The following is a 72,089-nucleotide window of genomic DNA, read 5'->3' as shown; positions in this document are numbered from 1 at the left end:
GGTGAGGCTTAGCGAGACAGGAGGCTGTTTCAGACTTGACCTCCCTCTGTGGGGGGGATGGTTGCTGTTGGTTGGTTCCTTGCTGGGCTCAGTTTCTCTGTTGGGAAAGGGCTTCACAGGTACCTGGAAGCCTGGGCCCATCAGCAGTGAGAAGAAGCCGCTCTGGGAAGGAGGCCAGGTGAAAGGCCCTGAGCTCTGCTCTCTGCCTGCCCTGCTCAGCTCGTGTCTGGGGAGGAAGAGAAAGGGTTGGTTGGGTGCCTTGGCTTTGGAGAAACCATGGTTGCACCAACGTGCACAGATTAAGTCCTGCTTTAAAGCTCAGGGCCATCTCTATAATGTTCCTGGAGATACTCTGGTGAAAAGAGGAAAATGGGCAGATGGGTGCTGAGTTCTCGGGTTGATGTCCCAGTTGAGGGGCTCAGGCGCTGCCAGGGGCTGGATCCGGCACGGGCCTTCCCTTCAGCTGGGAGGGCTTCCCGTCGCAGCTTTTGGGTAACTGTAGCTCCAGCCAGCAGGAAGCTCTGTGCTGGCCTCCCACAGCTCTAATGTCAAGAAATGCAAAATTGAGATTCACTGAACCGTGCAGAGCTGAATGAAGACGGCGCACTCGGAGAGTCTGGAGTTACAGCTGAGATTCTGCCGGGCGGTGGCAGGGCTTGATCTCCCGGGTCAGATTCTAAGAGCAGACCCGGAGGAGCGTGATTTTCTGGCTGATGAAGGAGAAAATGCAGATGGCAATTCCCGCACATAAACCACATTCAAGAGGACACTGGGGCCCCTGTGAGGCTTTATGTACTTTTTTGGTCTTTTTTCATATGAGATGATTGGCATGAGCCTGGCTGCTCTGTGAGCCAAACACAGATGTGCACTTGCAGCTGTAGTCACTTGGGCTGGCAGGAGGAAATTGTAGATTGTGCATTAACGAGCAACTAATTAAACAGAGGAAGCTGACTGTCCACCACTGATGGCCGCGTTTCTGCTGTGACAGCACAGATGCAGGACAAGGAAACGTTTTACACCATGGGAGGACCTGGGGTTGATCTATAGCAAATTGTTTCACACCTATGGCGGTTCTGTGGAATTAAAAAAACCAACTCCGTTTTCATACTATTCTTCTTTCCTTTATTAGTCTACTTCCAGAAAGTAATGGAGGCAACTTATAATTAAAAACACATATGTAAACTGGGCAGCTTAAATATAAATCAGAAAGAGATTGGAAACCAGAGAGGAAGTGGAAAGACAATTCTGCTGAGAACCAAGGGCAAGAAATACTAGGCATTAAATGTAATTCTGACTGTCTTCTTTTTTTGCTTTCTCCACCTTCCTATGTATGTGACCCTGAAGAAGTCATATTTCCCATGGCTCCCTCAAAACAAGTTATAAAAAATTTCATCAGGAGTTCAAAGCCGGAGTCTGGATCAGCGTCTGGCAGCTTTCAGAGCTAGTGCTCAGGACCACCGTTTTTGGTCCCGTGGCCCTGGCTCTGCTGCCCTCACCTCACCCCACACGGTCACTGCTCACTGCCTACTGTCACAGCTCACACAGGTGTGCAGGTCGGTGTCCAGTGGGGAGGCAGGCTTGGCGAGTACAGCCCGAGGCCAGATGCTGTTCCTGAGAAAGGGACAGGCTTGCAGCTTGTGCCCATACCCATTCTGAGTTCCCTTGGAATTCGAGGTGTGAAACCAGCAGCCAGGGAGAAGCCAACGGTGGGGAGAGACAGGAGCCTGGACAGCAGGCAGGGCCTCAAGGCCATGTTGAATATGGGACTCTGTTTGTGTTTGAAGTAGGGAAGTGACCTGGTCAGAGCTGATCCTCATATTCAGGGCCCCCAGGTACTGTGTGGGTGACAAACCTGAACACTCAGCCTTCCGGAGAGACATTTCGTGTAGAGCTCAGCAGTGGGCTCTGGCTTGGGCTAAAGGTGACAGGTCCATCTTATAGGCTCCTGTCCCGTCTGGGCTGCCTGCCTCACCTGTGTCAGCCCCTCCTGGTCTCTGTCTCTCCCCACACCTTGTTTTCTGTGCTCCAATCATATCGTGATCTTTAAGTTCCTCAAAAGGGCTGTGTTCTCTCTTGCCTCTGGGCCTTCCCATGCCAACTGCCCCTTCCATGAATATAAACCTACCGCCTTCACTTGGCTAATGTCTCCTTCTTCCTTAGGGAACATCTCCCTGACATCTCACCCCAAGTCAGTCTTCTTTTCATCTTGCAGTTCCCCTTTGAAATAGTCACCTCACTTGTGATTACATGGCTGGGGTGGATAAGTGTTTGAGTTTTTGAGATACCTGACTCACTCACTTCCACTGGCCTAAGGTGTTGATGTTATAAGCCTGAAGCTTCCCTGGCTACCATTTGTAGTGTAAAAGAGAAACCACAGGCCCAACGTGGCATTGCTCATGCTAAAGCTCATGCCCTAATTGCAGTATTGAACTACACCAGAAAGGTAATCTTAAACAACCAGTCTGGAATATTCTTGTCAACACCGATGAGGGGTCCAATCTGCTAGGTGGGCCCTCTCCACCCCACCCGTTGGAAGAGAGGCATCTGCACGATAAAATCCTTCATTCCCTTCCACCCCCAAAAGAAGCTGCCATGGTCTAAAAATAATTCCTTCTCTCCTCTGGAAATGGCTCCCTTGCTCTACCTTCTTCCTGTAAAAACCTTCCATTTTGTACAACCCCTCAGAGCCCTTCTGTTGAAATAGTTGTTAGATGGGATGCTGCCCAGCTCATGAATTGCTTAGTAAAGCCAATTCGATCTTCAAATTTGCATGGTCGCATTTTATTCTTTAACAGATTTCATGACTTGTTGGGACCAAAGCGAACTTCCGACAGCATTCTGCACAACGGGGAACACAAGCATGACTCCCCCAGACTCCGGTTTGCAGGCATGGTCTTTCCAGCCATTTCGGAAAGCTGTGGGTAAATCCCTCTAAGTTTGAGCCCTTCTGTCTCTTTTCATCCAAGCTCCCAATCTAATTGGCTTTACTCCATAGGCAAGTCAGCTTGACTTGGCAGATAGTTCTGCCAGGAGCCAAGCCTTCAGCCTTTTAGCCTGCAGTGTCCCCAGCAGAAAACCCAGCCCTGAACTCTGTCCCTGGGCTCCACATTAGGAAGAGATGACAGGTTAGTCTGCAAGTCCCCATTTGTTTGGAATCGGCCCCCAGACTCCATTTGGGGAACTGCTGGTGGCAGCTGCACTTCTCCATTTTGTTTGGAATCCGTGTCCTTAGTCTTTGGGTTTGTTGGTTCAATCCTTTCCCCACCCCAAACTTCCATAGGAATTGTTTGTGGTTATTGGCTGGGATTGGACTGGGGCCAGCAGGAGGCCTCAGGTGACTATTAAGAAATGGGATTTATTATATCCAAAGAATTGAGCATGCTACCTTCTGGCAGACCGGTTTGTTTTATGTTTAAGAACTATAGACCTTTGAAGCTGTAGATATTTGCAAAGAAGGCAAAATTCGCTGGAGACAGTCTCAAGTTATAGTGGCCATTGTGAGGAACATTCTAATTAGACAATAACATTAAAAAAGTGCACTTAAAATTAAGGGTTCTCAATTGAGCAAACAGAATGAGATACTTATTTTATTTATTTTAACGTTTAAAACTTTATTTTTAGAGAGAGAAACCTCAGTTTGCTGTTCCACTTATTTACACATTCCCTTGTGTGTGCTCTGACCAAAGACGGAACCCACAACCTTGGCATATCAGGGTGGGCAATGCTCTAACCACCTGAGCTACCTGGCCAGGGAAAGATACTTCTTTTCATTGGCATGCAGAAGCTTACAAAAGTTTTCAGAATTCCAAAGTAGCTTCATTGAAAGATTTGTTGCAAAAGACCAATGAAAAATTACATTTTGACTGGAATGTCAGGATTGAGAGAGCTATGCCTGGACTCTGGATGTCACCAGAAAGCTTTACTTTGAAGCCATTAAGAGCCCCGTCGAGAAATGGTCTGGTACTTCACTTATTCCCACGGTTCATGGCAGTCTTTCCAGGTAAGGAGTGAAGGTTGCTTTTCTGGGAGGTGGCAAAGAAAGGACCTCACGGTAGATTTGGTAACCTTGAGAACTTGAAGAATCCCCCCAAATCTATAGTTATTGCAGGCAAAGCCTGAGAGCATCTATGTGGCTTGACTCCTTACACCCTGGGGGGCTAATTAAAACTCAGTCTGATGATTCTTTATGATACTCCAGCAAAGCAGACTTAAAAGACCCTATATGATCAACTACTATTCTTGTTGTGTTTATGCAAATAATCAGATAAAATCAAAACTGGATTTCATATAGTAAATAGTATTTTTAAAAATATATATTTTATTGATTATGGTATTACAGTTGTCCCATTCCCTCCACCCCTTTATTCCCCTGTGCCCCATAATACCCCCTCCCACCAGCATCCCTGCTCCCCCTTAGTTCATGTCCATAGGTTGTACATATAAGTTCTTTGGCTTCTCCATGTCCTCTACTATTCTTAACCTCCCCCTGTCTATTTTGTACCTACCATTATGTTTCTTATTCCCTGTACCTTTACCCCTATTCTTCCCCCTCCTCCTCCCTGCTGATAACCCTCCTTGTCTTGATTTGCCTATCTTTGATAAAAATGAGGATGATTTTAAGGGAAAAATTGTGTTTCAATAGAATTTATAGTACACAGTTATAGGTAGTAGACTCTAACTCAGTTAATTTTTCACCTATAAACTGAACTGAATCCTGAGCTAGAATTTTTCTAGTTTTCTTAAATATTTGGCTACAACTCTCCAAACTAATGTTTCACTTTTCTGCCATCCTTTGACTTGGAATTATTGAAAACTACTGATGAAGTGGAAGCCAGACAGAATTTACCTGAGCACCTGATAACATCACCAGAGATATTTAACTGCAGGTAAAGAGGACCTATCAGGTTGTTAACTGCTCGCTTCTATTCCAGTAAGAGAAACTTGAAGCCTTCTCGACTGACAGTCTTGCAGACTGAGAAACTGGTTTTTAATTTGCCGTGATCATTAACCTTTCTTTTTCCTTCTGTTTTCATAGGCACACTCCTTATTAAATAAATACCTGATTGCTTGCTTACACACTCACTTTGGAAGCCCATTGCATCACTGCCTCCTGAAGTGACTTCTTTCAGGACTAAGTGAGTCAACGACATGGAGCAATCCACCAACTTTGCTTCTGGAATAATACAACGTGAGCTTCTTGACCATGTGGCTCTTGAAGCCTCTTGAAGGAGAAGCCTCTTGACCACGTAGCAGCAGTGCGGGGGCTTGGCCATGCGGTTTGAAAGAGTGCAGAAGGACTCTCCGGCCTGCCATGAGGAAGTGCCACGAAGCTTTGGGTTAAGAACGGGAGCCTAGCCGAGCGACGGACCTCTATTTTCTTTTCCTGAATTACAGTACCCCTGACTGGCCTGGTTTGGCAAGGGGAGGCAGGACTGTGTGTGTGTGCTTCTAGGTGTTTTAAAGGGACTTTGGGATTTAATGGCAACATTCTGCCATTATTCTGAACCTGTGTAACTTTTGAATACGTAGTTCTTTTCCTTTTTACCAAACTCTGGTTGAGAGCCACAGTTCTTATCTGCAGCAGGCAAAAGGAACCATAGAGTAAAAGATCCACAGGAGGGCTTCTGTAACAAAAGATCCCCACGTGCCCTCTCCCTCCCAGGAGCGTGCCTGTCCCTTTCCCATCCCCCTCTTCTTCCCCCACAGGCGTGCATCTCCTGAACTCTAAGGGACCCCACGAGACTTGCAACCAGGGAGAAATGGGCAGCAGCAGCTTGTCCCAAGCTAAGCCCCTGACCCTGTCCCCAAGGCTCCCTTTTCTATGACTTCTTAGCAAGCTAAAGCAGCCCGGCCAAGGCTCATTTCTTTCCTGTAACATTTCCAGAGAGCCAAGGCAGCCTCAAGTAGCTCTCCTTGCGTGTTGCTTCCAATGTCCTAAGTCCTTCTTGGTTTCACTGTCCCCAGCTTTAATAAATGTCCTCTAAAAAAAAGAAAAAAGAAAGAAAAACTAGAGATAAAAGATACCTAAAACAAAAGACTAAGATGGACACAACTCCCATTGCTCCCATCTATCCTCCTTTATTTGAGTATTCATTCTAGTAATCCCCTGTCTGAACTGCTTTCCCATTCTGAAAAGACTACTGGACAGTTACCATTTAAAACAAAACTACCTAAGGGTGCAGATGAACCCCTTCAGATATCCTTCCCCCTTGGTCAAAGACAGAACCGAGAGTCACAGTTAAGGAATTTCCTAAACCCAGAGAGGAACCGCCAAAGTTCTTATTTTTTAAACAAATTTTTAAAAAAAGAAGAATAATTCAGAGTTTTTTATTGGGGCCTAAGACCCCAGGCTTCCAGATATTTTTAAACTTGTGCACCTATTGGTAAGACCTGAAGTTCAAAAAATGGATGCAGAAAGTACTGTATTGCTTCTGGAATGATACAACAATTCCATACAAACATGATGATGCTTTGGAGATTCCAGCCCATCCTTACCTTGCAAGAATCAGCTAACGGCCTCTCTCTTCTACTCTCAAATCCCATCCCCTTGTCTCCCTTCAGGGATCCTTGCCCAGAAGGGCTCACAGAGTAGCAACTGATCTTTTACAAACAGTAGGCTGGGAGGCCACAGGCCTGATGATCTCATACTACAGCTAATAGCACCCTGGAGGAAGGTTACAAACAAAAATATACCAAGTTAACAGTTTTACAGCTATGACAGCTCAAGAGCCAGAGAACACCCCTCACAATCACACCTAGGCTTTTCCCATTATACCCTCCTAGGGAATCATCGTCAAAACACTGGCCCAGAAACTGATGTCTCAATTGCAATCAACTGGGACAATGGAAAGATGTTAGATGGGATGCTGCCCAACTCATGAATTGCTTCATAAATCCAATTGAAGCTTCAAAGTTACTTGGTTGAATTTTGTTCTTCACCAGTAGCCTAAGAATTGAACCAACCCAGAGGGAGCAGAACCAAGAGATGGTTCTTAGTGCCAACATTTAAGTTCTGAATCAAGCTGTATCTGAACCCAACTCTATCCTTGTAGCTTTCAGTTATGAGAGCCAATCAATTCCCTTTTGAAACACAGACTTGTTTCAGTTGGATTTGCTGTCGGTTGCAATCAATAATCTAAGTGAAAGCCTTGGGTTATGTTGTCTTCCCTTTGCCTCCAAAGCAGGGACTATATCTGTGTCCTTAGGGCCTGGCTCAGTGCCTGCCCCATAGGAATATTCAACAAATGGATCAACCAATGAAGAGAGGAGTCTCAGAGCTTCTCCAACTCTGTGACTTCTTCCTTTGAGACCTGTAAATTAGGCAGTTGGTTGTGGTTCTTCCTGGTGGTGACCTTGTTACAGAATCCTACTGGAACCAATTTTCTATAGAGCAGGAAACTTCAACTACACGGCAGCCACTTACAAGTCCTGAGCAGGGGGTCCTGGGAAAGACCTGCCTCCCACTGAGACTTTCAGAGTGTCTGAGGTTCTGCTGTTAGCAGGATTAGCAGAGTTCTGAGAACTCTTGAGAATTCTCTGTAAATATGTATCTGTATCTGCTTATATGACCATAAAGAAACTCTGACAAGATACACAAAAAAACTAATCACAAAATTGTTACTTCCACAGAGTTGGGATGGGAACTGGCTCAGTGGAAGGCATACAGGTGTAGGATGAGAATTTCTGTATTGTTTCAATTTTGAGCTATATGAATGTATTGCCTCTTCAGAAATGAAGTTAAAAAAAGAATACCCATGGAAGTGCAGAACCACCATGAGCTATTATCAGCGCATAACAGCTGGCGCTGTGGGAAGGCATTTATTTATCAGCTCCTTTTTCAGCTGGGGGAGTTGGTTTCAGTGGGGGAGCCTCGATAGACTGAACAGGAGGAGCAGCTTGTCCTGGCTGAAGAAGGGGAGGTGAAAAGAAGGATGAAGAACCCAGGGTACCGTCTGGAGAGGTCTGGCCTGGGCAGGTCACACTTGACAAGTTGAGATGGGGAAGGATTAGGCCAAAGGGAAGGGCAGGGCATCAAAGATACTCTTTCCCAGAGACCCACATGCCCCTGGCTGGACTTGATAAGTTCCAAGGCTCCTCTTATCTAAAAAAGTTCCTGACACCAGTTATCTGGGTGTCTGTAGGCAGGTCCCTTCAACATTCCAACCCCCTTAATTCATCTGTAAAACAAAAGGGCTGGATTAATGATCTAGTCCAAAGTCCTTTCCTGTTCTGATGCTCTCATTCTAAGATACTGTCTTTTCTCCTGGAGCCCCATCCTAATGCCCTGCCCTATCCAGAAAAGAAACAAGTGATGACCAGGGAGATACACGTGCACCTTCATGGCATGCCAAGCTTACACACTGAAGAGAGCTTGGAGTCAGAGCATCCAGCAAGGGCATTCATAGTTCCTGCCTGTGTTTAAATGTAGCCCACTGAGGTTGAGTGCATGTTAAGTGGATGAGCAGGTGGCAAACTGGCTAACCTGTTCTGTTCACCCTGTACACTCTGAGGCTCCCTTAGCAGGCCTTCTGATGCCCACCTGATGCAGTGCATTCCCTCACTGGCCACAGAACTGCTGCAGAGCTGAAAATCTGCAGTGCCAGGAACCGTGACCCTAGAAAGGCTGCTGCTGCCCCTCCCCTCTGAGACAACACCTGTGAGAACACGGAGGGCTCCCACCTAGGGAATGAAATGGTGGAAGTTGGTGATATTGTGTCAACAGTTGGGGGACAGCAAATGGGGGACAGGCAGCATTTGGGGAAGACTAAAGGAACGCAGACCTGGAGCAGGGTGATGGTGGAGCACCCAGGGTGGACTGGGGGTGCTGGAGGATGGGTGTGCACCTGCGGATCCAGGTCTGTTAAGGAGGAGAAGGGAGGAGGCCCCTGTGGGAACATTCAGCAAGGGTCCAGGCTTAGATTTTGGTATTACAGTGAACGAGACAGTAAGGACAGGCACAGAAATACAGTGACAGGATTGAAAGATGTTCATCATGCCACCTAGAACTGTCAGCTCCCGGCATCCAGCTCTTATGGCAGGGCTCACGGGTAGGAGAACAGAGCAGGGGGTAAAGGCACCATTCAAGCCCTGTAGTACTCACAGTCTAAGTGCACTATGAAGGAAAAAATATATGTAGTTTGTATATTCCACGTAATAATATATATGATATATGGGATGAAGTCTTGTAATTGTCTTGTTATATGCACTGTATTTCTGTGTTAACATAGTCATTTGTTAACACAGTCATTAACACAGTTAACATAGTCATTTGCCTCTCCCACGCACCCTGGCTGGTGTGGTTCAGTTGGTTGCTGTGTGGTCCTGTAAACAGAAAGGTCATGGGTTTGATTCCTGGTCGGGGTACAGGCCTAGGTTGCATGTTTGGTCCCCAGTCAGGGTGCGTGGGAGAGGCAACTGATCAATGTTTCTCTCTCACATCGATGTTTCTCTCCTCTCTCTCCCTCCCTACTTTCCTCTCTAAAATTAATAAGCATGTCCTCAGCTGAGGATAAAATGTATATACTTGTATGTATATATATAATATATAATAGATTATTTATATATTTATACATTATATAAATATATCATGTATCATATTTAAATATGCAATGCATATATATTACATATAATATATATATTACATATTATAGAGTCATTTGCTCAACGTAATACAGGTGCTCAACGTATGATGGGGTTACAACCCAATAAACCCACTGTGGGGTGAAACTATCATTGAGTCAAAAGTGCATTTAACGCACCCACCTACTGAACACGATGGCTTAGCGTAACCCACCTTCAACGGGCTGCGAACAGTTACATTCGCCGACAGTTGGGCAGAACATTTACCACGACGACTGCTCTGTAGAGTGTGGTTGTGCACCCTCGCAGCACGTGCCTGACCGCAGCTGTGGCTCGATCAAATTCAAAATTCAAAGTACGGTCTTTACCGAATATGTATCACTTTTGTACCATTGTAAATTAGAGAAATCTTAAGTGAGACCACTGCAAATTGGGAACTGGCTGTAATTTAAACGATACCAGAATTTTTGTGACTGTGTGTTTTGAGCCTTTGTTTTCTAACTGGGAGTCACGGTATGTGCAGGTGGACCAGGCTCCTCCCCGGGAGGCTCTGGGGTGGGGAGCAAGCACGTCTGGGCCTACAAGGCCCTCTGCAGGAGGGGGGCTTCCTGTTGCCCAGGCAGGCAGTGGGGAGTTGGGAGTAGCCACTGTCTTCTGGCGTCCTGAGCACAGGGCTTGGACATTCATTTCTACCGCTATCACCTGCCCCAGGTGAGGAAACCACCACTGTATGTCAGGTACCCTCCATGCCAGGGGCATCTGTACTGGGAGCTCTGTGCCCCTGTCACCAGCTGGCTGGGAAAGGATCGCTAGACTTTCTGCCCATGGCTCATCCTTTACACCCCCATCACTTTCTGGAATATGACTTTGGTTCTCCTTACTTTGCATTTCTCAAAATTATTCATTTCCCTGTTTCTCCAGACCTCCTCCCATTCTCGATTCCTGCCAACAGGAACCTCACACTGAAGTCATTTTCTCCCTCCCTTCCCCACGTCCAGCCTGTCCCCCTTCTTCCATGAAGCCTTTAGCAGAAGTCTTTGCTGATTGTGAGGTTAGGGCTTACAAGCTTATCGGCAGCCTCTGGCGGTGCCAAGGCAAACAGAGCGGGGCTGAGACACCTTAAGCTACGGCAGGGACAGATGGGGACAGAGACGGGGCCAGCCAGTCTCCGTTTGTCTTTTCCTTTTTAGTTCTGTTCTTCAGCAACCGCTCAGGCACTATGATCTGAAGTCTTAAGACTTCCACTACCATTTATCTACAATCCGAGTTACACAATATGAAAAGGGAAGTTGGTAAATGAAATGAGTTTGGGCTTTGAAGTTAAATTTGGATTGAGATCTCAGTTTAACAATTTAGCTGAAGCAGACAATTTTCTGGAGAACAACAACTATCAGATTTGACTCAAGAAGCAATAAAAATGTGTATGAACCAGTATTTTATCCTATTCTCTGCCCTTTCCTGTATATTTGGAATATTTCATAATATATTTTAGAAAGTCAATAATGGTCAACAAATATACTCTCATTCTATTCCTTTAGAGAAAAAAAGAACTAGTCACTCTCACCCATAGTTGGTACTAATAGATAAAATCTTATGAAAGGATAATTTGGCAGTACCATCTAAATTAAAAATGTACATGCTCTATGGTCAGGCAGTCCTAATTTTTTTTGGCTGAAAACAATGACCATTTTATTACATCTCAGAATTTTATGGATCACAAATTCAGACAGGGCTTGCTTGGAGCAATTCTGACCTCAGCTGGACGACACATGGGCTGACCCGGAGGGTCCAAGCTAAGACGGCTTTGCTGTCTTGGAAAGGCTGGGCTCTACTGCACCGTCTCCCAGAGCGGTGTGGCCTGTATGTGGCCTCTTCTGCATGTGGGTCAATCTCAGATTAGCTGGACTTGTTACACGATGGACCACTTACACGACCTGGATGCTCAAAATATGATCTGTAGACCAGCAGTACAGGCATTGCCTGGAAGCCTCTTAGAATGCGTAATCTGGCCAGCAATCCCATTTCTTAGTAACACTGCCCATAGGAATGTATATGTACAAAGACATCCCCTAAACATTGTTTATAACAGAAAAATACGAAACAGAAATCACCACAAAAAGGAAGTTAAATAAATCATGGAACACCTGGCCTGGGAAGATGTCTGTGATCTACTACTTAGTGAAAAAAAGCCAATGGCAGGTTAATGTATGTAGCAGGACTCTATTTTTGGTGAGAAAATAAATTCAGTAAATATCTCTATCATCCATCCATCCACCCATCCACCCATCCATCCAAAAACCCTGAAGGACAGGTACCAAATGAATGCTGTGGGATAGTGAAGGGATATTTACTTTTTTAGATATTGTATTTCAATGCACAAAAAGTGAGAGTATAAAATAATTTTCCATTTTCTTGTTTTTCTGTATGTTTATATTAAAAAAAAAACCCTTAAAAACAATACCAAATCACTGTATTCTGGGAATATTTGTGCTGAGCAGTCATGTTCAAAGGTCATGAGATACGGTTTCCTGGCCTCAGAAAGCCCGTCAGCACAAACTCACTTACCCTGTGGTTTCCTCGGCCACCTCTCTCCCAAGCCTGGCACCTAGATTTCTTATCTTTTGTCGTAGGTGAGAAATTACTTCATTGCTCCTCTTTAACTTTAGCTCCTTGAGGGGCTTAAGGAATTGACTTTTGAAGTGAATGAGTTAAAATGTTTCAATTTCCTTCCCAAGGTGGGTCCACAAGCTCAAGGTGACCGACCAGTGCTTTTGTGTAAGCTTCCTGGGTGAGACTAACCTAGCTTTTGGGGCCTATCCTTTCCCCCTAAAAACAGAGACCTGCGGTTTACAGTAGGGAAGATTTCTATATCCAGCCAGATACAAACACTGGATTCCACCACTGCAGGATGTAGTTAACAGCAGCAGGCAGATTTTGATGAAAAACAGAGTGGAGGATGTTTTGGAAGTGTTCTGGGCACTTGTCCTAGAGACAGAAGCCCATCAAGGAATTGAGATTGGGTCCTCAGTACTCGCCTGCCCCCTATGGGCTGGATTTTCAATTAGTCTCACCAAATCCGCAGGGCTCAGGAAGATTGGCCTTTTTAAGTCTCTAAGTCTCTGGAGCCAAATTTGTCCCTTTCTTCTTCACTGTAACTAGCGAGAGCCCTGTAAAGGCTTCTTGAGGACCCTTGTCCTTTGCTGAGTCCCTCAGGCCCCAGTGGTGGCCGACGCTGGGTTCTGAATGTGTGACTTGATGACTCAACAGCTGACTGGAATTGCGAGAATTTTAGACTGTAAAAGGGGAAGTTTAAGCTTTCCTTTCTCCCCTCTGGAAGCAATGTATGTTTGTAGGCCAAGTATTGACACACAGGCTCGCAGTTTCCATTTGGGTCACGTTATAATCAATGATGAGCAAGTGGGGGATGTCCAGTGTTGAATTTCACTAGGTTGTGAAATAGCCTAAATGTACCGGCTCGGCCCACAGATGTCCGTATTTGGATGTCTGGTGTTGACCACAGTCAAAGACACTTAAGAAATGGTGATGCCTCCTGTCTGACGACTAGTGTCTTTGGGCCCTGCTGCCACAAACCCAAGCACAGTGCAGGTGGGCACTCGACGTGAAATGCACCTGTGCTTTGAGGCTCCCTTTAAGTGGATCATGAGATGAAGGCTGGCGGGGCTAAGACATGTTTAAAGCAAAATAGGAAGAAAGTGGGCGGGGAAAACCTATCTAGAATCATGGCAGAAGTTGTCTTTAAAGTGCGCATTTTTATATTGACAGAGATCTTAGCCACGAGTTCACACTTACTCAACTCTTACTATGTGCCAGGCACCATGCTAAATGCTTTACACGTCTGATTTTATTCACTTCCTCCCAACAATTCTTTGCAGTAAGCATTCTCAGAATCCCTGTTCCACAGGCGGGGAAGAAGAGGCTCCGGGAAGATGTGGAACATCGTGTCCCCTGTAAGCTGTAGAGCCAGCAGCCAAGTCCAGGCAGCCTGACCCCAGGCCTGTGCCCCTGCCCGCACCCACCACCGCAGCATGTTTAGGGCATGACTGCTGACTGACAGGGGCAAAAGCAGGAGGGGGCACGAAACTCCTTTGTGGAGCATCCTGAGCGCGCACATCATCTGTGCCTTTCCTCCTCGTGCCCTCCATGTGCCGCTGGGCCTTGGACAGTGCAGAATACACTTATCCCAGCAATTCAATGGTAATTTAACTACCGACTTGGTAATGCTTCATATTGTCACCCATTCCCTCAAGGCATTTGGGGAAAGTCTGCAAATAAGTTTATCAACCACATGTTTATGGATCTATATATCCCATGCAATCTTTTAAAAGAGGGCACAGAATGGTGTCATAAATCCAAATACATATAAAATGTTAAATCTCTAAAGATTGCATATTTTGAATTTTCTTCTTCCCTTCAAGAACTATTTTAGATAATAGGTAAAGCTGATTACTAGTAGTAATATGCTGGCTGACAGAGATTCTGTTAAAACATATCAGCTGAGGAAAATCAGCATTTGAAAGTTACTGCTAAGCTTTATCAGAGTACTTATTGGATTTAAAGAGTTTTTCAGTTCATCTTTTAAAATATCCCATCAGTAAGAAAAGGAGAAAAAGCAATCCAAAGTCATAGTCAAATGCCATTTTCCTTCACCCAAGAAAAGAAGGATGCTTTCCCACCATATCAACACGGCTTGTTCTGCCGGCACATGGACCTGCTCTTTTGAACACCCACATTCTGCTCCTCATGCATGCACACACATGTGTACACACAAACATATGGTATGCTTCTCCTCCCCAATGTAAACAAATAAATTCTCTGTTCAGTTTGGTATTCAGAAACATTTTGATGACATTTAAAAGAAACTATTGCAGCAGACCCAAGATGGCGGAGAAGTGGAAGCTACACCCACCTCCTCCTAGGACCAAACTGGAATTACAACTAAATTATAGAAAAATCATCCTGATTAACCAACTGAACGCTAGCTGGAGAGAAACCTTATAACCATGAACATATGGAAGAAGCCACAGCGCCACAACGTGACTGGCAGGGAGTATGGAGGCAGCGTGCGAGGGCTGGCTGGGGTCCCATGGGTGGCAGCCGAAGTCCAGGAGGGATAGTTCAGAGGCTGGGAGGTTCTGCTTGAGAAGTGTGGGGTCTAAACCTCAAGATGGGCTCTCTAGCCTACAGCACCAGAACTGGGAAAGGAACCCAAATAATGTACAGCTGGGAAGAGCAGCGGGATTTCCGTCTGCCAAGTAGAGACAGCTGGAGACTCAGAGTCTCCTAAAGGGCCAATGCACAAAATTCTGTTTGTAGCCACTTACCCTGGACTCCGGCAGAGGAAGGGCAGGGTGGACTAGAAACACTTGAAGAGAGTCTGGGGTTAGTGGCTCTGGGGAGAGAGCTGAATGGTCAGCTGCCAGAATCCCTGTGCTAAATCATTCCCCATACTGCAGAGGCCTTCCTTCTCAGGGAGAGCAATCCCCTCCAAGTGGCATCTGCCTGAGGGGAAGCAACAGCCTCGCTGGCAGGAATTACTCTGCCCCACCCTGTTTGTGCTCAAGTTCTGCTACTGAGGAGTACAATGGGAAGACATTCACTTATTAACCCTACAGAAAGCCTGCAGACAGAGGCGGATTGCTGGGAGCTCTGAGGCTTCAGCTGACCTGCTCCCAGGCCTGGTGCTGGTAAAAGCAGTCCTTGGTGTGCAGCCTGGTTCTTTCTGCATAAAACCAGGCCCAGCAGAGGGAGCCACATGCAGTGGACCACTGATAGCTCCAAGCCAATTGCCCAGGGCCAGTCACAGGCAGGGTTTGAGTTAGACATGCACCAGAGTCTTGCAGATCTGCCAAGTACGTAGAAACAAACAAATACAAAGAAGCAGCCAAAATGGGAAGACAAAGAAACAGACCCCAAATGAAACAACAAGAGAATTGTTCAGAAGAACTAGATGAAATGGAGGCAAGCAATTTATTCAGGTAGAGTTTAGAGTAATGATACGCAGTATAAGGATACTCAACAGCATGAAAAAAGATGTAAAAAACATAAGAAAGGACCAGTCAGAAATAAAGAATGCAATATCTGAAATAAATAATACACTGGAAGGAGTAAACAATATGTTAGATGAAATAAAAAAAGATACTTATATCCAACAAAATACACGTTAAAACCAAGGCTATAGTAAGAGACAAGAAGGACACTACATAATGATAAAGGGAACAATCCAAGAAGAGGACATAACCCTGGAAAACATTTACGCACCCAAAAAAGGCGCACCTAAACATGTGAAGCAAGTCTCGATGGACATAAAGGGAGAGATGACAGAAATACTGTTATAGTCGGGGATTTTAAAACCCCATTGACTTCAATGGATAGATCTTTCATACAGCAAATCAAGGAGACAGCAGCCTTAAATGACATACTAAAACAAATGGATTTAATTGGTATCTTCAGAGAATTTCAGCCCAAAGCAGAATATACATACTTTTCTAGTCAACATGGAATGTTTTCTAGGATAGACCACATGTACTACACGTAAGGACACAAACAAGTCCCAATAAATTTAAGAAGACTGAAATTATATCGAGCATCTTTTCTGACCACAATGTGATGAAACCAGAAATCAGTCACAAGAACACTGAAAAGCACAGAGATGTGGAAGGTAAACAACATATTATTAAACAATGAATGGGTCAACAATGAGGTCAAGGAAGAAATCAAAAGATACCTTGAAACAAATGAAAAGGAGGACCCAACATCCTACATCTGTGGGACACAGGGAAAGCAATGCTAAGAGGAAAATTCATGGCATTAGAGGCCTACCTCAAAACACAAGAAAAAACTCAAATAAACAATCTAATTTTGCACTTAAAGGAAGTTGAAAAAACAACAAACAAAGCCCAAAGTCAGTAGAAGGAAGGAAATAATGAAGATTAGAACAGAAACAAATGAAACAGAGTCTGAAGACATGATACACACGATCAGTGAATCCGACAGCTGGTTCTTTGAAAAGATAAATAAGGTTGACAAACCTTTAACCAGACTTATCAAGAAAAAAGGAGAGGACCTAAATAAGTGAGAAATGAAAGAGGAGAAATAACAACTGACACCAAAGATATACAAAGGGTCGTAAGAAAACATTATGAACAACTATATGCCAACACACTGGACAATCTGGATGAAACAGATACATTCCTAGAAACATACAATCTTCCAAAAATAATCAGGAAGAATCAGAGGATCTGAATAGACAGATTACACCTAGTGAATGGAAGCAGTAATCAAAAAACTACCAACAAACGAAACCTGGACTGGATGGCTTCCAGGTGAATTTTATCAAACATTCTGAGAAGAACTAACACCTCTTCTCAAACTATTTCAAAAAATTCAAGAGGTGGAAGGCTCCCAAACTCACTTTACGAGACCAGCATTATCCTAATTCCAAAACCAGATGAAGACATTACAAAGAAAGAAAATTATAGGCCAATACCTCTGATGAACACAGAGTGCTAAAATCCTCAACAAAATATTAGCAAACCAAATACAATGATACATCAAAAATATCATACGCCAAGATCAAATAAAATTTATTCCAGGAATGCAAGCTTGGTACAACATTTGCAAATCAATAAATGTGATTCACCACATAAACAAAGTGAAGGACAAAAACCACCTGACCATATCAATAGATGCAGAAAAAGAATTTGACAAAATCCAGCACCTATTTATGATAAAAACTCTCAGCAAAGTGGGAATAGAGGGAATATACCTAAACATAATAAAGGCCATATATGATAAACCCACTGCCAGCATCATACTCCACGGGCAAAAACTCCAAGCATTCCCCTTTAGATCGGGAATAAGACAGGGATGTCTGCTTTTACACTCTTATTCACCATAGTACTGGAAGTCCTAGCCACAGCAATCGGACAAGATGAAGAAATAAAAGGCATCCAGATAGGAAAGGAAGAAGCAAAACTTCCCGTAGATGACATGATACTGTACACAGAGAACCCCAAAGATTCCACCAAGAAACTACTAGAACTGATAAAAGAATTCAGCAAAGTAGCAGGATACAAAAGTAATATTCAGAAATCAGTTGCATTTTTATATGCCAATAACAAACTAACAGAAAGGGAAATTAAGAAAACAATTCCATTCACAATTGCTTCAAAAAGAATAAAATACCTAGGAATAAGCCTAACCAAGGATGTAAAAGACCTGTACTTGGGAAATTATAAGACACTGAAGAAATTGAAGAAGATACAAATTAAGTGGAAGCACATGGCATGTTCATGGATAGGATGAATTAATATCATTAAAATGTCCATAGTACCCAAAGCAATCTATATATTCAATGCAATTCCTTTAAGATTCCAATGACATATTTCACAGAACTAGAATATATATTTCAAAAATTTATATGGGACCACAAAAGACTGTGCATAGCAACAGTGATCCTGAGAAAGAAGAACAAAGTTGGAGGAATCATGTTACCTAATATCAAACTATACTATAAGGTCACAGTAATCAAAACAGCATGTCCTGGCATAGAAACATACACATAAATCAGTGCAACAGAACAGAGAGCCCAGAAATAAATCCACACCTTTAGAGTCAATTAATATTCAGCAGAGGAAGTAAGCACATACAATGGGCTAGAGATAGTTTATTCAATAAATGGTGTTGGGAAAATTTGACAGATAGGTACAGAAAAATGCAACTAGACCACTTTCTTATACCACACACGAGAATAAATTCAAAATGGATTAAAGACTTAAATGTTAAACCCGAAACTATAAAAATCATAGAAGAAAACATGGGCAGCAAAATTTCAGATATAGCTCGTAGCGATATTTTATCAGATGTGTCTTCCCAGGCAAGAGAAACAAAAGAAAGAATAAACAAATGGGACTAAATCAAACTGAAAAATCCTTGCACAGCAAAGGAAAACATCAACAAAATAAAAAGACAAGTTATAGAATGAGAGAACACATTTGCCGATACATCTGATAAGGGGTTAATATCCAAAATTTATGAGGACCTTACAAAATTCAAAACCAAACAAAACAAACAACCCAATTAAAAAATGAGCAAAGGACAGAACAGACACTTCTCCAGAGGACATACAGATGGCCAATATGAAAAGACGTTCAATGTCACTAATCATCAGAGAAATGCAAATTAAAACCACAATGAAATACCATCTCACACCTGTCAGAATCGCTATTATCAATAAAATCAACAAACAAGTGCTGGCCAGGATGTGGAGAAAGGGGAACCCTTCTGCACTGTTGGTGGGAATGCAGATTTGGTGCAGCCACTGTGGAAAGCAGTATGGAGATACCTCAAAAAATTAAAAATGGATGTGCCTTTTTACCCAGCAATCCCACTTCTGGGATTGTATCCAAAGGAACCCAAAACACTAATTCAAAAGAACATAAGCACCCCTTTGTTCACTGTAGCATTATTTACTATCGCCAAGCTATGGAAGGAGCCCAGGTGTCCACCAGTAGGTGAGTGGATACAACAACCATGGAACATTTACACAATGGAATACTTCTTGGCTGTAAAAAATAAGAAAGTTTTACCCTTTGTGAGAGTATGGATGAGCCTGGAGAACATTATGCTAAGTGAAATAAGCCAGACAGAGAAAGATAAATACCATATGCGTTTACTCACATGTGGAATCTAATGAACAAACTGAACTAACGAGCAAAATAGAGACAGACTCATAGAGAGCAGGATGACAGCTAAGAGAGGGGAGGGTAGGGGGTGATCGAGCAAAAAAAGAAAAAGGACTCATGGACATGGACAACAGTGTGGTGATTGTGGGGGGTAGCAGGGTATAAGGAGACTAAATGGTAATAAAAATATAATAAAGAAATTATTAAATAAAAATAATAATAAACAGAAAAAGAAATTATCAAAATTATTTCAAATTAATCCCAATATGAATATTTTACTCTACAATAAAAATGTAACTAAATACAGAATAAGGCTCTTTATTTTTTATTCATTTCAAGGTAGGATAAAGACAGAGAATATAATACAGTTCAAATAAAGTAGTTACCTGGCTTGACAAAAAATAGATACTTGCGAAAGGCAGAAAATTATTATAAACATTGAAAACAAATGGGCAAGAAATCTTATAAGTTTTGTAGATCTTGCATTTTAAAATTATAGTTCATCAGAAACTATGCTGTTCTCCTACACTGACACTAAAGTAATTGCATTTTGCCTTAAATTATGACTGATAATAATTTATCCCTCTGTATACAAACAGAATATTCTTTCTATATTTTAGATTAGAAACTGTACAATATTAAAAAGCTTATAAAGTAAATTGCCAACAAAAATGTGAAGTCATATATACATTTCTGACATTGGGGTATTATTTCAATTACTGTGTTATAAAGTGCCAAACATGGGCAATGTATCCAAGTTATAGGATAGTTACGATGAAATAATAAAAGTATATTTTCAAATTAATAATTCAGTAAATTCGTTCATTTGAACGAAAAGCAAACATCACCATTTGACTATGTGCCAAATTCCATGGGGCTCAGAATGTGTGGATTTTGTCGCTGTGCTATTTTTAGGAAATAGGTGACTTCAATCCAAATCCTTCTCTGTTTCTGGATACATTACAGTGAGATACAATTTTAGGGAGTGAACATTTTTATTGAAAGATAAGATCTTCAATACACATCATATTCAATAAATATATTCTTAATACAAAAATGTACCTGCCACCAGATTTGTTCTGTTGCAATGGTAGACTTATTAGAGTACATTCTACACACGTGCAAATGTGTCATGGCTAGGAAAAGGGTTTTAGTGACCAGATTTTTCTCCTTTGCTCAGGTGGCTAGATTCAGCATAAGCCTAAGCAAATTGTAACTTTGCTCCCATCACTGTCTTTCAGCGTGCCTTGTGCCATACAGCTGAACTATATATTAGACACATCCACTAAAGAGCTTTTGGCAGATTGGGAAGCTCCCAGAATCTCATGAAGGTGGCTGGGAGCTGGTAATTCTGAGGTAACTGATTTCCTGAACGTGCTGTTCGTGGGGTCCTCCAAGTCTCAGTGATGTCAGCGTCAAAAACGAGCCAACAGGCTGGTTCAGCTAAGTTTATTTCTCTTCATACACTCACTTAACAAACAGCATGTCAGCCTGGTCCTACCAGAAAAAGCAACAGGCTGCCTGAGAAAGTATCTTACTTGCTGTTCACTTCACTTGATTAGAGTTTTAGGCATTAAAGGCTAGAAAGTACTGAAAAAACCAACAAATGACCTTTGTATTAGGATCTTCCCTTGTGATTTCAGGTGCATCAAAAAAATTTATATGTAGATGGATATTTCCTAAAATTACAAACTAAATAACTTTTGATATCTAAATGAACAAAAGGGGAAATCAGCTAAAATCTGTAATACATACTTATTTTTGTACATAGTATTGCTTTAAGTGGTTGAGGTAAGATCAGACACAGGCATTTATTTACAGTATTTATTTACAGTATACCTGTATTTACTTACAGTATTTCTGTACTCCTGAAAACCCTCCAGTCAGTCCTACTCACAGAGTTCCGCCACAGCTAGGTTAGGATCTTTCCCAACAGCTCTGACGGGACGAGGTGGTGTCTACACCCCTCAATGGCCTCTCTGCACCGGAGGCTTCTTCCCCCTATGAGGAATGTTTATGCTAAGTGTATTGGCAGTCAGTAATACTGCAGTCGTTAATGAATGGCTATAAATTGGTCTAAAACTGCTTAATTAAACTTCCATTAAACAGGAGAGAGGCTGTCAAAGAAGAATTTGGATAACTTGTTACCTTACTTACAAAGTGAAATGTCCATATATGAAAAGAGGTCTAATTCCAACATGTTAAATAAAGCACATTATCTTCTTAAGTCCATTTGGTCTTTGAAAATGGGTACAGTCACGAGGCGAAATTGCTTGTCTTTTTCAAAGGGCATGATACTGCTATGTACCGTTACCTAAACATGACGATGATTAATGGATGTTGCTCTCATGGATGCACTGGTCTGAACACGAAAAGTCTTCATTCCTAATGTTTACCACAAACCCAGCGCAGCTGATGGTCGGCCTGAAGGTCAGTCAGTTCTTCAACAGTTCTCCAGCTACACTGGCAGGCATATGCGCGTGATCCTTTCTTCTTTACCAGCTTTGTTTTTAATTTGTGGAATTCTGGCATGTTGTTCCTATTAGTAAAACATGAATGTTTCAAAACTGTGGCTTTGTCAGTGCTTAATGACTAAAAAAAGTTCTAACTGCTTGAATGTCCCATCTTCGTAACATCTGAACACTAAACGAACCTTGGTTCCCCTCACACAAAGAACAGAAGACATGCTTCCATGTTCTTCTGGGGGCACTTCCTCAGTAACGAGTACTCTTTAATGGCAATTCTCTAGGCCTGTTACTAAGGCTGTTTAGAACAGAACGACCTACAAAGCTGGAGAATTATTGATTTGTCTTATCAGAGATGATATGACATAAGAATAGAGTCAAAAGTACCGTGGTTCATTTCCTACCTCAGATATACACTATGCCTTATTCTAAAAGCCTGTAATATGGCAAATGGAGGGGATAAAAGAAGCATTAAAAATAATAAGCTTCTGATAGGTTAACTACAGACATTTTTCATTAATGGAGAAAATGTGCCTGTTATTTCTATATGTTGAACTGACATTATATCTTTCATGTTTCTTAAAGATACTATTCATTTATTTTTAGAGAGAGGGGAAGGAAGGGAGAAAGAGAGGGAGAGAAACATCAATTAGTGGTTGCCTCTCACATGCCCCCCCACTGGGGACCTGACCCGTAACCCAGGCATGCGCCCTGACTGGGAATTGAACTGGTGACATTTCTGTCCGCAGGCTGGAGCTCAGTCCTCTGAGCCACACCAGCCGGGGCTCTATCTTTCATTTTTTAAATGGTATGTTACTTACTTAGAGTATCAGCAACAAAATAAATGCCTATCCTACATTAAATGAAAATAATGTTAAAATAATTAAATCAATTGGCAGCACCATAATGAAAAATGATAACCATCTGACTTGATGCAATTATTAAAAAAAAGACTAGAGAAGTTTAATTAATTGAAAGTCAATTATGATTTTCATGACAATACACGTACTGAATTTATGTAATTATTCTCTGGCAGAAGAAAAATGGGAAAAATCAAGATGAAATGAAGAAAAATGCAAAGTAAGGTGATGAAGTACAGTGTAAATATTAAAAAAAGAGAGAGACAGTCCTATCTTTGCTTGTATGTCGCTCAGTGGAAGGCAGGCTGTAAAGCGCCCTCTGGTGGCCAATGGACACCACATTCAGTGCCGTAATGTAAAAAATCTGGGCACAATTTAGACCGGCAGAGCCTAACAAAACCTGAGAAATTTTCCAGGTCAGCTGTCTGATTTCGGGAAACTGAGACTTTGACTAGCTAAACGACCTAGCTAGGGCTACAGTGAGCCAGGGGAGGAAATGCATCATCTGAGTTTTATTAGAAAGAACCCCCCCCCCCCCAACTAAATGTGTTTAATGAAGGCTAAAAATTAAATACAAAAAAGTTCTTTCTTCAATCTGCAATATATTCTGACAAATTTAACATCTGATACCTGATTGAATTCTGAATTAAGAGATTTTAGGAGTAAGAATCATGGATAGCCAGGGAACTAATTAATACATTTCAAATGCTTTTTAAGAGCACATGTATCTTAAAATGCTTAAAAAGAAAAATAATTTCATTATTTCTCATACAGAAAATGATTTAATATAAAAAGAAAAGCATTTTATTCAGCTATTATGGCACGATGACCAAATATAGATTACACTTCTTTTAGAGAGTTCTGGAACTTGTCAAAGCCGGAATACATTTCTTTCCCTCATTTATAAAATAAGGACAATAAAATAAACAGCAGCACGACGTTTGACTGTACCGCCAACGCTCAGACTGACGCCACTGAAAATGAGTGGCTCCCTATATGCTGCCTTTTCGCTTGCTTTCAGTCCCACCTACTTCTGGATTCCCTGCAGCTATGCCCTACCCTCCTGAAATGTTTCACCTGCCCTCCACTCCTTTCCCTTCAGCAGAGCACATCCTCCAAGCCAGGCGTCACTCACAAAGCCAGGCGTCAGATGTGAAAGCTTTCCATCTCCCAGTTTCCCCCACGAATGTATGAGTATCTTACCTCCTTCCACCCAAAGAAGGCTCACTCCTATCTGAGGCTCACTTCCCATCGGCACTCCAGACCCCAAAGCCTCCAGGACCTCGTTACTCACATACCCTCCCCCTCCAACACCTCCCCTCCCCTCCCAATATCAAAGCACCTCCTATCTTCACTAAATGATCCCTTAACTGCGTTCACTGACAGGCTTCCAAGTGGCCTTCCTGGGTCATACCATCCAATCTCACGGTTGCAACTACCATGTTCCAGATTACATTTCCTACCAGAGCTTCAGAGCCCCAGTTTCAACAGCTTTCATAAATGAACATATGACCTCTTTCTTTAAAATCTGTTCATAAATTCCCTCTATCACCAGGCAGTATTATCATCTAGCTGTATAAATCAAGACAGAAACCTAGGACCCGTCCTAGATGCCACTTGTCTCACTTTTCACAGCCAGGCTACCTCCAAAATCTCTCTCAAATACAAGTGCTCCTCTCTACCCTCCTCACTGACACAATTCAGGTCCTTACTGCTTTCCCCCTGGATTATCAAAACATCCTTCAATAATCTGCATGATTCTAAACCGGCCTGGTTCCCATACATTCAAACTCTATTCAGATCTTCCCCCTGATTCAAAGCCTTCAGTGGTTAGCCACTGCCTAAAAAATTTAATCCAGATTCCCCCGTGTTCCTTTCCTGGCTCTGCTGTTTTCTAGCTCTCTCTCCTACTTCATTCACCTCTTCCTCTCTCCTGTTCTTTTGTCTAGTCTCCACAGTCCAAACTACTTAAAAGTTCTCAAACATGCCACGTGATTGCACCTGAATCTTTAACAATACCCTGTCCGTCTTGTTTGCTAGGCAGACATGTGATCATTCTTCCAGACTCTGCAGTTTTCCCTGACACCTCAGGACAAAGTATATTCATCTTGTCCTGTGATGCTCTTTTAACCTCTCTCCACTGTCACATGTATCACACGACGTTATAACCTGATGTTGCTCCCTCTCAGAAGTGCATTACTTGAGAGTAGAAACTGGGTGATACTTATCTTGTGAGCCCAGTGTCTAAGAATGCCACAGACCCGGTGTTGAATAATGTCAGTTTGATAAAGAAACACTAATAAGCTCTACAAAATAAAAACATGTCCATGATTTATATCCTGATGATGGTGACAGCCTTTTTCTTTATTTGTTCCATTCTCTTACCTCCCAAGTGTTTCTAAATATCTTGAGGGCTGAGACAGTAATTGCTGCTGATATAAATAATAATTACTTATTATTTGCTTTTAAAAAATATTGTATTTAACATATTATAGAAAGAAAAATAATATTTTTAGTAGTATAATAAGTCATCTAGTTCTCATTGTTTTATCTAAAAGTACATGTTTTTTAAATCAGGCTGCCACACCTGAGCCCCATTCAGTTATGCCCTTAGCTCTGGGGGCATGTGAAATGCAACCACCCATTGATGTTTTTCTCCCTCTCTTTCTCCCTCCCTTCCACTCTCTCTAAAAATAAATAAATTAAAAAAAAAAAGTAGGCTAATCTGACCTGGGATTTTGGGATTACACTAGGTCTTTTAAATTATAATTTTTCTGCATATTTATTTATATATTTACATTTTTTTTGTGTGTGTGTGTGTGGAGAGGATTTAAAATTTTCATGAGATTTTCAAAGCAGTTCTTGATGTGAAAAAGTTTAAAAACTATGAAATTAGAAGAGACTCCTAGAGATTTCCATGAGAATGGGTGCCAGAAGAGGGGTGGACGACTCCTCCGTTCTTTATGCTGATGGACAGTGCTATAGTTATAGTCTGATTACCTGTACCTGAAAATACAGTTTTGGTCTAGGTACAGGGTAGGGGAGCCAAAAATGCATGGATATGCTTTATTAATTTTTAACTTTAAATTTTTATTTAAAAATGTGATTGCATAGTTTAAGAATATTTTTTATAACATAACATCTTAAAGATATTAGGTATTCAGTAGTGTATAAAAATGTATAAATTGCAAAAGTATGAGGAGGACTATCCTGACTGCAAGGAGGGAGGCAGACACATATCAACCAACCGAAGATTTTCGATCCTACGTTACAGTAAGCGCTGCAATCGGTACGAAGTGCTGTGGGCCCACAGGCAAGGATGATTCACGTCCAAGTTGAGAACGGTGAGGGAATCTTGCAAGATGTGTAATGAATTGTACCCTGAGGGGCAGGCAGAGCTGAGGCAGATAAAATGGGAAAGCTTGCACAAAGTCGTGGGGAGTGGGAGTACTGAGTAATGTGATGTAACTCATCTCTCGTGAAGCTAAGACAAAGCTGGATGATGGACAGGGGCTGGATCGCGGAGGGCCTTGGGTGCCATACTAAGGAATTTTGACATGATTCTGTAAGCAGAAAGATTTCGGGTAGGAGAATGGTTTGCTCTTTTATGCTTTAGTTCTCAGCAAGGGAAAGGTGGTCTGAAAGAAGAGTCAGAAAGACTGCAAGCAGAAAAGTCGGTGAGAAGGCTCAATACACTAGTCCAGAAGTAGCATGTCCTGACCCAGGCTGATGGCAAACAGAAGGAAAAAGGAGATGGGTGAGAGAAATATTGAGGAGGTAGAAGCCATACAATCTGGCCAAGTCCATCAAGAGACATTATAGTAAAATAAAATTACTAAAAGTAAAGTAAAAGTTACAATTGGTGCATTTTCCACAGTGAAACTCTTTAGAAGCATACCTGAAAAACATATAATCGCACGATCTGTCCCACATATAGTCATCGTAGCTCTCCACCCGGAAATCACACGCGGTGCAGCGTAGATGGTCACATGCTCTGTTCAGATGAAAAAAAAACAACATTAAAGATTACTGGTTTGTTTAAGTATAAAAATATGGTGATTTATTTATAGGATATACCACATATTACAAATTACTTAGTAAACAAAAGAGTAAAGATTAAACTGATTATAAATTTTCATACTAAAGGACTGATTATATATCTAAACTTTCAGGTTAAATTTCTACACAAACCTATTTTACTAAGATCTTATACACCAATATATACATGCACACATGTATATTGTAAAGATACAAAAGAAACAGAATGGATGTGTAGATCTTTTAGTTCAGTGGCTTTCAAATTGTGCCTGAGGTGATCTTCACTTAAATTAACAACTTAAGTTGCTTCCTTACTTACTGAAATTTTCAAGGATGCCTCCATCACAGAAGTTGCCACCTTCTATTGAAATGAATCTGTCTCCCTCTTAGCTACTTGAGTGCTGGGACACTATCTTGTTTGTTTGTTTCCCCAGCAGTTGGCATTAATGCATTCATTCACTCACTTAAAAAATACAGGATGAAGCAAAAGTAGGCTTACAGTTGTGAGTACACAAAACACAGAATTCATTCTTGTATTATTTATTAATTATTGTATTATTTTTCACACAAACAACTGTAAACTTACTTTTGCCTCACCCTGTATTTACTGAAAGTCTACTATGTGCTAGTGAGATTTTGTCCTCATGGAGCTTAGATTCTAATGAGAAAACAATACTCATCACAATGTCAGAAGGTAAAAAATGCTTCAAATGAAAAAGTAAGTAGAACAGGGAAAATAAAATTGAGTACTAGGACAGAGTGGGTTGCAATTTTATTTATTTATTTTCTATTGTCACTTGAGGAAATTTTTTCATTGCTTTTTTAGAAAAGGAGGAAGGGAGGGAGAGAAACATCAATGTGAGAGAAGCACTGATTGGTTGTCTCCCACACGTGCCTGAACCAGGGACTGAACCTGCAGCTGAGGCATGTGCCCTGACCAGGAATCGAACTTGGAACCTTTAGGTTATGGGATGACACTCCAACCCACTGAGCCACCCTGGCCAGGCTGTAGGTTGCAATTTTAAACAGAGTGCTCTACAAAGGCCTCTCGGGGAAGGTGTATCTGTTTAAATGGAAGTGGTATCTGGTCAAGGAAGTGAGGTTAAGAGAATGTTTTATTTAAGAAGGGAGGGATAAAGGCATGTTTGTATGTTGATGGCAAAGATACTTAGAGAGCAAAACACTGATAATGCAGGAAAAGGGGGAGAATTGCTAGAATTATGCTTTTAATTAGAATTCGCATATAATAGGTACTTAGTGAATATCTAAGGAATTCAAATGCCAAGCAATTCTCAAACTCATGTACTAACTAGTAACTTTAGAAGTAAAGTGACAATATATAACCATATTTTGAATTGCTGCTGTAAACAATTTGAGTTGTATAATAACTGTTATTTACTTTAGAGAAACCTCCATTGTTTGAAGTATTTAAAAACTAGAATCAATATAGTTGCATTTGATCATTTAAAAATTAAAAGGCAATAAGAATTTTAAGATAGCCAAAAAGAGTTTTTAAGATACCATAAACAAAGTGAAAAATAGAGTGGAAGAAAACATTTCAGCATGTGGTCCAATACTTATACTATACAAAGGGTGTTTACAAATGACTAACAAATAAAGAAAAAGCTTAAAAATATATTCAATCTCGCTAAAACAGGTGTTACAGAGTCCTAGTTGAGAGGGCAGACATGCAACACAGACCGCCTAGGTTCAACTACTGACTCCACTATTTACTAGCTGTGCAACTGTGGTCCCATAATTCCCCGCTGACTCAGTTTCCCCATATGTAAAATGGGATACTAACAATTCTTATACGTCTCTGAGAATCAGTATGAGGACCTAATGAGTTAATACTGGTAAAGTGCTTCTACCAGTGCCTGGCACATAGTGTTCGTTAAAAGGTAAACTATAACAAATAATTAAAATTTAAAGCGACAACAAAAAACATTTTTAACCAATTTAATTTAGTAAAAACTAGTACTCTCAGACATTTCTGGTGGGTATGTGAACTGCTTTAACCTTTGGGACTATTTCAAAGTTAAAATTACCCCTGGCTGTTGCACTCACTACCAATCCCATTTTGGGGAAGCAACTGCACGTATAAAAGTACCAATATGTGCATTCGTCTCAAGAATTTCTGCTGCAGGACGGCTGAAGTGGCAGAAAACAAGATACCACTTAGATGCCGGCTGAAGAGGGAAAAGCGGAATAACATGCAGCTCATTTAGACTGTGCAGTATTAGCTGATAGAGAATCCATTTATCCGCCGACCTAGAGGGATTCCAAAAGCAAGGCGCAGAGTAGCATAGATAGCATGGTCCAATTTTTGTAAAAACAACCAAAAAAATTCTTAGACAGGTATTTATAGGGTAAGAACATGGAGAAAAATGTGAAAGGTAATATACTAGGTAGCCCACACTGGTTGTCTCAGGAATGGCAGGAATGGAGGGGAGGGAATGAAATTATTACATTTCTATTTATACATCCTTCAAGTTTGTTTTTACTTTTTTTTCAGTAAGGATATAATCCTTCTGAAATTAAAAAATAATAAAAATAAAATCCATCATTAGATATTTTTCACTTATTTCCCTTAAAATTCAAATATGGTAACTTCAAAATTGCAAATATTTTGCCTGAAGGTTCCTTTGAGAATGCTTTCTACTTCTAAAATTATTATTAATCAAAAATTATTATTAATCATAACAATAACTAAACATGCAAAATTTATACAAGTTCAATAAGCAATTCCATATTTTCTTTTAAACAGCAATTTATGAAGTTGTATTGGTACATGTGGAAATTCAACACAGGTATTTTGGTACACATTTAAACTTGGATTTTGAATGTACAAGTCAGGAAATGCAAAATGATGGTTCCCAAAGCTGCCATAGCTTGCTTTCTTATGCATATGTAGTTTATTACATGATTGCACAGAGTGTTAACTTTAATGCCTTAATACACATGTGCAATTTGGCTGAATTATTGCTGTTGTGGGAACTATAATTTTGAATTTCCTGACGTTTTGTATGTGTAAAATCTCAACCATAATGTTAAATACAGCTTTTTAATTTAATTTAAAATTTAGTAGTTTATTCAAATCTATTCACACTACTACATTTTCCTACAAACACTGTCCTTTGAGAAAAATAAAACTCACTAGCGGCTAAGAAATCACTCTGCTGTTATGATTCACTTTGTTAGATCATAATTAGTACCAGTCTGTGGAATAATCCAGTCTTGCAAGTAGTCTAAAAATAATTAGGAGTAAAATTCGATTTGGCTTGGAAGTAAGGCCTTGGTTTTATCTATAGCTTATTAATGCCACCACGCTGTCTGCTGCTACTCTTTCTCCTTTCCACCAACTGGGTAAGAGGCTCAAATCTTTACACTCTAAAACCACTGAGTACTACTTCCAACCAGAACTCTACCCATAAATTAAACAAATAAAACACATGGAAAACAGGCAGAATAGACTCAGTTTCATTTATGCCCTGGTCATGTACATCAGTGCTTATTTTCAGGGCTTACAACTATTTCTCTTCCATAACTATGTATAACTGGAGCATATCTAAAATAAAGTCATGATTCCAATGAAAGATAAATCGTCTAAAATGTGGCAGGAATAGAATATAAAGGTATCACCAACAGCTTCGTCCCTTTGTCCAGAATCTTTATTAGTTTAAAAACGTTTCTGGTGGGAATGCCCAGTACACAGCCCAATAAAGTCTTCTGCCCAGACCCTGTGGCTCTCCGTTGGACCTCGTCAGATCTACACAGCGGACCAGGGAGTCCTGATGTTTGGATAGCTGGAAAATAACAGCAGCTGCAGCAGCAAAGATAGCAAAGATTCTCTCTTGTTACATCATTACATGGCCTTCTACAAATTGGTTTGCTAGAAAGCGTAACGGAGCAGGAACTTGCTTTGTAATACTTACTCTGTGTCACCTTGGGCAAGGCTCATTACTTGGGAATCATGCTTAACAAGTTCTCTTAGCTATTTATTTCACTGAATTTTGTCCATTCTAGATTCCAAATAGCTCAAATGTGCCACCTTTTCCCTACAGCCACTGCCACCACTCAGATCACAGCTGTCGTTATCATCTCTTTCTTGCACCACTGTAACAGTGCCTGCTGACTGGTCTCCCTGGGTCCTCTGCCTGTCCTGCCCCTCCACCTTCCAATCCATTTGCTATTCAGCAGCAAAAATAACTTTCTGTAGAAACACAATCTGATTAGGTGACTCCATCTACTAAAAACCAACCAACCAACCAATCACCTACCAATAGCTTCCACTGCATATATGAGAAAACTTTTTGTAAAATTTTCTAAAGGACTACAGGGCCACACACCAAAGGTCCCTAGACTACCTCTCCAGCCCCGTCAGGAGCCATTCTGTCCCCCACTCACTATGCTCCAGCTCACCTGGCTGCTCTTTGCTCCTCCAACGTTCCTTCCTAGCTCATGGGTCCTTTAACACGGTGTACCCTCTAGGTTCCAATGGTCCCCTTGCTTTGCTTAACTCCTACTCATTTTTAATATGAGACTCTGATTCAATGGTATTTGCTTAAGGAAGTATTTTCTTTGGTTTGAAGGCCGGTGCTCAATCTACTGAGCTACACCAGCCAGGGCAGGGAAGTATTTTCTAACCCTTCATATTAGGTGGGGTGCCAATTATCTATGCTTATAATATAGTGTACTTTCCCTTTGCATTACATGTTTTATGAAAATTAAATACTTATTTGTAAAATTATATGTTTCAAGTCTCTCTCCTCATCTAGACTGAAAGCTCACAGAGTGCAGGGAAGTGTCCACTTATTTGCACACCATGATGTGTTCACCTGAAACCTAGGACCTAGCAAGCAGGTGGTTAATTAATATGTGTTTGATGAGCTTAACACAAGTGCCTCAATTTCCTCATTTATAAAATGGGGTTAAAAATTCTTGCTCTGTCTGCATCTTATTTTTTTCCTGTGGAGCAGGGGAACCAATATGCATATATAAAAAAGTGCTCTAGACAGTGTAAAACTCGTGACACATAGCATGTTTTACGTGCACAGGAGCAGGTGTGTGCTTGTCTTTCTGTGGGGGCAGACCTGTGTCATGAAAAGGGTGATTGACAACTGGTATCTGTAACGGGTGAGGAAGAAAAGATCTGTGAATGTAAATATTTACTTGTGCATATATATGCAAATGGCATATGTTTCCTGCTCTTGCAGCTGTGCAAAGTTAGGAATGGGGTTTGATGGGTTTTGCCATTCTTACGGATCAATATTATGTGATAGGATCCTCAAGCTGTATAAAAACAGGCCATTCCTTTGTCTACTGATATTCTATCTGGAACAAGACTCTTCTATGCTAGAACTAAATCAAAAAACATATAAAAATACTACATAAAAGAAAATCTTAATGAAATGTTTACCTTTTGGAAGTAAAACAAAATATATTGTCTTAAAGACAATTTTTAAAATCAGAAGACACCTGTAAATAAACACTGATACATACTGTCTGAGACTGAATGGAAAGGTAAGAGCAGAATATGGGATTCCTGCTGCGAAATATAACTATAATTGGCTTGGAAATAGAAACGACTCGACGAGTCCCACTGCGTTGACACATAAGTCAGGGTAGATAACCAGACTGTATTCTTCTCCAAGGGTAGTCTTGCCTCTGACTCTTTGTACAGACGGTCCTCACCGCATGATGCTTCAAGTGTTCTCTGTTCTTATTTACAACCTGTGGAGCAGGCAGCACCCCAGTAGACTGCTATTAGCCTGTCTGCTGCCTGGCGTCCCCAGACTCCCTCCGTCTGGTCCTATGGCCCTTCTTTCCCGCACCACCACAATGCTCCAACAGCACATTTAGATCCATTTCTATTATTCAATATAATAGTTATCTGTCCTGAAATGTGGTCAACATGTGATCATACATCTTAGTCTTTTCTTCCTTAAAAAGTTAACAGAAAATAAAGTGTTTTAACTAGACAGAAATGTAATAGGTAAGTAGGCTTTGGCAAAGATAAAACCAGAAGTATCAGGACAATGGGAAGATTTGCTTAAAATCAGTCTGTCTCCCTGTATTATGACAATGATAATGGAATGTACCAGGATATGAGGCTGATAAGGGCTTGGTGTAGGTGGCATTATGGCCATAATAAATGACCTGATGGAGGCACTAAGTGAGACAGTGAGTGTAAGAAGGGCGGGGGAGGACATGAAGAATGGAAGATTTCTATTTAAATATGTAAAATCAAGCGACTGTGGGAACTTTGGGGGTACTGCAGACTGGCAGCCTCTCCTGCTGACTGTGTGGTCAAGTCATTGTTGGTAATACCTTATGTAGCTGCACAGCTCCATTGCTTTGCCCCTATCTTACCAACTGGCTCCCACTGCCCAAAGGAAAAAATGGCAAAGCAGAAGCTCCCTCTCCTGGTATCCTGTGGAAACCACGCTGGAACTACAGTGACCCAGGCGCTTGAAGTGGGGCTCAGAAAAAGGCATCCACACAATGAACAACATACACCCAACATCAAAGCTTTCAACAGCTATTGCCCAAGAATAACAAAGGTTTCCGTAAAGTACTCTTGGGTTGACTAATAAAATACACTACTCATTATGAAACAGACTGATGCCAAGATAAGAACTATGTTTTAACAACAGGGTATCATTTGGAAAACCTAGTGAAGAAGTACCTTTCTGACGTCCTACCTCTGTGACGTCCTTGTTCCAATACCACACGGGGCAGTGCTTCCACCTAGGTACACAGGGCTGCAGCTAGACGTGTTCAACAGACAGGAGAAAAAGAAAATTACAGCAAGAAAGAAATATGAGAAGTTTATTTGGCTGTGTTGACTCTATAGTTATAACCAAATTGTGTATTTTCCTGACGAAGCCAACTGTTTTAAAGAAGAGATATTTATTCCAGAGTCACTGCTTTATTGGATATAACCTGGATATTCAGGAACACTCAAGGAGTTAAAATGAGTCACAGAAAAATGTATTTGCCAAATAATGTAAGGGACAAAGTAAATACTGAGGACTATAACAGAACATTAATTCTGAGAAACTGTTCACACTTTTTTTTCACATGGCAGAAAATTATTTATAATAGCAATAATCCCTCATTCAAGTTCCTTTAGACTAAGGGGCCACAGACCATAAGAACACTAGAGATATAGCCATCGGCCTTTCTCCTGAAAGCTGATCAGTGCTTTGTTGTTTAATGTCACTGTTGTCTAAATGGTAATAAAATCTACTAGTCTATGCTCATAGTGTTTGCTCCCTAGTGCGTGTAATTTACCAGAGCCATCTCGACTTACCTCTTACCGAGGCCTTGAATGGAAGCTCTGACAGATGTGTCACCTGAAGATTTAGATTTTAATTTCTGTTAAAAAAAACAAAACAATAAAAGGCCAAGAGTGACCTTAGATAATTGTAACATGAAAACTAATATTCTTTATTTTATAACAAGAATATTTTTTAAATGACTGAAATAAAAAATCTACATCATTTTAAAGTTCCTGAAATAAAAACAATGATCAAAACCTTTTTTATTTTTAAAGGCAAAAAAGGAAGTAGACCTCCCTGAGGAATTTGCAAATTACTCTGCTAACTTCTGGGCTAGGAAATTGATATATTGCCATTATTAGCATGCTAAGATTTAGAGTCACTTTATAACTCTTCAATTAATACTAGAGTTCAATGATTTAATACGAAGGACCTTCTACTTAAAACCTCACCCTGGAAAAATTCAATTGAGGAGGAAAAAGTCCTCAGACTCATTTTTAAAGGCTGTGAATGGTACTCACCTGAGCTAAAAATAAACTAACCAAACTCCTGGGTAACTTCAGGAATATTAATCTTGATCAATTGGAAAGGTATCAACCAATAGGCATTCGAGAAAAATGTAGAGCGACCTAGTCGCAAGCATACAGTAGTTCCTATACAGTTACATAACATCGCCATCATTAGCAGGCATTTATTAAGTGTTAACTGGTATATGGGACCAAACAACATAAACCAACCTACATACTAGGACCACCGCCAAGGAGAGGAAGTGAGATGGAGAAAAGGCAATTTAAATTGTGCAGAGACATGCCTTCATTTTACCTAGTAGGTGAGGAAATTTAATGGAGGCAAAAATATTTCATTTTACTGTTTCTCTTAACTCTTTCATTTGATGTTGAACAGAACTGGAAAAAATTTGGGAGCATGTCTCAAAAATAATAATGTGCATGAGTCTCTTTCCGTTTTTTGAAATACGTTTCATGTACCGTCCAGGCTCATGCTTACGACTCGAAGCTGGCATACTGTCATGTTTGCTGTTGCTTCTTCCTGCCGCTCTGAGAGCAGTGCAGGAACAGGGCAGAAGGCAGGAGCAGTGGGGGAAGGAGCCGTACTCCCAGGAGCACCATCGACCTCTGAGGACGAGGTGGGCGTGGGCCAGCTATCCAGACACCTCTTTTCCTCATCCAGTCAATGCTTTCTTTGCATAGACCTGCTCTCCTTCAGAAGTTTATTTGGGTGGCTTTCTCCCTTGCAGGCTGGAAAATTGGATATAATAACTTAAAAAAAGGCGCACATAGAAGTTTATTTCTTCATGATTGTAAGAGTTACTTTTATTGCAAATTTGTATATCTTAAAGCCAAGCCAGGGAAGTCTTTCCCTCTGCTTCTGAAATGCCCCGAAGAAACAGTGCCTCACACAGATAAGCACCCTGTAAGTGCTGAATAAATAATGAATAGCTCCGATGGTGAATGGATCACAAGAACGTCATGTAGTGTCTTCCTACTATGAATTAAATAGCACTGTTATTTGACAGTTATGATGCATTCTTGTTTGCAGAGTATCCAACACCATTGCTGCTGGGTTGACAAATTAATCAACCAGGCCACAAGCTTATTAATACCTCAGACGAACTGAAAATGTTAAATTTAGAGAAGTAAAGACCTTAAGATTGGTAGTAGTCAATTTATTCTTCATCTGGTTGACAAAGATGTAAGCGGCCCACATGTATATCCTTACCACCACCCCGCCCAGGGATCCCCAGCGCGCTGCCTCGTTTTCATGTTCGCTGCCTTTTCAAAACCCTCTTTGGTGTTATATTTATTTCTCAGATTTTTTTCCTTGTGGTCTTTGTGGACTTTCATTTTGTCTCTGAAAGCTACAGTATATAAATTCTCATACACTGCTGGTAAGAAGAGTATAAATGATACAGCACTTTAGAAAACACTTTGGCAATGGGTACAAAAACTGAAAATGAGCATACTTGATAACCTAGAAATTCCCGTATATGGTCAAAAAAAGAATGCAAAGATATCGGATGAGGCATTGTCTGTAGGAGCAACAACTGGACATAATTTAAATGTCCATCACTAGGGAAGTGGATAAATACATTGTGGTAGAATTACATAATAAGCTATTATACCTCAATGAAAACTGTTCATGGTTACATACACGTGTAATAAAAGTATGGACAGAGAGGGTAGTGGTCACCTCTGGGAAGACGGCAGTAGAGTTGGCTTTGGAGAGTTCTTAAACTATGTAATTAAAAAAAAGGAGTCCAGAGAAGCAAATATGGTAAAACATTAATACATGTTCAGTATGAGTGGTATGTAGGTGGCTATTATGTTATTTTATGAGCTTTTCATAAAGTTGATATAGATAGATAGCATTTAAATATTTAGTATATTAATAATTTACTCATGGGTCATAGGATAACAGCAATGGCATTGGGGTCCGAGATGCTAAGCACATTCCTATATGAAAGCTGTTTGTTTTCGGTCTTTCTGGAAAGTGTTTTCACAGAGTCTACAAATAAATACAGGTAACCGATTTCAACTATGAGTTGACTTTTGTCCTAACAGCTTTACTAATTTCACATTCTTGCTGAGAGATGAATAGCAAAACACATGCTGAGAGTTTCTAGTATTTTATTCCTTCTACAACTCTAAGTGGAATAATTTATTTAGATGACAGTATTTCCCAGAACGCAAAGGACTATAAATATTTGGGCATTCTATAAGTTTACGGTTTAACCGTAAGTTTAAACGGTTCTAAAGTTTAGAACGGTTCTAAACATGCCTTAAATATTAATAAAATACTGCGTATTTGTAACACTTGACTTACAAAGGATTTTATATCATAGTTGGGCTCTTCAAATATTTCATTAATAAGACTGTCAAGATCATCTTCTTTTTTAAATGTTTCTGTTGATCTAAAAAAGAAAACAAAACAGCTAAAGCTAAGAACATATAAAGTCAGCCAGTAACATAAGAGTTTTATTTAAATAAAGTCTATTATTAGAGTTGATAACAGAAGGATAAATGTGGCATTAATTTTTTCCTGCTATGAACATAGCTTCAGTTTGTTGAGACAAAAATGTAGGTTATCAGTTACAAATTTATATACTTAATATGCGACATTTAAGGCTATACATTATATTCAAGAAAAAGCTAGGCATGTACTTTTTAAACATCAATCACTTATTTAAAGAATATAAAATATATACAATTATAAGTAGAACCTGAGAATTAGAAACAAAGATAATTTTGATTGGTCTATTTTTTTCCCCAAGGGTTTCATTGTAAATCAAAGAAATCTTTTCAGTAGAGGAGTCAAAGGTTATATACTCAAAGGAGCAATACCCTCCCCCCCACCCTCCCAAAGAAAAAGAACAGTATTTGTTTGGCAGAATATTTCAACTACCGTTCAACTCTGCAGGTAAAGCCATCACAGGATTACTGATACAAACTGTTACTGCATGAAACTTCAACAGCTAACATTTACTGAATACTTATTATATAATTGAAGAAATGGGGCCTGAGCGATTCAGAAACTCACTCAAGGTCATACAGATAGTGGAGAGGCTTGGAATTGAATCTAGGGCAGTCTGTACACCTAACACTAAGCGAGATTAGAGAGCTGATGTGTTACGAATGCTGTACATCAGTTTCTTCATTGGACCGTTAGAATATTTTAGAAGACAGGCTTTTGGGTTGAATCCCAATTTTAGAAAAGTATTTACTCTGAAAAAATTTTAACATTAGGACTAGTCCCTCTTTGTTATTGCCTGCAGTAAGATAATTCATCTGATATAAGGAAATCCAGAGTCTGCTGCCTATAGTGAACACTTGATCCCATGTGTTTTTAAGGCTTTGCCTTTGCAGCTGTTTCCTGTGTAACTTATCCTCACTCTGCCACTCTGTAGTGGCTTCTTCCCTTGACTTGTAAGTAGGCTTAAGACTTTGCTTTTCAAAGAGCCCAAAACACCCTCTTGAAGCTGTTTGCTCTCTCTCCCTCTCTCTCTCTTTAATCCTCATCTAAGGACATTTTTTTTCATTGCTTGTAGAGAGAGACTGCACTGGGGACTGGGGATCAAACCTGCAACGTAGGTATGTGCCCTGAGTAGGAATTGAACCTGCAGACTCTCCGTTAGGGGATGATGCTCCAACCAACTGAGCCACATCGGCTAGGGTGCCACCCTGTCTTACTCACTATTGAAGAGCAGTCTACATCCATTTTTTCTACTTCCTTACAAGTGTATTGGACTTAACATCAGCCGGTGACCTGTAAGAGGGTTTCTCAACCTTGAAACTGCTGACATTTAGGGCCAGGTAATTCTTTGGGGTGTATGTTGAGGGAAGCAAAGGGGGGCTGTCTGCATTGTACGATATTTTACAGCGTCCCTCACTTCTACCCCCTCGATGCCAACAGCATGCCCTTCCCCAGTTTGGACAATCAAAAATGTCACGACTTACAAAATGCCTGATGAGTGGTAAAGTCATCACTGGTTGAAAATTACTGCACTAGCTTAAATTATTTAATCTCTCTGACCCTCAAAGGCTAGTTAACTATTTAAAACTTCTTTCAGGTATGAAAATTCTATCTCTGGCCTCTATGTTCCTCAACTATAGTGAAACAATGATTTGGTCACTACTGCCCAAATCACTATATTCAATGGCCTTTCTCAGTTTCAATCCTTTTTAATCTTTCAGAAGTATCTGACATTGTTGGGTACCAATTCCTTCAGTTTCTTTAACTGTATGACAGCAGGTTCCTAAGGTGTCCTCCTGAAATTCTCTCCTTTGGTTTGTATGATGCACTCTCTGGGTTCTGCTCTCTCGTGCAATTTCACAATTTCAAGAATCAGATGCAGTCACATTCTACTAAACTAGTCAGTGCTGTTAGGGATCCACACGGTTCACACAAGGTTCTGGTCTGTAATTAGATCATACAATATCACGATGCCTACACTTGCTGTGCTTTGCTACAGAAAAGAAAAAAAAAGCCATTGTCTCGCCGGGAACTCATACACATTTTAAAGGACAGGGTAGTATATTTTTATCTTTTGGTGTTTTGATGCTACAATAATCTTAATTGAAGGCTAATAAACATTTATTGGTTCTTTCCCTAACGTTGCTTCTTAGTCTAATCTTGATTTAGAATAAAAGGTATATTCTAAATAAAAAATATAAACACTTGAAAACCAGAAATGTGAAAGTCATATATAAAAGCTTAAATCTTGATCTACAATGTCCTGGTAGAATTGCAAATATGGTCTTGGGCAAGTAATTCTTTTCCTAAGTCTTGGCTTGGTCAATGAAATGGAGATGATGGTATTCACCTCGTAAGGTTGCAGAGGTTAAATGAAATAACACATATAAGACACTCAGCATGTAGAAAGAATTCAATAAATGTTTGCTATTATTATAGCTGTTTTATTTAATAAAATAAATATAATAATAGCGGCTGCCTGTGGCTCAAGATGGCTAGGAATGTGGCCCAACACAAGATCGTAAATTTACTTAAAACCTTTTTTCTTGCTTATCAGTTTTGTTAGTGTTTGTGTATTTAATGTGTGGCCCAAGACAACTCTTCTTCCAGTGTGGCCCAGAGATGCCAAAAGGTTGTATACTCCTGATAGGAGGTTATGATATTATCTGTAAATATTCCCAGTGATATTATCCTGAACCACTTTATTCCTATTGCAGTTCAACCTGCATCGGCCTCTTGAAAACTAATCACACATTTCTTTTATCATTTTGAATACTTCAAAACATTGCATATGTCTAGAACACTTCCATTATTAGCAGTTGTTCCTGGTATCCAGAGGTAGCATGGTCATTCATTCTATTATTTGCAGAGCTATCGTCTTAGGAGACAATTTCAGTATTTTAACTCTTATAAGGAAAAGATACAGGCTACATCACTATAGAGTCAACAGGTAGTCTGTTAATAAATTCATAACATAATTCGGTTCCTAACTTTCAAAAATCAATTTTGGCTCGGGACAAACTTTTAATGTTTGACATTACATACCAGGTAGGGATTGTATTTGGTATTAGGTTTAGGGCCTGTGATACTGTTGCATAATTTACCTTCATAACCATTGCCACATGAAAAGTTTTAACACATGACAATAGTATTGTTTTGCTACAGCTTTTATAAATGTTTATTATCGAATAATCTGATGCAGTAAGGTGGGATGGGGTGCTAGAAGCATTATGGATGGATTTTAGTACTACAATAACAGGCTGCAGTGAGAAGCACACAAGGACCTGTGTTTGGAGAGTAAGTCTTAGCATCCCTATCCATTTTAAGCAGCCTGCTGCATGACATCCTACCCCTCTGCATGGTAGTTCTTCTAAGACCAGGAGGCTCTGGAAGGCTCTCTGATAAATTCCCTCCATTCCCTAAAGTAACACATAAAAAGAATAAAAGAAATCGCAAGGAAACATTATTGTGAGATAGGGATAGTAGATGGGCCGGGAATGGGCACATAAAGAGGTCCATCTTTCAAGATGATAATATACAAATTAATGAGTGATATTTGCATAAACATTCAATCAAATGAGTGTTAGTTAATCCATTCAAAGTAGTCATTTTAGTTGGCTCCACATGTATGTTTTTATAATGCTGCCCAGTATTCAACTAATTTTTAAAACTTGTTTTTTAAGCTTAGAACCTTTTCAATGTATTTATCTTCCAAGGGTGAATTTCTGTAAATAAATAAATGTCATTAGAGGTAAGTCTGGTAAATTCGGTAACAACAAAGTTGAGTAATACTTCTGGAGAATCACACACATGTACACCAAAATCAAACCACAGATGGAGCCATAAATGAACAAGACTGCCTTTCTTGGTTGTTCCAAACCTGTGTAATTCCACAAGCGTTTCCAATAGATTCTAGCAACAGTTACTGCAGAGACTCCCAAGTCATCACTTTGAAGGGCAATTTTCATTCTGACGCAAAGTTTTGTTTTTGGGATTGAGGGGGGAAATGAGACAAAGAAGGAAGTCCTCTTATTTTATGATCACACGGAAGAAAAAAGACTGACAAATTCGAAAGGTAGTTTTTCGGATCAAACCCCAAAAGACTTAAGAAATTTTCCCAAATTCTCCGAACTTAAAACAAAAATCAGCTAATAACAAAATAGAACGACTTTTTCCAACAACTGGTCCAAGGATTACTCTCCTTGGGGAATGGTCCAAAGCAATAGGCTGAGGTCCTCATTGCGGACACCTCACCGGGGGATGAGAACCACTATCGGAGCACATGAGAGAGCACCTAAGCAGCACCCCAAACCTCCATTAGGATTCCCTAAACTCGGGGTGAAGCCGTGGGCCCTCAGAGGCGGGGCCAGCTCTTTGGCATGCAGAGGGGGCGGAGTCAGGCCTTATTAACAGATGCCAGAGTCCTCAAGGAGGTGGGGTTGGGGTGTGCACGGCCCCAGGGTTAGGGAACTGAGAATTTGGGCCCCAACAGGGAGAAGGGATGGAGGGGAGGCTTCAGGGCTTGGAGCTGGCTTTACCAGAAGGGCCCATCCCTCCCGCTCTTTAACCTGAGATTCTCTTTCGCTTCGGCTCGGTTCTGATCGTGGCTGAGAACGCCGCCGCCGCCGCAGCCTTGGGGCCGCTCAGCCGTGCCCAGTCTCAGTGGCTCTGGTCTGCAAAACTTGGATTCAACCTCATCCAGGAGTTTGTCCAAGTCCTTCGCCATCTTGAGCGGCTACGTCTTTCCCCACTCACATCCCTGCAGCGCTGGGTGGTTTCCAGGGGCAACGCGAGGACCCGCGGCGCGCACCCTCAGCCGCGCCCACCCCTACGCATGCGCGCGTCGTCCCGAGGTAGCCCGGGCGTCTGTGAGGCTTTGGAGTTGACACCCTCGCGCAGAAGTAAGCTGTGGGTCCGCGTGGCCAGGCGCAAGGTCCGGAGGCGCAGGGCACCCCGTGGGGTGGGCGGGCGGGCGGAGCTGTTCCTTCCTGCGCGACCTCGCGATGCTCTGCTTTGACTCATTCCACGTTGTCTGGCACGTTTCGGTCCCATCTCCCCCTCCTGGGCCCAGGTTGTCACTACAGTCACGACTCCCAAGCTCTTTTGTTTTCTCCTTGTCGGGGCCCATTGGGGTCCGTGTAGTACTCCAGCTGTTCAAGAAATCCTTAAATTTTCTGCGGATAGTGGTGGAGAACGCTGTAAAAGGAAAACAAGTGTTATTAGCAAAAGGTTGGCTTCCCGTAGTCGGCAGGATTCGAACCTGCGCGGGGAGACCCCAATGGATTTCTAGTCCATCGCCTTAACCACTCGGCCACGACTACTGTTGATGTTAATTTCAGCAGTGAAATCTATATGGAATCTGTGCACAAGTGGCTGCTACAGTAACATTGGGATTGGGTGAAATACATTGCAAAGCTGTTCTGTGAGATAGGAGGAGAATATTTGAATGTTATAGCTCTAATAATTTTAGCTTTTTGGAAGAACTCTTAGAGCATATCCCCTTCGAACTTTTTTCCCCCATCAGAAACACTGAGTTCTAGTCAATCTCTATAAAGTTAGAATCAGAAAACAGCAGAGAGGGAGGAGAGCCCTCTGTCCACCTTGCAGAGTGTTGGAGCCATTTCCTGGAGGGAACCCGGAATCTCTCCTGGCATCCAGGCAGCCCCGGGTGGTTTGCAGAGCAACGCGATGCCCCGCGCTGCGCGCGCTCAGCTGACCAGCCTTGGGCTTCCTCGCGTTGCTCCCAGCTTCATTCCCCAATCCTGTTCTTAGACAAATAGCTCCCAGAACTCTTTCTTCGTCCATTACGCACTAAAATGCTCTTACCGATATAAATTCATTATGCCAGGTAAGGCTGTCCCACCCTACCATAAAAGATGACTTTGAAAAGTGTAATGCTTGATACAAATGTAATGTATTGTCATTTAATGGTATTCCTATAAATACTATGCCCGGTGTAAACTGGACTTTGAGTATTTCTAAAGGGGGGTAGTAAAGAGATTGGCACCCTTGGAAAACGGAGATAGTTTGATCCAGATGATTTAGTAGCTTCATTCAAATAAATGTCCAAGAAGAGCAACCTGCAGTGGTGTGCTGAGCAAAGGGTGCCTGCTCATTAGCGCCCACCTTTAAATTTTCACCAGTTTTGGGCGCCAGTTATTAGATGCAATCATTATTAAAAATTAAATTGTATAAACTTATAATTGGGCTAAAACCAAAAATAATACTCAAAATCACCATGGTCTAGTTATTTCACTGCATTTACTGTAATTTATGCTGTTGAGGTTATTTACATCTATTGTACCTGAAATACTATACAATGACTTGCTATTGTGAATCTCTTTTTAATTTCCTATTTAGTGATGTACTTAGGTAACTTGAAATCAGCCTTCACTGATGTATTTACACCAGGAAAATTGCAAATGCTACAAAATATGGCCTTTTCCCCTTTAAGAGCTGATTGTGAAACATTACCTGCACACCACTAATGTTACTATCAGACCACCTTGAATATTCCCAGCAAGGAAAACTCTCCTTACCTGTAGAGCTGCTCTGGTTATTCTTCCTGCAGCTTTGTTGTAGCGACTAGAATTCTGGCATATTTTATGATTCCCACTCAATTTTTCAAAGTTTCTTTTTTTCCCAAGTTGCCTCATAGGGTGATTGTACTTGGAGTTGTCCTTCAGCTGAAAACACGAATAAGCCACTTGATATTGAAGTTGCTCTTGCAACATGGTTCCAGGGGGAATAATGCATAGTTGCCATCCTGTTTAACAGGCTTAAGTTAATGATTTGATTTTTCTTAGAAAAAATGAAATCCGAGGTGGTATATGTCAGTATAATTGACATATACCTCTGTATTTTTGGCGGCATCTGGTCAGGATGGTGGAGAAGGTAAATGAGGTACTTATATCCTCCCATGACAACATCAAAGTTACAGCTAAACTATGGAACAACCACCACTGAGAGCCACCTGAAATCTAGTTGAACAGAAGTCCTATAATTAAGGACAGATGGAAAAGCCATGTTGAGACTGGCAGGAGGGGTGGAGGTGCGACATGAGCAGGTCCCACACCCACATGTGGTGGTTGAAAACTGGGAGGACCATTTCATCTGTGGAGGTTCCCCCTGAGGAGCTAGGGGTTTCAGCCCCACCCGAGGCTCCCCAGCCCAGGGTTCCAGTACTGAGAAGAGTCACAACTTCTGGCTGTGAAAAACAGTGGAGATTATGGCTGAGTGAGACAGAAGGTTTCTGAAGTTCCAGAAATTCTTCTTAAAGGGCCTGTGAATGGGCTTACTTGCTGACAAACTCACTTGCTCTGAGCTCCAGCACTGGGGCAGCAGCTTGAAAAGCATCAGGGACATATGGGGAGGAACTGAATTTTCTGGCTCCAGGGTGAGGGCTGGAGGGGCAGCTTTCTCCCACTGAAGTGCTGGCAGAAGCCATTGTCCCTTTACTGGGAGCTCTCCCTTATAGGAACAGATGGAGGCCATATCTGAGTCTCCATCAACCTGACTACTACTATTTACGCCACCCTGATGATTCCCTGAGACCTCACCTCAACCAACTTTCGGGCCCACCCAAGCTGCTTCCAGTGTATATTCCATACAAATGGCCTTTCTTGGCCCATGCTGTGGACTTTCCTAAAATTTCTCAAAGGTTCACAAACACCAGACAATCAGCATCTGGCCTCAGTGTGCTCCATACCTCTTGCTAAATGGTTCCAAACCAGCCACTAGAGGCAGCCAGCCTCAGTTTGCAACTTGGCCTCTCCCAGGTACTTCCAAGTGAAGCCCAAGTGGCAACCATTTGCATATCACTTTGAGTCTCAAGCTGGTGGCCCCAGGCAGGGCACAGACAGTAGCTGACCTTGGCCTGTACCTCCTGGGAGGCTCAAGCCAGCACACCCAGTGTAAAGCTTCATACCACCCCACAGTACCTCCCAGCCACCACCATGAGTGACACACTCAAAGGGCAGACTTGGTGGGCACCAGTGCCCCACGGATGCGAGTTCTGCCTCATGGGGTTAGCCAGGGCACAGCAGCTCCACTGCTGTAGTTGTGGCTGGTCCTTGCAGACAGTTGACCTGAGGGTTAATCCCTCCCATTTGACGTGCCTATAGCAGTTAAGGCTCAACTACAACAGGAGGGCACACATAACCTGGGAGGCTATGCCACGGGGCTCCATGAGACATCTACTACATGAGGCCACTCTACCCAAACTGGGAGATGTAGCAGCTCTAGTTAGTACATAGAAATAAACACAGGGAGTCAGCCAAAAATAAGGAGGTAAAAAAAATATGTCCCAAATGAAAGAACAGGATAAAACTCCAGAGAAAGAGCTGAACAAAATGGAGACAAGCAATCTACCAGATGCAGTGTTTAAAACACTGGTTATAAGGATGCTCGACGAACCTAGGGGAAGAATAGATTAACTCAGTAAGAACTAAGATATAGGAAAGATAAAAATGGAGACATAAAACAGATAAAAAGACCAGTCAGAATGAGGAATACAATAACTGAAATGAAGAATACACTTGAGGGAATCAATAGATGAAGCAGAGGATCAAAGAAGAAATTGGGAAGATAAGATAGTGGAAAACAACCAATCAGAACAGCAAAAAGAAAAAAAAAATCCAAAAAAAATGAGGGTAGTTTAAGTGGTCTCTGGGACAACTTCAAGCGTACCAACATTTGCATCATGGGGGTGCCAGAAGGAGGAGAAATAGAGGAATTGAAAACCTATTTGAAAAAATAATGACAGAGAACTTTCTTAACTTGGTGAAATAGACACACAAGAAAGCACAGAGTCCCGAACAAGATGAACCTAAGGAGGCCCGCAGCAAGACACATCATAATTTGAATGCAAAAGTTTAAAGACAAAGAGATAATCTTAAAAGCAGCAAGAGAAAAACAGTTACCTACAAGGGAGCTTCCATAAGACTATCAGCTGACTTCTCTACAGAAACTTTTCAGGCCAGAGGGACTGGTGCAAAATATGCAAAGTGATGAAAAGTAAGGACCTACAACCAAAGCTCACTTAAGGTGGAAAGAAGTTGAGTAAATAATAAAAAATAAAGGGATTAAAAAGATACTTCATGAAAATAGAAACAAAGAAACAAACAAAAAAGCTGGGGTATCAATACTTATACCAGACAAAATTTTAAAACAATGGCTGTAACAGGAAACAAAGAAGGGCCCAGCAATTCCACCTCTGGGTGTTTATTAGAAGAAACCCAAAACACTGATTTTAAAAGACATGTATCTATATATTCATTGTGGCATTATTTACAACAACTAAGACATAGAAGTAACTTAATAGACAAATGGTACATATATACTATGGAATATTACTTGGTCATAAAAAAGAATGAAAAATTACATTGTGTGATAACATACATGGACCTAGAGGGTGTTACACTGAGTGAAATGTCAGGGAGAGAGACAAGTACCATATTATTTCACTTATACGTGGAATTTAAAAAACAAAAGAAAGGAACAAAGAAAACAAACTGACTCATAAGTTTTGACAGTTGCCAGAGGGGTGGGAGTATTGGGAGGCTGCATAAAAAGGTGAGGGGATTAAGAAGCACAAATTGGTAGTTACAAAATAGTCATGGGGATGTAAAGTACAGCAGAGGGAATACATCAATAATGTGATAACTGTTTAGGGAGCCAGATGGGAACTAGATTTATCAGGGTGATCATTTTGTAAGTTATATAAATGTCTAATCGCTGGATTGTACACCCGAAACTATTATAATATTGTATGTCAGCTGTAATTGAAAAATAAAATAATTATTAAAAAAGGAAAGATCTTCGTTTACAACTTTTGACTCCTCAAAAACTTAGCCGTCCTTTGATGTCTGCAGGGGATTTATTCAGGACGCCCACAGATCCAAAATCCGTGGATGTTCAAGTTTCCAAATACAAAATGCTGGGTCAATGCACACAGTTGGCCCTCTGCATCCACAGACTCCCAGATTGTGATGGAAAACCGTCCAGGGATTTATTGAAAACAAAATCCACGTTTAAGTGGACCTGTATGGTTCAAACCCATGTTGATCAAGGGTCAACTCTAGTTGAAAGAATCTATGAGCCTGTAGAAGGTTAGCATAAAGGACAGCGAAATGATAAAAGAGGAAGCATTTCTAGTTGTGTGTGTTGTTTGTATAATTGTAACAGTCGCAGCTTGTGTCCTTCCTCTTCCACTTCCGCCTTCCCATTTTAACGCATCATCCTGAAGTTGGTGTTTTCACAATGTTTATAGCTCATGCAGCTCTCCACCGAGACTCCTGACTTCAGTCGTGTTGTATTTCTACTGTGCCTTAGAGAGAGGGAGAAGTCTCTTTACAAGGAGCAATGCACGTATTGCATATGCATATGACCGTGTGATAAACTGTAAAATGATAGTGCACCGTTCAAAATCTCCAGATGACAGGAGTTGTACCTGGTGTGTTTCAGTGGACTCTAAACCATGAAAGTGAATGTACATGATCGATTATATATAATCATATACAATCCATATAAAGCTATGTATGTTATATATAGCTTTAGAATATTCTGCATTCATGAAAATCATGTTAGAGCATAATAGAAAAAAAAAACAGTAGTCCCATCCTATCTGTGGGGATGTATTCAAGACCCCCAGTGGATGTCTGAAACCACAGATAGTACAGAACCTTACATATACTATGTTTTCTCTTAGGCATCCATACCTATATATAGTTTAATTTATAAATTAGGCACAACAAAATTTGACAACACCTACTAATAATAAATTAGTCATAATAATTGTAATGATATGCTGTGATAAAAGTTAGCTGAATGTAGTTCTGTTTCTGAAAATACGTCATTGTACTGTGCTCACCCTTCTTTTCGTGGCGATGTGAGATGATACGGTACCCTATTAAGAACTCTACCTTTCCATTTAGAGGAAGCACTTTACAGCTCCTCTTTGGCATATCAGAATTGCCAGCATCACTGCTCTCGTGCCTTATTAAGTAAAATAAAAGCCACTTGAACACAAGCCCTGCGATGCCTCGACAGTCATCCGATAACCGAGGCGGCTACTAAGTGGCTAGCGGGTGGGCAGCGCACAGAGCGCGGACACACGGGACGAAGGGACGACTCACATCTCGGGTGGGACGCAGCAGGTCGGTATGCGATTCCAGCGTGCTACTCAGACTGTATGCAGCTTATACCTTGCAAGTCATTTCTGTCTGAAGTTTTCCATGGAATGTTTTTGAATCACAGTTGACAACAAGTAACTGAAACCAAGGAAAGTGAAATCATGGATAAGGGGGAAAATACTGTACATGTGTATATTTTTGGTATTTTTCTTTTGTTTCTCAAAGTGAGGAATCTTATTTATTACCTCTATAATTGTTAATAGGTATGGACAATGATGTGAGAACTTTTCCCCCAATTCTTTACCAGTCTTGGAAAGCATGCTGAGTGTCAGATGTTCAGAAGGAGTTTAGCCAGGTGTCTTCAGATGATTCAATTATTCAATATGGTAAAAGAGGCATGGCATGTATTATTGCACTTACTTAGTATTCCAAGGAAGTATTGTAGGGTAAAGGTGTCCAAATAAGAAACAAAACCTTGTTGGCTCTTCCAAGTAACTGAGGAATGCTCCGAGCCTGCCTTCTTGCTAGCACCTGAGCGAGTTAGATGTGGTGATACAGCTGGTTCTGTTGTTCCACACAACTTCAGGCCAACCCCTTCAGTTAGAAGGTGTTTTATAATCCTCCTGGCTCTTCACATAATAAATTGCAAGGCCTCTTTGAATTCCCATGTACTTGGGTTTAATTTTCCCAGCCCTGCTTTTCTCCCCACACATCACAGACCTTCTATGTAAACACCCAGTGCTGAGCAGTGGCAGTGGTGTGAGGGAGGCGTCCTCCCCGAACGGTTGCCAGCCTCCAAGCAGCTGATGCTCTGAAAGAAATGGAGTAGCATCGAGGCAGCTCTGGTTCTCCTAAGTGGTCCCTGAGTTAGGCCTCGATGTCATGTAGGTAAATGCAGTCCAGAACACGCAGAATCTTTATTGGAATTTGTACATTCATCTTTCACAGCTGTGGGGAGTTTAGACTAATCACAACTCTCACTGGGATACTATCGTCTTCATAATTTGAAAAAGGATCAGGAGCCTGCAGGCTTGGAACATCTTGAGAAAACTCTGGCCCTGAAATACATCATCACACGTGGGGGACACCACTTGCAGCATCATCGCAGAGCTTAAGAATGCTGAAATCAAGTATTTCCCTGGCATGATTTCAAGCGGCCTGAGAAATCTGAGAACTGTTTTTTTTAAAAACTGCAAAACAGATTCTTTCCTCTTCCATCAACCCCATTGCTGTCAATGTGTCCAATGTTAGGTGCCAGAAATGAGCATAGCCGTTTAATGATAACAGTGCCAAGGTTAACATGGCCACCAGGGGCTCTCTCAAGAATCTGCTAGAGTGCATTTTGATCCATAGACACGTTCCAAAGGCGTGCAACTCCTTAGTCTTTCTATCCTCAGTACATTTCTCTTCGGCAGCCTGGATAAAACCTGTCACTTTTTGCCAGACCTCCTCGTGCTTTGGGGCCCCGTGGACATGATTTTTCATTGACCCCATGCGTCCATATGGTAGGGCTAGGTTCAAAGTTGGTATTTGGGAAGCAGCCTCTGACAGCAGAGGCCTAGTGAACTACAGTAATTTGTCCAAAAGTCCAGTATTCACAGATGTGCTATAAGGGGGTAATATAATTTTTGACCCCACCCTAAAGGATATTTTATCACCATGCACGTAGCAACCAACAAACAGATCAGCTTGAGGAGGCAGGTGCTAATGTATGTCACTCAAGCCAGTCAACTCTCTCAGGAGTTAGTAATCCAGACTTTTTTGGGGGGCTTCAACATTAAAATGTTTCTTTCAATTCTATAGTTCTGTAAGTACGTCTCCCTCTTCCCTCCTTTTTGTTTCATATTATCTTGTGCTTTATGATTTTCAACCTTCAGAAAGTTAAACCTCGTTCGAGGAAAAAAGGATCAGTTGGGAGTGTAGGAATTCCAGTGTAGGCGCTACAATGAAAGCAGAGTGAGGACCGAATTGGTGGAGGCAGCTGGAAACATCTCACAGCTCTGGGCTTAGGCTTATTGCCTTTCAGCCTTCCATTTCCCCCAGTTGGCCATATTCCTCCTAGGGAGGGACCCAGGGTTTTCAGCAGACAGGTTTGCTCTATTTCCTTAGTCCCATTTTTCACATGTCAATCAATCTTTATGGCCTGTAGGTTTTTGAAATCCAAAAGCTCTCCACCTACACGAAAAGCTCAAAGAAGGATAAAGACAACAGAGAACTCTTACAATGAACTTCCCAAGGAATATTTGGGGGCTTGAAAGGACTTTAGTGATTGCGTGTAAATATCTTTCATTTTACAGCTGAAGCAATCATGGCCAGAATAGTAAAACAAATTAGAAATTCTTTTATTATTAGGAAACTTTCATTGCACCCATTTTTTTTTACATTGTCTTATTTCATAATCATGCTGGTTTTTCTGGATAAGACTAATTCTAGTGGCCCTAGGTCGAAAATACAAATTTAATATCAGATTACCACATTTTGGAATCCTTTCATGCCTGGACTGACATTTCAACTTTTAAAAAAATTTTCTGATTTTCTATGTCACTGTAATACACCCACTGCTCGCTAGCTAGTGACTATGTCTAGACCACATATTACACACGAGGATAGGGACTGTAATTGATGCATGTTTTTTCTTTGATAGGACCTAGGAACGAAGGGAGAAATGTATCTTCTGAGAACATCTATAATGAAATCCTATAATAATACTACTTTTGGGGGCCAGGGAACCCCATCGTACTGTAACAGTGAGACTGATTCTCCGACCTGTGAGGTGGAAGCCTAAAGAAATGGTAAGTTTTAAGTAACGGAGTGCAGAATGGTCTGTTCAAGCCAAAGAAACTGTTGGCTGAAGGACGATGAGTCTCGCTGAGCACACAGGGGAGTCTCAGATCTAGGAGAGGCTGTGGGCATTACAGAGGAGAGCCAAAGAAGACCGTGAACTCTGGGAGGGCAGGGCCTGGGCTCACCTCTGCACCCTCAGTGCTGGCATGCACATGCCTGTTCTGTGAATGGAAGGACAGATTCCCTCCATAGCAGGAACAGCAAATTTTCTGGCCTTTGGTTTTTTTCTTCTGAAGCCAGCATCATCTCAGACTACATATGGCGAGGTTCTACAAGACATTATCATTTACTGGCAGAACGTCACTGATGGCTGTTTCTGTGGCTGTTTGCCCTGCGTGGCTGTGCATACTGAAATATCCTCTCTGTAGGATGAACCCACCAGTGCCCTGAGCCAACCTAAGATTTCCTTGTTCTTCCCCACCACGGTTCGATCTGGATTGGTCTGGCCAGCCTAAGTCTTTCAGACAGTGAGCAACATGCCACACTGCTGTCTTCCCCGTGAAACCCTGTGATGGACTTCTACTCTACCTACCTTTACAGTGAACTTGACTTCTGTTCTTGGGGTGAAACCGTGTTCAAACCCCAAATCCTTGTTCAGGGCCATAGTAGTTTCTGAGGGCTGCCAAAAACAAACCACCAAACTTCATGGCTTAAAACAGCAGAAATTTATTCTTCCAGATCTGGAGGTCAGAATTCTGAAATGAAGGTGTAGGCAGGACCGCATTCTCTCTGGACATTCCGAGGAACAGTCTATTCCTTACCTCTGGTGGCTGTTAGCATTCCTTGGTTTGTAGCCCCATCACTCCAGTCTATGCCCCCATTTTTACCTTACCTTCTCCTTTGTGGATCTTCTCTGTGTGTTTATTTTATAAGGATACATGTGGTGATTGTTTTTAGGGCCCCTCCCAGATTATCCAGGATAAGCTTCTCCATTTAAGATCCTTAACTTAATCACACCTGAGAAGGCCCTTTCCCCAAATAATGTAATCATTCCAGGGATTTGACATGGGTATCTTTTGGGGGGGTCATTTTTTAGCTTATCACAAAGGCCCTGACAAACTCCTGGCCCATGCTGACCCTTCTTCCTGCTACATTGCCCTCTTGTCTTGGTTCTGGCGAAGGATATGTTTCAACATGAAGGAGTGTCTGGAATCAGATCAGTTACCCAGTTGACTTTGAGTATATCCATAGTTCACACATTTTTACTGCCTTTCCAAGCCTCCAGTTCCAGACATTTGGGTATAAGTATCAGGCTGGATCAGATCCAAGCTTGTCTTTAAATACTGTGATTTTGCTAGATGGAGTCCTTTCCCACAAATAAGCCCAAGGTTAGGTCAGTTCTCTTAGACTGAGCCATCCCGGAATGATTTCCATCTTCCTGTTGGCCTGGTGTTGAGGTCTCAGCGTGCCTTGTGGCAACGATTGTGTTATTGGGTACAGTGTTCTTCTGTCCACATTATAACTTATTGGACACTTACCATATTCTGAGCTCTTTATATGCCTTATTTTATTTAATGTCATACCTGAAGAAATAGGGACAGCGAGGGAAAGTTACTTCTGTAAGAGCACACAATATATGGGTTTTGAAATTGGGTCTAAGTACAAAACTCATGTTTGTTTTATTGTGCCATACTATATTTTACATGTTTTCATTATTTATCTCAAGGTTGTCTTTTCTCTTCTTTAAAAAAAACAAAAATAAACAAACTGAGGTGAGGGTAGGAATTTGCTTTAATTTGATTTTCTCATTTCTTATAAGGATTTGGCAGACGAATTTACTCAACCAGGCAACTTAATTCTTAAATTCTTGTCTGTGGGGGATCTTTCCAGATCAGGGTCTTTGAGTGTACATAAGTTTATGCTACTCTTGCCAGTTCACATTATTCTACAGTTATTGCAATTCCCCACTGTGTGTAGAATCTGTCTGTACTCTTTTAACATTCCCCAGCAACCATCCTGCTTTCACAGAGAAGATGAGATGCAAGTGTGAAGGAAAATGCCAAGTTCAATTAACCAGGAAAAGCTGAAAAGTCCATATTCCAAGGAAGAAGTCATGCACTGAATTTACACACTGGCCTCTCACTGAAGTCCAGACCAATATCCACACTCCTAAGTCATTAGATTAGAATTTCTAGAGCCAACAGATATTTGTCACTTGGCCTTGCTAGCCTTGGTTTTAGTTCTTGCTCCGTTACCACATTATGATCTTGGATGAGACATTGATCCTTCTTGTTTTTCGGTCTTCTTATGTTGTGACAAGTAAATACTTGCACTTGCCATACTTTCTATGGTATAACAAACTGCAATACATTTTTTAAAAAGATCTTTTTAAATTTAAGGAAACATAATTTAATGAAAGGCTGCATACTAATGGTGGTGGACACATGGCTTTAGAAGTCACCTGGGCCTGGGTTTTAATCTCGCTCCCCCCATTTACTAGCTGAGGTTAGGGGGGAGGTACTTGAAGGCATTGTTTATCTTCTCTGATTGCCAGTTTCATCTATTAAAAAACGGGGTTAGTAATACAGTATTTACCTGGCAGGAACATTGTGAGGGCTGAAAGCCCAAGTTGGAGGCAGAAGAATTGCAGAGCTACTGGGAGACCCAGGTTGGCTTCTAACAGTGACCCTAAGAGGAGAAGACCACCCTCGCGGCCTTTTACATCTCTACGCTTGCCTAATGTTTTGTCTCCAAAGCCAGGACACTGCTTTGTAACAGACAGATTACTGGACCAACCAGATGTGGAGTTAGTTTCATTACTTTGAAACAAACCCACACATCAAAGAGTACTTTGCTTGGGCCCTGGGGAGGGGTGCCAGGTGGAAGTTAAGCTCCAGATAGCGAGGAAGTAGGCAGGCAAGTCAAAGAGGCTTCTGCGGGTTCCCATCCGAGGGTAGAGATAACAGGGGAATGATGTTCCAGTGTAGATCAAGCCAGAGAAAACATATTTTTTTGCACAAAAACTTTTTTGTTAAATCCTGCCACCACCCCTGTTCACACTCTGGCCCTTTACAGATATCTTCAAATACCCTCTAATTGGTTTCCCTGCCCCTAGAAAGTTCCCTCCAATCAGACCTCTATACTGGTACTCCTGGCAGCCTTCTTATGGCTGTGGCTTTCACACTTTTCATCCATGAATCACAGTAAGAAATATATTTTAGATTATGGGACAGTATACACATATTCCTCTCTGCTGTCTATCTATCTACCTACCTGTCTACATATCTACTTACCTGTATGTTATTTATCTAAAACGAGACAAAAGTTTTATAAAATTGTATTTTAATCTATGTGAGATGCATTCTGATATTTTCTATTTTATTCTATTCTATCCTTTTATTTGAAAAAAAAATACTAATCAAGGTAGAAACACAGCTCACCTCCTCACACAACAACAGCAAAAATTACAACTAAACCAAAAAAACAACTCTCCCGTAGAATCATCAGAAAATCAAGTTGTGTAAAAGTCTGACAACCAAGGAATTAAAGAAGTCACGTGCATCCAGATGGGTAGGAGGGGTGGAGATGCGTAGGTACATGGAGATGTGGAACAGCTAGTCCCACAGCCATGTGTGGTAGATAAAAATTGGGAGGGATACGTTGGGAGCGAGAGATCTCAGCCCCACACCAGACCACCCAGCCCAGGTTCCAGTGCCAGGAAGATCAGTCTCCATAACTTCTGGCTGTAAAAACTAGTAGGGGTTGGGTGGCAGAAGAAACTGTGGAAATCTCAGGTTTCTCTTCTTAAATGGCTTTCAATGGACTGAGGACTTACACAGACTCACTCCCTCTGAGCTCCAGCACTGGGGCAGCAGCTGGAAGGGCACCAGTGGCATATGGGGAGAAACTGAAATGTTTTACATCAGGGTGAGTGCTGGGGGGGAATCTTCCTCCTGGACAAAATTTCAAGGCCGGGCAGCAGTCATTGTCCCCTTTCTGAGCCATCCCCCACAGAGCCATAGAGCAGTGACACCATGTCTGAGACTCCAGCAGCCTGGTTCCAACAGGTGGCCTTGCCCTGGCAATTAGCTAAGGCTCTGCCTCATCCAACTTACCAGTGTGCTCTTCTATAACAGGCCACGCTACTAAGACCGTGAGTCAAAGCAGCTCTACCTGATACTTAGAAACAAATACAGAGAGTCTGCCAAAATGAGAAGGCAAAGAAATGTGGCCCACATGAAAGAACAGAACAAATCTCCAGAAAAAGAACTAAACAAAATGGAGATAAGCAATCTATCAGTTGCAGAGTTTAAAACACTAGTTATTAGGATGCTCAAGGATCTCACTGGGCACTTCAACAGCATAAAAAAAATACAGGCAGAAATAAAGATTACACTGAATGAAATAAAGAAAAAATTATAGGGAATCAACAGTGGAGTGAATGAAGCCAAGAATCAGATCAATGATTTGGAACATAAGGAAGAAAAAAAACATTCAATCAGAACAGCAAGAAGAAAAAAGAACCCCCCCCCAAACAAGGATAGGCTAAGGAGCCTCTGGGAAAACTTCAAATGTACTAACATTTGAATCATAGGGGTGCCAGAAGGAGAAGAGAAAGAGCAAAAAATTGAAAACTTATTTGGAAAAATAATAAAATAAAACTTCCTTAATTGGTGAAGGAAATAGACATGCAAGTTCAGGAAGCACAGAGTCCCAAACAAGATGGACACAAAGAGGACCACACCAAGACACAAAGAGGACCACACCAAGACACATCATAATTAAAATGCCAAAGGTAAAAGATAAAGAGAGAATCTTAAAAGTAGCAAGAGGAAAGCAGAGAGTTAGTACAAAGGAGCTTCTGTATGACTGTCAGCTGGTTTCTCAAAAGAAACTTTGCAGGCTAGAAGAGACTGGCAGGAAGTACTCTAAGTGATGAAAAGCAAGGACCTACAACCTAGATTACTTTATCTAGCAAAGCTATCATTTAGAATCGAAAGGCAGATAAAATGCTTCCCAGACAAGGTAAAGCTAAAGGAGTTGTCATCACCAAGCCATCATTACATGAAATGTTAAATAAGCTTATTTAAGAAAAAGGAGAAGATCAAAGGCATGAACATTAAAATGGCAACAAATGCACAACTATGAACAATTGAATCTAAAAAACAAATTAAGCAAACAGCAGAACAGAAGCATAGATATGGAGATCACTTGGAGGGTTATCAGTTGGGAAGGGAAAGGGGGAGAATGGGGGAAAAGATACAGGGATTAAGAAGTACAAACTGGTAGGTACCAAATAGACAGGGAGATGCTAAGAACAGTATAGGAAATGGAGTAGCCAAAGAACTTGTACGCATGATCAATGGACATGAGCAGGGCAGGGGGGACTGCTGGAGGAAATGGGAGCTACCAGGTGGAGGGGGGAAAAGAGGGAAAATTGAGATAACTGTAATAGCATAATCAATACAATATATTAAAAATATATAAAATATATAAAATATATTTTAAATATAAATATACATATTTAAAGTATATATAAATTTTATATAAAATTAAAATACATAAAAATAAAGTATATTTTTAAAAAGAATAAAATACTAGTCAAAACTTATTTAAATAGATTCCAGGAGAAGGAGAAGGGGGAGAGAAGGGGGAAGAGGAGGAGCAAGGACACAGTTTGAAATATTCTATTCTTAGGACATTGCTCTGATTATGTTCTTAGTTTCTTTCTAAGTCTCTGATGGTCTTACGTTGTTTTCCTCATGAAGTCTAAATTCCTTAGCCCGGACGGCCCCTAGTTCCCCCTCAGATCCATTTCCCATCACCCCTGGCAGGAGGTAGCAAACTGAAGTGGGCATTTTGGAGTCAGATGGGCCAGAACTGAAGGCTGGTCTGTGTCACTTAACAGTGCTGTGGCCTTGGACAAGGTAACTTGGTTGTTTACAGCCCTGAACCCACACCTGTAAAAGACAACAATGGTGTCCCCCTCGTTGGGCTCCCTTGAGAGTCAGTTGAGAGTGCACATGGTAAGCACTTAGTGAGCATTAGCAGTGAGCTTGTTCTGCCTAGTACGTGCTCTGGTTTCTAATATATTCCAGTATTGTTTTTTTTCCAGAATTTGGTGCCCTCCTCTATCTGTACATTTGCTCATTCCATTACTCCTTCCTTGATGCTACTGACTTTTTAGATAAATCTTGTTTATCTTTTATGACAGTCAAAATACCACCACTAATTTAGTTTTTCCTGACCAATGAATGAGAAGCTGTTCACTCCTGCCCTGAGTAACTGTAGCCCTATAAACAGGTGTTGCCACTTATTGTTATTGTCTGTCATAGTTATTTCTAATGTCCCTTATAAGAATGTGAGATCCATGAGGATGGGGAATGCATTCACTCCACGTGTACTCTCCCAGTGTGCATTCCCCAAACTGCCTAGCACAAATAATATGTTGAATGATTAAGTACATAAAATTACCATTTGCTATAGGAAGCTAGGATGAGTATGGCTCCAAGTTTTCCAGTTAAAATGGAATGTCTGATACTGTGTATCTGACTGAGAATATCTTGCCTATCATATATTTTTAATTTCATCAGAAATAAAATAAAAATAATTCTTGGTTGATCTGAACTTTTCATATATACACAAACTGCTCATGTACATAACCAGCGGGTTTTACATCAATATCAGTGCTGATAATGGTTGTCATTCCCAGAACTACCTCGTGAGTAGGTGCATATGTTTGTGTGTGTGTGCGTGCACACTACAGTAGGGGGAAACGAGTGAATGACGTATTTCTAGAATGAAACCAGGCTTAAGCATGGTGAGCAAATGCACAGGCTCTGGATTTAAACCTCTTGAATTTAAACCCGTTTAAAGAGAATTTATTTATTTACTGGTTGTGCTATTAAATCTCTCTTTGCCCCCATTTCCTTATATGTGAAAATAAGGGAAATAATAGTACCGACATTATTAAGACTATGATGAAGATTAGAGAGTTAATACAGGTGTACACAGTATCTGGTAAGTATGTATCAGTGGAACACCATCCATACCATATGTCCTAGCAGTTTCACTTCCAGGTACAAACCCAATAGGTAGGAGCATGTATATTTGCCAGAATACATGGACTAGAAAGTGTATGGTGGTAGAATTTATAATAGACACAAACTAGAAGGTACCCCAATACCCGTCAACAGTAGAATGTGTGCAGATTAAAAAAGAGTAACCTCATTTAAATTGGAGTTGGGAGGACCTGTAGGAGGGGCTCTTACACACTGCCACTTATCACCAAATACCCCAAACAGGAAAAGATGTACTTTGCATCTACAACAGGTAGATGTTAATCTGTTCTGGTAGATATTATTCTATTCTATTACTTCAGCAGGGAGGAGGAGGATCTTTTCTTTGCCAGGCAACCACTCAACCAATGAAAGACTTAGAACTCAGCCAATAAAAAGCCACTATACTTTGAATTCCCAGCTTCCTCCAATGGACTCTTTGTTTATAACAACCTCTCTGAACTCCCCCTTTCCTTTATAAAAAAAGATTTTCTCCTTTGTTCTCTGGACTTGTTTGTGGTTTGTCATTAGACTGCCACAATTGCAATTCTTTGTTGTTCCTGAGTAAATCCATTTTGCCAGACAAGTAAATATCTGGCTCTATTATTTGTTTAAGGTGAAGGAATGGTTAAGTTGCCATAAATTTACGTAATAGAGTATTACACCACAACAAAATAAATAAATTACGTACATGCAACAACATGGGTGAATCTCACAGACATAATGTAGAGTAAAGGAAGCCAGATACAAAGAATGAATACTGTATAGTTCTACCCTATACAGTTCAAAAACAGGCAAAACCAGAAAACAGAATAATAGCTACCTAGTTGGGGAGAATGACTAGCCTCTAGCATGAGAAATGTTTCTGATGTCCTGGAAATGGGTATCTTTTTGTGGGTGTGTTCAGTTTGTAAACATTCAACAAACTGCATACTTGTGATTTGTGAACTTTTCTGTATGTAAATTATTTTAAAAACGTTTTTAAAAAGTACATGATGAATAAAAAGTTTCAAATGAAAGTTAGTTATTATTATTGTCATTAGCCTGAAAGACCAGAGTTTGAATCCTGCCTCTGTGGTCACTGAGACTTAGGATGTCTCTTAAACTCTCCATGTCTAGGGTGATAAACAGAGATTATGATACTTGCACTGGAGAGAACTGGTGAGCTAAGATTTTTTAAATGGTGTCAGCCTATTTAATATCTAGCAGAGAGCTTTGGAGCAGATTTTCATTACAATAGGAAAAATCACTTGAGTGCATTTGAGAGTTGTAAAAATGTAAGGCCAGTATACACTCCTTGCCCATGGGGTAATATTATTAAGAGACTTTTGTTTACGGTCTGACAGTGGAAGCCCCCTCTCCATAGCTCTTGGTATGTATAGGAATTGGTAATTTTGCCATGGGGCCAAGGAGCCTCCTGGGGGGAAAGAGATAAAGTCCTTGACCCTGCCCTTTTGAGGGTTAATATTATTAGGCACTGATGGACTGAGATGGACTAGACTGAAATTTGTTGGAAAGAAAGATCACCGAGGGCCCTAGAGTGGAATTCACCAGGTCATGTGTGGCCTGCTGATCTAGGTCAAGACCTCATGGTGAAGGGTCGTTTGTTCACAGCAGTTGGCTGAGGCAGGACCTTTTTATACTCAGCCAGCCTCGGTTTCATGCTTCGAGATGGTGGCTGAGCAGATGCATTTGACATAAAAATATGAGTGGGGGCTTACCCGTGACCATGAGAAACAAGGAATTCTTCATGGCAGGAATAATTAGGATTGGATTGGGTGGGACCAGTGTTTGGTATGTCCACAGGTAGCCGCCAGTGCAATGGTACAGGTGTGCTAATAGAACTTTCTAGTTACTTCTCTCATCTGGCATTTGGAAGTGTGATTGACTTTTTAGAAATGAGAAAGGCTGTAGGATGTTGGACCATGTTGGGATGAAGGAGTAGAAAAGGCCTCATGGAAGGAATTTCAGATTTCCTGCTGGTAAGGTGTTTGGACCTCAAGCAATTCACTAGAAGAGTAAAATAAATCAAACACTATTTGCATTCTAAGCTAGTAAAGCATGCATCTAATTAATAACAATAGCTATCATTTATTGGGCACTTACTATATGTCTAGCATGGAGACTGATCTTTGTTCACCAAAATTTGTTCTCTCCTTCTTTCTAGCTATGTGACTACACTAGCTTCCCCAAGATCCTTTTAGCTAGTGGTGGCCCTGTGACTAAATTCAGAGCAGAAACATCACATAGCACTTTTGGCTTTAGGCCTTAGGGCAATAGAAGGTTCTCCTCCAGTGCTCTCTTCCCCTCTGCTGGTTGAACCCACAGCAGTCCAGCTTTGGCCAGGCACCTGATAGCAACACCCTAGAAATGACAGCAACGTAAAGGCAGGCACGTGCGAATAACTGCATGGGGCTTCCCTGCTACCCTGGACTTTTGCCCTGGAACAGTTATGCAGGAAAAAATAAGCTTCTTTGTTCTCAGAGCTTGCATTTCTGAAACTTTAATGGGCACAAGAATCTCCTGGAGAGCTTGTTAAAATGCAAATCATGATTCAGCAAGTCTTGAGTGGGTATCTTGAGTGGGGCTTGAGATTCTGCATTTCTAACAAGTTTCTTAGTGACGTTAAAGATGTTGGTTCAGGATCTATACATTAAGTCGCCCCCCCCTCCACCCGTTGCCCAAGAATTCTAATTTAATTGAGACATGGTGCTAAAATAAAAACAAAAACAAGACAAAACGAAACCTCCCCAGGTGATTCCAATCTACGGACAGGGTTGAGACCCACTGGATAGAAGGAACATTTTCTGAGGATCAGGAGTCCAGTTCCTTTCCTGGTGCCCTTCAGAGGAGGAGACAATGCCTTCTAGCTCTTCTAAACAGACTTGTCATTCTGTCTTCTCATTAACCACTTATGGGTAATGTTTCTGGTTGCCTTTCTGCAACTGCTGGGAGTACTTGTCTTCTGAAACTTCCTTTCAGCCAGAAACTTCTTTTTTGACAATCTCTTGTTTGACATCTTGTTTTGGATGCTGAGCTTTGAACAAAGTAATTCAAGATGGTGTTGTAGGGAGAAGCTGATTGTTGACTCTTCCCCAAATCTGACTTTGGGAATCACATACCGAGCATTTAAATTTTAAACCCTGCAGCAGCCGCAGCCTAACTCAAGGTTTCAGCCTTAAGACAGATAGACAATTGCCATCACTGAGACGGATGATGTAATAATTAAACTACTATTCTGTACAACCAGTTTCACCTGAAGGTTCCAAAGCCTTAAGAACATCTGGTGGCAATTTGTAGTTAACACAACATTATTTTGCATTTATTGAGTGTTGATAATGCACTAGGTGTTGTAGAGACTACAATCCCCATTCAGAGGTCAAGGGAGAGGACAAATATGTCCCTAAAGAAAGAAGGTGAGTCTTAACATAGTTGAGAATTTAACCTCTCTCTAAGATAAAACCTCTTTTATCTTAGTTGAAACTTTATGATTTTGTAAAAAGCTGTCGGTTTTATGAAACTCCCACAGTTTACAAAATGTTTTTACATAGATTATCTAATTTAATCTTCACTTTAGCCTTGCTGTGTTGTGATTTAGTCAGCAGCAAACAACAGAAAACCTGACTCCAACTGCATTCAACAATAAGGAAAGTTACAATTGTCTTAACCCTAAATCCTGAAGCGCCACGTTGTTAACCCTCAGTGTGGTGAGGACTCAGGTAGTTCTCTCTTTCCACTCTGTCATCCGGGCCTTCAGCTGCAGACAAGGCTATTTTCCCTCCTGGTAGAAGAATGCTGGCAGTAGCAACTGGGGCTACCCATCTCATCATTCATGTCTAGTTCAAAAGAAGGGAAATCTCTCACCCAACCATGGAAGAAAATTCTTCCTCTTCTGATCACTGGTAGTCATTTTAGGCAATGTGTCCATTTCACATGGGGTGGGGTGGGATGGTGACCTAGTGACTGGCTTGGGTTCCTGAACCAATTACTGGCAAGGAGGGCTGGGATTACCGTGATTGGCATGGGCCAATCAGGATCCACTCCTGGAGCTGGGCCTGGAGCTGGATACTCTGGGTCACATGGAGGGGGTGCATGAAAGAACAAAGTGTATTCTGTCAGGAAATAAGACAAGGGGAAGGGAATGGATTCTGGTGGCCCTCAACAGGGTTTTCTCCAAGTATTTGTGTCTAATTTACAGAGAAAAAACTGGGGCTTATGGAAATTGAATGACTGCCCAAAATCTCAGTTAGGTGGTGGTCAAATGGAGACTTCTAACTACAAATCTGTTGTCTGCCTTAGTTAAAGAACCAACCCAAGGTAATACTCAAAGCAGAGGTTTGTCTGCACTATCTCCCTCTCCTCTTACTCCTCCTCCTTCATCCTTTTCCCTCATAATTTAGAAAAAAAGCACTCACTGGCCTGGTTGTGTCCCCCAGACTATTGATAGTGATGCTCTTGACTAGGAATGCCTGAGCTGCTCTTCAGGCCCCATCAGTGTCACTCGTATGGAGCTTTACCTAAGCTGGGCCAGTGTTGTAGCTGGGCTGGTCCCCGTATGTTCTTATTATCCTTATTACAGAATGTAATGCACTCTTCTAGTATAGTCTACTGTAGTTTATTTCATATCTTATTTCACTTCAGCAAAATCATTAGCAAACTTTAAGGATCAAAATTTATTTCTCATGAGACCTGGAGGATACATGGCACACCCAAAGGCCACACAATGAGGACAAGGGAGAGGAGGGGAAGGGGGTAGAGAGAGAGAGGAGTCGTGGGGCTCTGTCTTTGTTAGGGTCCAAGGGTGGTATGTATGTCTAGGGTTTTGCAGGTTTACTCTTTATTGGCTCATTTAAAATGTAAGAGTGGGAATTAGGAGGTGGGAAGGGAGAAGTGGGGTCACTCAGGAGATCAGTTATTAGGCTACCCAGGGAACTTTATGGGTGGAGACAACCTCATTTCTTTTCTGGTTTTGCTAGTAGCTGTGTTTAGCAACATGTTTATTCAAGATGGATGTCTTTTGAAACTGATGCCTTGACAAGCAAAAAGCTTAATGTCAGGCACTCACACTACAGGCACGAACGTACCAGTTTCTGTCATGGACCCTGGAACCTTGGGCACGTTATTTTGTTTCTTTGGGCTTCCATTCTTTATTCAGGGAGGGTATTAGAACTGTTGCATTTGTTAAGAACTCTAATTTTCATGAATTTTACAAGTATTTCCTCTTCTCCCTGTTGCCCTTAAGCCTCTGCTTATCAGTGGATTCATGCTTTTTTGGTTAATACACAGTGCAAGATGTATATTTTATATAATTACCTTGTGCACAGATGGGCACACCCCCCACCCCAAATTAAGTTTCACTGAACAATATTTATCCTTATTAGAGAATGTAATGCACTCTTCTAGTATAGTCTACTGTAGTTTATTTCATATCTTATTTCAACTTACCCTATCCTATCTTACTTTTTAAAAATCCTGTAGCAAAATGGACTATGTTGATTTTCTGGCCCTTCCATGGATTTCAACCCTTAGTGGAGCTTTCAGGGTCAACCTTCAAATGACATTTTGGGCCTTAGACTCTGCATCCTCCTGGTCCCCTCATCCATACCTGACACACAGTAAACTTTCTCAATCTTAACATTTAATCACCTTGGGATCCTGGCTTCTGCTTTCCCTTGTGACAAGTCGTCAGTTAGATACACTGACATTTGGCTCACCAGTGTGCTAACATCGTTATTCAGCCCAGCCTGCTCTGGCTCAAGCTATGATGAAATCCACTGGCTAGATCTGATTGGGTCCTCACAGGGTCTTGGTCACAGCTGGGTCTCTCTTGACTTCTGATACCCATAAGTCATAAACAGAGAAACTATTATTTTCTAGAAGAGAGATAAAAGGTTAGACTAGAGCATTAAAGAACATGAGTCATTTTTTCCCCCTCAGATTTCTCTACAATCTGATTTTTTTGTTCTTCTATTTCTACCTTCCTGCCTTCTTCCTCTTGTCTATCTTTTCTTCTTTTCAGGGTGAGGTGCTCAAGTCTAAGACATAGTAATGGCTTGTCCCACTTAAATACTAAACCTCATCACCATGGACATCTGATGTTCACCCTGCCTGTAGAACTGTAGCTCTGCCCAGAATTCCTGCAGAAATGCTAGAGTCGTGCAGGTTCACCAGCAACTTTCACCCCCAGAAATCCAGTCCAGTCTAGCTATTCATAAGTACATAAATCATTTTAGGGAAGGTGAAAGTTCATCTGGCCCAAATTTCTCCTCTGTTTTTGGTTTACCTTAATTCCATTTTACTATTTTTTTCACCACACCCTCAATCTTCTCTGTCTCCAAAAGAAGCATAACTGCTCCTCCTCAACTTTTATAAACTCTGTTAGAGCCACTTTCTTCAATAACTTGTTCCATATGTTGCATACATGAGCTCCACCAGGATCCCCTCACCCTGCTTTCTCATTTGGCATGGCTTCCCTCCGTGTTTGAATCGTTACAAGTAAAAGGAGAAAATACTCTCCAGTCTTACACCAACGAGGCCTTCTGTTTGGTGTGTTCCACGTGTTCCATCATTTAAAAGGTTTTGTGGGAGTTTTACTAACCCAGTGAGAAACAGTGGTCTGTCTTCAGTGTCCTGCTCCTTCTTCCCCCTGAAAGCCCATGTGGTTTGGGTAGTGGTGCCCTTCCCAGCTTGGGACACTGCTCTTCCCGGGATAAAGGACAGAAAAGGCCCCGGTCTTCCTTTGAGGGGTCCAATAAGAACTCTGAGCAGACAGATGACACCTCTCTGCTTTTCCAGTCAATTCCCTCAGCAAAAATACGCTCAGATTTCAGTTGTTTTTAACTATAGCTGGGCATGGGGCTGATGAATTTTAAAAATAGATTTTTTCCTTTTTTCTAAGTAACTGCACTTACCTACATTCTGGTTCTTTTCTGACCTGTGCCCAGATGTGACTGTGCCATGAGGGACATACTTTGTTGTTGGTTCTCTGTTCCTAGACTAACTGTTCAATTTCTCACTAATGAGAATGACTTTTCCTTTTCAGGGGGATATAGTTTTTCCTTGTGATGAGACCTTTTCTTTCTGTGCATGAGCAGGCTTCATCACCCTTTACCTCCCTTCACATCTCTCTCCCTCCACGTCTGCTTTGCCACGGGCCAGGCCCCACAGGTCCTTGCCTGGAAGGGCTGCACGTGGAGTTGCACATCATTATTGTTGGTTTATAAGTCTGACCTTCCTTACATGCTTCCAGGAAGCTGCTTCTGAGTGTTTTGCTGTGCCTCACAGCCATGGAACCCCACGGACAGAGTCAGTGTGCAGAGGCTGTGCCAAGGTTCGTGAAAGAGTGAGTGATATACGGTGAGTATTCCTTTTCTTTTTAAATTTAAATTACTTTTCATTTTTCAAATACAGTTGACATACAATATTATGTTACTTTCAGGTGTACACCCCTGTGATTAGACATCATATAACTAAGTGATCATCCTGATGAATCTCCTATCAATCTGGCATCGTACGTAGTTACTAGGATGTTATTGACTACATTGCTTATGCTGTACTTTACATCCCCATAACTATGCTGTAACAACCAATTTGTACTTTTTAATCCCTTCCCCTTTTTCACCCATCCCCCAAACCCACCCTCCCATCTGGTAATCATCAAAATATTCTCTGTATCTATGAGTCTGTTTCTGTTCTGCTTGTTCATTTATGTTGTTTCTCAGATTCAATTGTTGTTAGATATGTATTTATTGCCATTTTTTGTTCATATTTTTGTTGTTCTTCTTCAGGAAGACTCTTTAACATATCATATAAAACTGATTTGGTGGTGATAAACTCCTTTAGCTTTTTCTTGTCTGTCCTTTAATACTAAATAATAGCTTTTCTGGGTAGACTAATCTTGGTTGTAATGTGGTTTTCATCACATTAAATTATTCTTGCCAATCCCTTCTAGCCTGCAAAGTTTCTTTTGAGAAGTCAGCTGACAGTCTTCTGGAAGCTCCTTTGTAGGTAACATTAACTGCTTTTCTCTTGTTGCTTTTAAGATTCTCTCTTTATCTTTAACCTTTTGCATTTAATCATGATGTGGCTTGGTGTGGGCCTCTTTGTGTTCATCTTGTTTGGGATTCTCTGTGCTTCTTGGACTTGTATGTCTGTTTCCTTCACCAGGTTAGGGGATTTCTCTGTCATTATTTTTTCACATAGGTTTTCAATTTCTTGTTCTCTCTCTTCTCTTTCTGGCACCCCATGATGCAAATGTTGGTATGCTTGAAATTGTCTCAGAGGCTCCTTACACTATCTTTACTTTTTTGAATGCCATTTTTTTTCCTTTTTGCTATTATGATTGGGTGTTTTTTGCTTCCTTATATTCCAAACCACTGTTTTGATTCTCAGCTTTATCTACTTTATTGTTGATTTCCTATAAATTATTCTTCATTTCATTTAGTATATCCTTCATTTTAACTCATTCTTTTTTTATGGTTTCCATGTCTGTTTTTCTGATGTTGAAGTTCTCACTAAGTTCATTGTGCATCCTTATAACCAGTGTTTTGAACTCTGCATCTAGTAGATTGCTTGTTTCCATTTTGTTTAGTTCTTTCTGTGGAGTTTTTTTTTCCTGTTCTTTTATTTGGGACATGATTCTTTGTCTCCTCATTTCAGCAGCCTCCCTGTGTTTGTTTCTATGTATAAGGAAGAGCTGCTACATCCCCCAGGCGTGGTAGAGTGGCCTTATGTAGTATATGTCCCGTAGGGTCCAGTGGCACAGCCTTCTTGTTCACCCAAGCTGGACACTCCAGGTGTGCCCTCCACGTGGAATGTGTACACCCTCCTGTTGTAGTTGAACCTTGATTACTGTTGGCATTTCAATGGAAGGGATTGACCTCCAGGCCAACTGGTTGCAAAAGCTGGCTGTTACCACTGACCTCTGACCACCAGGGAGGATCGGCTGTTCAGGGGCCCACCCCACAGAGCAGGACTTACTTCAGCAGGGCTCTGGTGCTTCCTGAGTCTGCCCCTTGAGTATGTTGCTTTTGGAGGTGGTTAAGTGGTGCTTTGACATGATCTGAGGCTGTCCACTGGGTGTGTGGCCCTGAGGCTGTCTGGAAGGTGCAGGACATGGTCAGCTATTGCCTGTGCCTTGCCCAAGACCACCTGGCATAAGTGACAAAGTGATCTGCAGATGGCTGCTACTTGTGCTGGGCTTGGAGGTACCCAGGCGTGGCTAAGCTGGGAACCAAGGCCAGCTGCCGCTAGTGCCAGGGCTGGGGCCACTTAACAAGACATATAGGACACACTAAGGCCAGATGCTGCTTGTTTGAGAGATTTTGGAAAGTCTGAAGGATGAGCCAAGACAGGCCATTTGTATGGAAAAGCCATTGGAAGCAGCTTGGGTGGGTCTACAAGTTGAGTGGGGCAGGGTCTCGGGGATTCACCAGGGTGGGGCAAAGAATGTGAGCCAGGCTGATGGAGACCGAGGTATTGCACCTGGCTGCCAGCTCTGTGGGGGGAGGTATTAGAAAAAGAACAATGGTCTCTGCCAGCACTTTTGTCTGGGAGAAAGCTGACTCTCAGCTCCCACCCTGATGCCAGACAATTTAGTTTTCCCCATATGTCCCTGGTGCCTTTACAGCTGTTGCCTCAGTGCTGGGGTTCAGAGAGAATGAGTCCCACAGCGAGAATTCTGTGCACAAGTCCTTTGAGAGGAACAGCATGGGACCCCTGATGCCCTCTGTCTCATTCAGCCACAATCCCTAATGGTTTTTATAGCCCCAGCAAATTAATAGCCGTGTTTGGATGTACTTAGGAGAACATGAAACTGTTGCAGGCTCTATCCGTGTAATAATAGACCAACTCTTCAAGAAAGTTGACTGAAGGAACTAATAAATCAATCAATTCATTTGATGGGAATTGATTTACAAAGAGAAATGTGATAACTTGATAATAAACGTTGGTTATTTTCCCTGGTCACTCCTTCCCAGTGAGCAAATTCACTTAAACAACCAAGTCGTGATCAACTGTTGCTAGATGGACATAAAACCAGAACAAAGACATTAAAAATAATTCATTGGATTGGATGAGGAGGGAACCAGGGAGCATCATCGAGCTCCAGCCTTCTTTTTCAGAGACACATTAGTTTTTGGAGCTGAGCGGTCTTGCCCCACAAAGTATTACGTCAGTGCCAAGAGTCTGGGGCACCATTAGCAGCTCCACCCTGGGAAACAAGCAGAGAGGGAGCCAAAGTGAGGAGCCAAGAGAACCGAGAACCATGTGTGATGTGAGAGAAGGCTCCAAGCAGGCTATAGGGAAGCATTCTGGAAGAATTTCCTGAGCCAGAGTCCGGTGTTTGCCATAGAATTTTACGTGTGCCTCTGGTGTGGGCATCCTGGGAGGAGTTACAGGAGCTGCCAAGCAGGAGACTTGATTTCCAGGACTCTGAGGAAGCTGCATGGATCACCCTTCCTTCTTCTAGGGACATGCTTAGAATTCTGACAATGGTGTCAGAGTCGGCCCACCTAAATCTTGGGTGGATCAGGGTCACAGTAACACTACTTACTCTCAAATTCCTTTCTGCAAACCTTTTTGTTTTAAAATAATTATAGATTTATAGGAAATTGTAGAATGAGTACAGAGAAGTCCTTTCCCAAGTTTCCCCAGTGGTAGCATCTTACCTAACTAGAGTACAATATCAACTAGGAAATAGACATTTGTACAATTCACAGATTTCCTCAGATTTCCCCAGTCTTATATGCATTTATTTGTGTGTGTGTGTGTGACTGGTTCTGTGTATTTTATCACATGTGTAGGTATGCGTAAACACCACCATAATCATGATACAGATCTCTTTCATCACCACAGAGGTCCTTGAATTCCTTTTAAAGAGGAAACATTCATTCCTGATACTATTAGCTCATGCTGCTATGATACAATTGAGTAGGTTAAGGTTTCCTTTATACCCTTCACATTTTTTAACATTTTTGTGTGAATATATCCTATTCCCCTATGACGACTTAACAACACTTGTATCTTTTTGACTGGACTGGGAGGGGAAGTAGCTGACGTTTTCAACACAACCTTAGGTGAGCCAGCTGAGGAGGTGGGAGATTGGCCTGTCTTGTTCACCACAGCACCCAGCCCCTAGAACAGGGCCTGGGACACAGAAGACACCCACAACTATTTCTGAAATACACCCATTCTATCTGGATTCTTAAGACGAATGCCCTCAGGGAGGGGGGCTCTTTCCCAGCCCCATACCGTTCTATCCCAGCTCCTTGACTGGCCCTTATTTTGGGTCTCCTTCAATCCTAGAACTTTTATTGCATTGTTATTTTAATGAATGATTGCTATCATGGACTGCTATGCATTTTAAACAAAATTTTTTAAAAATTAAAAAAGAATGGCCCTGGCTGGCGTTGCTCAGTGGATTGAGTGTGGGCTGCAAACCAAAGGGTCGCTGGTTCAATTCCCAGTCAGGGACATGCCTGGGTTGTGGACTACGTCCTCAGTGGGGGCGCGTGTGAGGCAACCACACATTGATGTTTCTCTCCCTCTCTTTCTCCCTCTCTCTAAAAATAAATAAATAAATATTTAAAAAAATTAACAAAATTGCAGTTGCGAATTGTTTGACTTAGGGTAAATGTGTTTGACAAACTTACATTGGGTACTGCTCATGCCTCCTCATCTGCTTGCTACCTGTTTCTTCTGGCAGCTCTTCATTCCATTAAGTTAACATCTTCCAGTTCCATGACGTTCATGTCACCCCAAATATGAATTTTCATGAAAATCTCATTAACAGAGTGATAGAGCAAATTACATTTTTTTCCAAGTCCCAACTGTTTGAGTTTCATTTCACCTGCTCTGTGGCTCCTGTTCAGGTGGTGCACATCCAACCACTGGCCACATGGATCACAACATGTTTTCAGGGCTGGACGAGGGTTATTTCCTGGTAATTGAGCGTCCCAGTGAGAGTGACTGGTAGCTGCAAAGGGAAACCTGCAGGTGGAAACTGGGAGGAGGGTGGGGGTGGGTTGGGGTGGGGAAGAAGGCCAGGATGGAAAGTCACCAGCAGAGGGCAGAGATTTTCTTTGACTCCTGAGATGGACACCTGACTCCTCTCGCTGATAATGGAAGCACAGGCAATTTGTTTACGTGCCAACAGAGTGCAGGCCGCGGATGTTCAAATGGCCATTGGTAGACTGCTATGCGAACTAGCTTTTCTTTCCAGTATTCTCAGTTTGGACAGAGGCATTATCTTTTCCTGCTGTAATGGTTGAAATTCTTTATTTTTAGTGCATTAATTACCATTGTTTTTTTTCTCCGACATAGTTTTCATCTAGTGCCTGGACTTTTGAAACTAAACGTCTAAATGGCATCCTGACTTCAGAAACCAACCCCCACCCCGCTTACATCCCATCCATACCGCCCATTATTTCCAGTTAAACCTTAAAAAATCCTAGCTTTAATCAGGAGCCTATGGCTTCCCATTGGATCAAGTCAAGTCAAAACTCCTGTAATTCAATTTGCCTCTTTAACCCGACTCCTATCCCTGGGTCCCTGGGGTACCTGCATGTACCCACCCAGGTAATCCAAAATGATCTAATCTTGAGATCCTTAAATTAATTACATCTATAAAGACCCTTTATCAAAATAAGATCACATCCACAGGTTCAGGGGTTAGGATGTGGAATATCTTTTGGGGAGCCTCCATTCAACCTGCTGCAGTAATCAAGCAGTCAAACCCAAAGAGCATTGATTTTGAGCTACCAACAAATACTATTAAAATGTTAGTAACAATTTGGACAAAAATAGAACACATGCTTATTAAATTTGTGGTTAATGTGAAGCTGGGTTGGATAGTTATTCACGTGAAAACAAAAGCAAAACATTTTTTATAGGTTATAAGAATGAGCCAAATTAGCAAAATGGACTTTTTACTTTGCACTCAATTCTATTACATTATTTCTCACATGGTTTTGATGCTGATTCAGTGAGTCTGATTCAATCCCTTGAAAGGTCATAAAAGCAGGCCTGAGGCTTCCCCGAGAGAAGACATTTTGCCTGGAGACAGCACGTTGAGCTACGCAGTCTGCCTTCTTGATGGCCTGTCCCGTGGATTTAGGACTTGCCTCGCTAGCCCCACAATCTGGTAAGCCCATTTCTTGCAACGAATCTCTTAATAATATCTTCTACTGGTTTTGTTTCTCTGGTTGAACTCTGTCTGACACAGTGATTTTCAGGATCCAGCGATGGGCTGAGTGGCTGGAGAGGACCTGGGAGGCCAAGGAGTACATGTCAGTCTTTCTTAAACTTTAATGAGCTATGAATCAGCTGAGGGCCTTCCAAGTCCATAGGTCTGCGTGGACCCAGATGGTGTCAATGCTTTCCTGGACTGTGCTTTCAGTAGCAGGAATGTATTCAGTAGTAGTTCTCAGCTTAGGCTGTGCATTAGAACAGAATTCCGTCAGAGTTTTCTGCTGCCCCTGGATACTCGGAGGTGCTGGGCCTCCCTTCCTGTGCAATACCAGTCTTAAAGCTCTCAGTTCAATTTAACCCCAAACCAAGTCTTTTTAGAGAAAGCCAGTTTGGTTCAAGGAAATCACATTAACTCAAATGCAAAACCAATGCAGTTAACTCTTCCAGAGTTATTATTTGCAGGTTGAAAGAGAAGGAAAATTTATGAGGGGAAAAACAAACCAAGGAGAATTTCAGCATAGGTAAACTAGTATTATGTCCTGTTGTTGTCACCCTTTCTGGGCTGGGGACACGGAAGGAGGAGTTGTTATGAAGATTTGAGGCAGCCCTGGCAAGTGTGGCTCAGTGGATTGAGTGCCAGCCTGAGAACCGAAGGGTCACTGGTTCAGTTCCCGGTCAGGGCACATGCCTGGGTTGTGGGCCAGGTCCCCAGTTGGGGGCATGTGAGAGGCAACCAAATCAATGTTTTTCTCCCTCTCTTTATCCCTTCCTTCCCCTCTCTCTGAAAATAAATAAATAAAATCTTTAAAAAAAGATTTGAGGCATTCTGTTTCTCTCTCTAGAAGGTTTTTCTTTAACCTTCCTCAGTAGTTAGAAGTACTTCTCTTCTCCATTGATACAGGGCTGTCACCAGTGTGACTCATAGCATGCTCTGTAAACTTGTGACCAGGAGGCATATGAACCAAAATGATACCCAATTTGACGGGTATGTAGATAAGCACCCCCAATCT

At 41.4% G+C, this 72,089-nt stretch overlaps 1 protein-coding gene, 2 long non-coding RNA genes and 1 other non-coding gene across 4 annotated transcripts in view; 2 read left to right on the top strand and 2 right to left on the bottom strand.

Annotated features, from left to right (window-relative positions):
- LOC123477865 (uncharacterized) overlaps positions 1-8,592 on the top strand; it is a 9,349-nt gene extending 757 nt beyond the window's left edge. Inside the window, exons 2-4 of the long non-coding RNA XR_006652884.3 lie at positions 3,622-4,000; positions 4,826-4,886; positions 5,036-8,592. This is a non-coding gene — a long non-coding RNA (uncharacterized lncRNA). The remainder of the gene's footprint in view (positions 1-3,621; positions 4,001-4,825; positions 4,887-5,035) is intronic.
- Positions 8,593-19,585: 10,993 nt separating this feature from the next.
- Positions 19,586-41,893, bottom strand: CFAP418 (cilia and flagella associated protein 418). The gene is made up of 6 exons (XM_024572505.4): positions 41,486-41,893; positions 36,771-36,858; positions 33,962-34,026; positions 33,351-33,416; positions 26,507-26,602; positions 19,586-21,822 (listed from the first exon to the last, which is right to left on the bottom strand). The coding sequence occupies exons 1-6, from the start codon at positions 41,641-41,643 to the stop codon at positions 21,669-21,671; spliced, it is 627 nt and encodes a 208-aa protein (XP_024428273.1). The 5' UTR covers positions 41,644-41,893; the 3' UTR covers positions 19,586-21,668.
- A 263-nt stretch (positions 41,894-42,156) lies between these two features.
- Positions 42,157-42,238, bottom strand: TRNAS-AGA (transfer RNA serine (anticodon AGA)). Its single transcript has one exon. It is a non-coding gene; the product is annotated as a tRNA-Ser (tRNA).
- Positions 42,239-50,714: 8,476 nt separating this feature from the next.
- Positions 50,715-71,026, top strand: LOC123477866 (uncharacterized). Its single transcript, XR_006652885.2, has 3 exons — positions 50,715-50,841; positions 65,141-65,247; positions 70,900-71,026. It is a non-coding gene; the product is annotated as an uncharacterized lncRNA (long non-coding RNA).
- The last annotated feature ends 1,063 nt before the right edge of the window (positions 71,027-72,089 follow it).

Source organism: Desmodus rotundus, chromosome 8 (genome assembly GCF_022682495.2).
Source record: "Desmodus rotundus isolate HL8 chromosome 8, HLdesRot8A.1, whole genome shotgun sequence".
In the NCBI taxonomy this organism is placed as follows: domain Eukaryota; kingdom Metazoa; phylum Chordata; class Mammalia; order Chiroptera; family Phyllostomidae; genus Desmodus; species Desmodus rotundus.
Note: the sequence above shows the minus strand (reverse complement) of the source record. Positions and strands in the feature narration are given on the sequence as shown.

What these genes read in the sequence shown, in the direction of transcription:
- CFAP418 (XM_024572505.4), bottom strand. Translation starts at nt 41,643, where the DNA reads ATGGCGAAGGACTTGGACAAACTCCTGGATGAGGTTGAATCCAAGTTT. An exon ending in ACTATGATATAAAATCCTTT is followed by an intron (nt 34,027 to 36,770) that starts GTAAGTCAAGTG and finishes TTTTTTTAACAG; the next exon opens with AAATTAAAATCTAAATCTTC. An exon ending in GGAACAAGGACGTCACAGAG is followed by an intron (nt 26,603 to 33,350) that starts GTAGGACGTCAG and finishes TCATCTGAACAG; the next exon opens with AGCATGTGACCATCTACGCT.